Genomic DNA, 72,089 nt, shown 5'->3' with positions numbered 1-72,089 from the left:
TGGACCCGCCCACTTCCGCTTTGGGGGCCAGCAACATTTGCCAGGGCAACATTGGGCATGGCAGGGGGCTTAAGGGCGCCAGGACCCGCCCACTTCCGCTTTGGGGGCCAGCAACAGTTGCCAGGACAAACCTGGGCATGGCAGGGGGCGTAAGGGCGCCTGGACCCACCCACTTCCGCTTTGGGGGCCAGCAACAGTTGCCAGGGCAACCCTGGGCATGGCAGGGGGCTTAAGGGGGCCTGGACCAGCCAACTTCCGCTTTGGGGGCCAGCAACAGTTGCCAGGGCAAACCTGGGCATGGCAGGGGGCTTAAGGGGGCCAGGACCCGTCAAATTCCGCTTTGGGGGCCAGCAAGAGTTGCCAGGGCAACATTGGGCATGGCAGGGGGCTTAAGGGCGCCTGGACCCGCCCACTTCCGCTTTGGGGGCCAGCAACTGTTGCCAGGGCAACCCTGGGCATGGCAGTAGGCTTAAGGGGGCCTGGACCCGCCCACTTCCGCTTTGGGGGCCAGCAACAGTTGCCAGGGCAACCCTGGGCATGGCAGGGGGCTTAAGGGCGCCAGGACCCGCCCACTTCCGCTTTGGGGGCCAGCAACAGTTGCCAGGGCAACCCTGGGCATGGCAGGGGGCTTGAGGGCGCCAGGCCCCGCCAACTTCCGCTTTGGGGGTCAGCAACAGATGCCAGGGCAACCTTGGGCATGGAAGGGGGCTGAAGGGCGCCAGGCCCCGCCCACTTCCACTTTGGGGGCCAGCAACAGTTGCCAGGGCAACCCTGGGCAAGGCAGGGGGCTTAAGGGCGCCTGGACCCGCCCACTTTCGCTTTGGGGGCCAGCAACAGTTGCCAGGGCAACCCTGGGCATGGCAGGTCAGGTATAGAGGAGTAAGTAGTGTAGTGGCAGGTATAGAGGGGTAAGTAGTGAAGTGGCAGGAATAGAGGGGTAAGTAGTGTAGTGGCAGGTATAGAGGGGTTAGTAGTGTAGTGTCAGGTATAGAGGGGTAAGTAGTGTAGTGTCAGGTATAGAGGGGTAAGTAGTGTAGTGTCAGGTATAGAGGGGTAAGTAGTGTAGTGTCAGGTATAGAGGGGTAAGTAGTGTAGTGTCAGGTATAGAGGGGTAAGTAGTGTAGTGTCAGGTATAGAGGAGTAAGTAGTGTAGTGTCAGGTATAGAGGGGTAAGTAGTGTAGTGTCAGGTATAGAGGGGTAAGTAGTGTAGTGTCAGGTATAGAGGGGTAAGTAGTGTAGTGTCAGGTATAGAGGGGTAAGTAGTGTAGTGGCAGGTATAGAGGGGTAAGTAGTGTAGTGGCAGGTATAGAGGGTAAGTAGTGTAGTGGCAGGTATAGAGGGGTAAGTAGTGTAGTGGCAGGTATACAGGGGTAAGTAGTGTAGTGGCAGGTATACAGGGGTAAGTAGTGTAGTGGCAGGTATACAGGGGTAAGTAGTGTAGTGGCAGGTATAGAGGGGTAAGTAGTGTAGTGGCAGGTATAGAGGGGTAAGTAGTGTAGTGGCAGGTATAGAGGGGTAAGTAGTGTAGTGGCAGGTATAGAGGGGTAAGTAGTGTAGTGGCAGGTATAGAGGGGTAAGTAGTGTAGTGGCAGGTATAGAGGGGTAAGTAGTGTAGTGGCAGGTATAGAGGGGTAAGTAGTGTAGTGGCAGGTATAGAGGGGTAAGTAGTGTAGTGGCAGGTATACAGGGGTAAGTAGTGTAGTGGCAGGTATAGAGGGGTAAGTAGTGTAGTGGCAGGTATAGAGGGGTAAGTAGTGTAGTGGCAGGTATACAGGGGTAAGTAGTGTAGTGGCAGGTATACAGGGGTAAGTAGTGTAGTGGCAGGTATACAGGGGTAAGTAGTGTAGTGGGAGGTATACAGGGGTAAGTAGTGTAGTGGCAGGTATACAGGGGTTAGTAGTGTAGTGGCAGGTATAGAGGGGTAAGTAGTGTAGTGGCAGGTATAGAGGGGTAAGTAGTGTAGTGGCAGGTATACAGGGGTAAGTAGTGTAGTGGCAGGTATACAGGGGTAAGTAGTGTAGTGGCAGGTATACAGGGGTAAGTAGTGTAGTGGCAGGTATAGAGGGGTAAGTAGTGTAGTGGGAGGTAAAGAGGGGTAAGTAGTGTAGTGGCAGGTATAGAGGGGTAAGTAGTGTAGTGGCAGGTATAGAGGGGTAAGTAGTGTAGTGGCAGGAATACAGGGGTAAGTAGTGTAGTGGCAGGTATACAGGGGTAAGTAGTGTAGTGGCAGGTATAGAGGGGTAAGTAGTGTAGTGGCAGGTATAGAGGGGCAAGTAGTGTAGTGGCAGGTATACAGGGGTAGGTAGTGTAGTGTCAGGTATAGAGGGGTTGGTAGTGTAGTGGCAGGTATAGAGGGGTAGGTAGTTTAGTTGCAGGTATAGAGGGGTAAGTAGTGTAGTGGCAGGTATAGAGGGGTAAGTAGTGTAGTGGCAGGTATACAGGGGTAAGTAGTGTAGTGGCAAGTATAGAGGGGTAAGTAGTGTAGTGGCAGGTATAGAGGGGTAAGTAGTGTAGTGGCAGGTATACAGGGGTAAGTAGTGTAGTGGCAGGTATACAGGGGTAAGTAGTGTAGTGGCAGGTATACAGGGGTAAGTAGTGTAGTGGCAGGTATAGAGGGGTAAGTAGTGTAGTGTCAGGTATAGAGGGGTAAGTAGTGTAGTTTCAGGTATAGAGGGGTAAGTAGTGTAGTGGCAGGTATAGAGGGGTAAGTAGTGTAGTGGCAGGTATACAGGGGTAAGTAGTGTAGTGGCAGGTATAGAGGGGTAAGTAGTGTAGTGGCAGGTATAGAGGGGTAAGTAGTGTAGTGGCAGGTATACAGGGGTAAGTAGTGTAGTGGCAGGTATACAGGGGTAAGTAGTGTAGTGGCAGGTATACAGGGGTAAGTAGTGTAGTGGCAGGTATACAGGGGTAAGGTGTGTAGTGGCAGGTATAGAGGGGTAAGTAGTGTAGTGGCAGGTATAGAGGGGTAAGTAGTGTAGTGGCAGGTATAGAGGGGTAAGTAGTGTAGTGGCAGGTATAGAGGGGTAAGTAGTGTAGTGGCAGGTATAGAGGGGTAAGTAGTGTAGTGGCAGGTATAGAGGGGTAAGTAGTGTAGTGGCAGGTATAGAGGGGTAAGTAGTGTAGTGGCAGGTATAGAGGGGTAAGTAGTGTAGTGGCAGGTATAGAGGGGTAAGTAGTGTAGTGGCAGGTATAGAGGGGTAAGTAGTGTAGTGACAGGTATACAGGGGTAAGTAGTGTAGTGGCAGGTATAGAGGGGTAAGTAGTGTAGTGGCAGGTATGCAGGAGTAAGTAGTGTAGTGGCAGGTATGCAGGGGTAAGTAGTGTAGTGGGAGGTATACAGGGGTAAGTAGTGTAGTGGGAGGTATACAGGGGTAAGTAGTGTAGTGGCAGCTATACAGGGGTAAGTAGTGTAGTGGGAGGTATACAGGGGTAAGTAGTGTAGTGGCAGGTATACAGGGGTAAGTAGTGTAGTGGCAGGTATAGAGGGGTAAGTAGTGTAGTGGCAGGTATACAGGGGTAAGTAGTGTAGTGGCAGGTATAGAGGGGTAAGTAGTGTAGTGGCAGGTATAGAGGGGTAAGTAGTGTAGTGGCAGGTATAGAGGGGTAAGTAGTGTAGTGGCAGGTATAGAGGGGTAAGTAGTGTAGTGGCAGGTATAGAGGGGTAAGTAGTGTAGTGGCAGGTATAGAGGGGTAAGTAGTGTAGTGGCAGGTATACAGGGGTAAGAAGTGTAGTGGCAGGTATAGAGGGGTAAGAAGTGTAGTGGCAGGTATAGAGGGGTAAGTAGTGTAGTGGCAGGTATACAGGGGTAAGTAGTGTAGTGGCAGGTATACAGGGGTAAGTAGTGTAGTGGCAGGTATAGAGGGGTAAGTAGTGTAGTGGCAGGTATAGAGGGGTAAGTAGTGTAGTGGCAGGTATAGAGGGGTAAGTAGTGTAGTGGCAGGTATACTGGGGTAAGTTGTGTAGTGGCAGGTATACAGGGGTAAGTAGTGTAGTGGCAGGTATACAGGGGTAAGTAGTGTAGTGGCAGGTATACAGGGGTAAGTAGTGTAGTGGCAGGTATACAGGGGTAAGAAGTGTAGTGGCAGGTATAGAGGGGTAAGTAGTGTAGTGGGAGGTAAAGAGGGGTAAGTAGTGTAGTGGCAGGTATAGAGGGGTAAGTAGTGTAGTGGCAGGTATAGAGGGGTAAGTAGTGTAGTGGCAGGAATACATGGGTAAGTAGTGTAGTGGCAGGTATACAGGGGAAAGTAGTGTAGTGGCAGGTATACAGGGGAAAGTAGTGTAGTGGCAGGTATAGAGGGGTAAGTAGTGTAGTGGCAGGTATAGAGGGGTAAGTAGTGTAGTGGCAGGTTTAGAGAGGCAAGAAGTGTAGTGGCAGGTATACAGGGGTAAGTAGTGTAGTGGCAGGTATAGAGGGGTAAGTAGTGTAGTGGCAGGTATAGAGGGGTAAGTAGTGTAGTGGCAGGTATAGAGGGGTAAGTAGTGTAGTGGCAGGTATACAGGGGTAAGTAGTGTAGTGGCAGGTATACAGGGGTAAGTAGTGTAGTGGCAGGTATAGAGGGGTAAGTAGTGTAGTGGCAGGTATAGAGGGGTAAGTAGTGTAGTGGCAGGTATAGAGGGGTAAGTAGTGTAGTGGCAGGTATAGAGGGGTAAGTAGTGTAGTGGCAGGTATAGAGGGGTAAGTAGTGTAGTGGCAGGTATAGAGGGGTAAGTAGTGTAGTGGCAGGTATAGAGGGGTAAGTAGTGTAGTGGCAGGTATAGAGGGGTAAGTAGTGTAGTGGCAGGTATACAGGGGTAAGTAGTGTAGTGGCAGGTATAGAGGGGTAAGTAGTGTAGTGGCAGGTATAGATGGGTAAGTAGTGTAGTGGCAGGTATAGAGGGGTAAGTAGTGTAGTGGCAGGTATAGAGGGGTAAGTAGTGTAGTGGCAGGTATAGAGGGGTAAGTAGTGTAGTGGCAGGTATAGAGGGGTAAGTAGTGTAGTGGCAGGTATAGAGGGGTAAGTAGTGTAGTGGCAGGTATACAGGGGTAAGTAGTGTAGTGGCAGGTATAGAGGGGTAAGTAGTGTAGTGGCAGGTATACAGGGGTAAGTAGTGTAGTGGCAGGTATACAGGGGTAAGTAGTGTAGTGGCAGGTATACAGGGGTAAGTAGTGTAGTGGCAGGTATACAGGGGTAAGTAGTGTAGTGGCAGGTATAGAGGGGTAAGTAGTGTAGTGGCAGGTATAGAGGGGTAAGTAGTGTAGTGGCAGGTATAGAGGGGTAAGTAGTGTAGTGGCAGGTATAGAGGGGTAAGTAGTGTAGTGGCAGGTATAGAGGGGTAAGTAGTGTAGTGGCAGGTATAGAGGGGTAAGTAGTGTAGTGGCAGGTATAGAGGGGTAAGTAGTGTAGTGGCAGGTATACAGGGGTAAGTAGTGTAGTGGCAGGTATACAGGGGTAAGTAGTGTAGTGGCAGGTATAGAGGGGTAAGTAGTGTAGTGGCAGGTATACAGGGGTAAGTAGTGTAGTGGGATGTATACAGGGGTAAGTAGTGTAGTGGCAGGTATACAGGGGTAAGTAGTGTAGTGGCAGGTATAGAGGGGTAAGTAGTGTAGTGGCAGGTATACAGGGGTAAGTAGTGTAGTGGCAGGTATACAGGGGTAAGTAGTGTAGTGGCAGGTATACAGGGGTAAGTAGTGTAGTGGCAGGTATACAGGGGTAAGTAGTGTAGTGGCAGGTATACAGGGGTAAGTAGTGTAGTGGCAGGTATAGAGGGGTAAGTAGTGTAGTGGCAGGTATACAGGGGTAAGTAGTGTAGTGGCAGGTATAGAGGGGTAAGTAGTGTAGTGGCAGGTATAGAGGGGTAAGTAGTGTAGTGGCAGGTATAGAGGGGTAAGTAGTGTAGTGGCAGGTATAGAGGGGTAAGTAGTGTAGTGGCAGGTATACAGGGGTAAGTAGTGTAGTGGCAGGTATACAGGGGTAAGTAGTGTAGTGGCAGGTATACAGGGGTAAGTAGTGTAGTGGCAGGTATACAGGGGTAAGTAGTGTAGTGGCAGGTATAGAGGGGTAAGTAGTGTAGTGGCAGGTATAGAGGGGTAAGTAGTGTAGTGGCAGGTATAGAGGGGTAAGTAGTGTAGTGGCAGGTATAGTAGTAGTAGTAGTACGTTTATTTATAAGGCGCCACAAAGTGTCCGCAGCGCCGTACATAGCAAACAAAAAAAAAAATTACAAGGTAACGTACAGGGTGTGTAGAAAGATACAGTATAAATAGGGGTATAGCTGGTAGAACTAAAATCGGCATCAGTTCAGAAGTAGGTGTCAAAATAGTCAAGGAGACTATAGAGGGGTATAGAGGGGTAAGTAGGGTAGTGGCAGGTATACAGGGGTAAGTAGTGTAGTGGCAGGTATACAGGGGTAAGTAGTGTAGTGGCAGGTATACAGGGGTAAGTAGTGTAGTGGCAGGTACAGATATTCTAGGGTGCCATGATTTCAAAAAAGTTTGGGAACCACTGTACTAGCCTCTTCTACATAGCTTCAGATAGCCCTATTTATGCCTTCCCCCTAGCACCTTGTAGCACAGCCCATCAGATAAATTGTATGGAACAAGTGTATGCAGTAAGATAAATTGCTTGCAAAATATCTTTTGTGAAATAAGTACAAAATCTCACGTGCAGGTCTCCTGCAATTCAGTGCTGCCGGGGAGTTCAAGGGAAATCTGATGCAATTTCAAACCTCAGATAAATGACCCTAGTGTATGGCCACCTTTAGGGTTAGGCACAAAGGGAAGGGGGTTAGGGGAGAGGGTTTGCATGCTTATCACCGGGATGTTTGTATTCTGTGCATTAGGATGCCAATGTCTGTCATATGAGCACCAGCATCCCAAGGGCCAACATACCGATACCATTCCAACTTTGCCCATTCTGCTAACAAGCCATTGGCATTCCTATAATGGTTGCAATGTGTGCACTGGCCTCTGGGACCGCACCACACCCATGTTTTATTACTTCCCTCCCCTGGGTCCTGCAGCTGTGGGCAAAAAGCCACAATGGCATCCATGTACACGCAGTAGTGAAATTAGTCTCCGGAACATGATGGACGCCATGTTTCTGGAGACCTGAGCATGCACAGTAGACTTTGGTACAATGCCAGAGCTGACTGCACCATGGAGAGGAGTGGGCTCACCCAGAGTCTGCACACAGGCCCCCTCCCCTGACCCTACCACTGGCAATCTCTTACTCTCTGACCCTCCAGTACTCTCCATAACTTCAAATGGGTTCCTCAAAATCCACTTTTTTATTATAAAGCTCTGTAAGCTGTCACGAGCAGGGCCCTCCTGCCTCATGTGCTGTTCCTTCCCTCACTTAGATTATCATCTATTGCCTACAAGGGCAACTGAAGAAAAAGAAACATAAAGAAAATGAACATGGAATATAAGTCATTCATTTCAGCTATGTATCACCAGTCAGGGGAATGTTGAGCCTGCGTGTAGAATATGTAAAGCAGAATGTGTATGTGAGGTGTTACCATGGTGATGTGATGTCTGTATTGACTCGGGATGGTACAAGACAGTAGGAGCATACAGTGACTTACTGACATCATATTATGTGGGCAGCTCTCCGGGGAGTGGGGTCAGATTAGAGGCCTCATAAGTATCATGCTTTATGCCCTCGTTCCACTATAGCTGGCATATTATTCTACCTGCAATCAGTTCCTTATATATTTGTGTCGGCCATAGTACTTTCTGGTGTCTGCCATCTTGAGAAGCACCTGACACAGGCACACCAGCGGCCATTTTGTGGTCCGAACCAACATTCACAGCAGGACTTCCAGCCGACTACACAGGAGCAAGTGCCTTGTGGGTATCCAGTCAGAATGTACACTGGGTTTTGAGAGGCAAACAGAGAGAAAGAAAACGCTTTTTGGGGGCGCACGCTTAATAATTGAAATATGAAATAATTTAAGACATAACTTTTATTCTAGACATTTAAAAAAAAAAGGCAAATTATAAAAATAAATGTTGTGTGATAAAAGCATTGGTCTTGTTATCAATCATCTATTATTCACACATTCAGTTTACATTTTAGCACTGTGTTGTCGTTGGTATAGTAACCAACGACCATAGGCAGTAAAAATGATTGAAATCCCCTGTGTGATATCCTCTGGAGGTTTGTATGACACACAAATAAATTATTAGGGGGATAAATGACTCCGCAACAAATTTAATTAGGCTCTGTAATAGATGGTGGCTCTGGCAGTCAGTGTCTCCACCTGCTACTAATTCTTAGGGCAATTTTTACCCTTATGGTTAAATTACCAAACCCGGTCTCCCAGCTGGATACTGCCCAGGCCCTTCACTGCTTGGCTTCCAAGTTCGGGGAGGGTTTGGGCAGTCCAGTGTGGTATGATGTAATAACCTGGGTTTTATCACCCAATCAGTAGCTAGGCTTACTGCAGGCAAAATTGGACAGAGAGGTATAACCTTAGTACTGTATGCCTGGACCCAAAATCACAAAGGGGAAAGAAAGATTATAAATCCCAATTATTGGTTACATTTTTCAGGCAGAGGGGTGTTCTCTTACCAACAATTCCCCAATTGCTTTCAACAGTTTTACAGGCTGGAAAGGATAGAATAAATAGATATATACCACAATTTCACACTTTATCCAATCTTGTAAAGACAGCACAATAAGGGTTAATATGCTCCCTACAGGTAGATATTTCAGCTGCCCGTTTTCAGGTAAAATTACCAGTGTTTCTTATCTAGAACTTTTTATTTCCTTTGTTGAGGTAGTTAAAGGGTTAACAGCCCCGAGGCTATATGTTGCTTTTATGTATCCAAGTTACTTAAATATCAAATGGAAACAGTTGCACAAGTTATCACTTCAGCTTTGATGCTTTAACAGTTAATGGGCCAGATGCACTAAGCTTCAAAAGGGATAAAATGGAGAGTGAGAAACAGCCAGCCAATCAGCTCCTTCCTGCCATGTCACCGGCTGTGTTTGAAAAATGTCAGGCAGGAGTGAAAACAAAAAGGTCAGTGAAAGAAAAGGTGGAACAAGTCCCAGCTGTACTCAACAGTCTGGGGCTGCTCTGCTACCTGATACAGCTGCCTGCATTAGCGGTGTGGAGAGGGAGACCGGCGTGGCGGTGGAGTGTGCAGCTGAGCAGCAGGAAGGATAGCTAGATGATGCGAGGGACCCGGTTCCTGCTGTGGTTGCCGGCGTGGGTGCCGGTGACGCAGATGGATGGAACACACCGGACTGTCTGACAGTCTTGTGGTGCCGATGGAGTGAGGCTAGCTGGACACGTGTTTCGCCTATGGAGGCTTCTTCATGCAGTGCCTATGGTCATTGGTTACTATACCAATGACAATACAGGGCTAAAATGTAAAATTAATGTGTGAATAATAGATGATTGATAACAAGACCAGTGGCGTAACTATAGCACCGCAGCCCCCGCGACCGCGGGGGGGCGCTATGCATGTGCGGGCGCCGGGGGCTGCAGTGCTATAGTTACGTTACACCCCGCCGCACCAACCCCCGCAAACCCCCCCATCCCCAGTCTTTACCTGTGTTCAGTATGCGCTGGTCCCGGCTCCCTTCTTCTGCTGAGGACCACCACAAAATGGCCTCCCCCATATAGAACACAGTTCTCTGAAACTGTCTGCTGTATGGGGGCGGACATTTTGTGGTGGTCCTCATAGCAGAAGAAGGGAGCCGGGACCAGCACGTACTGAACCTAGGTAAGACTGCGGGGGTTGGTGCGGTGGGCGGATGGGCGGGTGAGTGACTGGGCGCCCTCCCTTTAACGGCGGGGGGCGCCCAAAATGTAGTTACGCCACTGAACAAGACCCATGCTTTTATAACACAACATTTATTTTTATAATTTGTGCAATTTATTTTTAAAAGTCTAGAATAAAAGTTATGTCTTAAATTATTTCATATTTCAATTATTAAGAGTGCGCCCAAAAAGTGTTTCTTTCTCTCTGTTTGCCTCAGCAAACAAAACCCAGTGTACAGTCATTGATATTGAACGCTGGGCGCACCACCAACCACTAAATTACCAGAATTATCAAGTTAGTAATTCTTTATGTTGGTCATATAACTAATCCTAAAGCAATTTAGTCTATGCGGATCCTCGCCCATATCTCTGGAAACTATTCAGTCAGAATGTCAACAAAGATGTTGGTTCAATATGGTCAAGATATCAACATGTTCAAAATATATATATATGTCAACATCAAGATGACATTTTTCTATAATTTTTGGGGGTTAAGATTAAGCTTCAATATACAAATCACTGTACATGGCAGGGGCGTAACTAGAGTTCTGTGGGCCCCATAGCAAAGTATTTAAAGGACCCCTCCCACTGCTATCACTACAATGCTCCTTGGGAGACTGAGAAGAAGTAAAGGGAATTGCAGAATAAAGAGGGTATCGGGTAAAGAGAGAAAAAGTGGAGTGAGAGGGAGAGTGCGGTGGTCAGTGAGAAAGAGAGAGCTTTATGAGAAAAAAGGGAATGGGAGAAAGAAAGGAGAGAGAAAGGGGTGTCAGAAAGAGCAGGAGCAAGAGAGAGGAGTGCTAGCAGTTGTGAGACAAGGAGACCGAGAGAGAGAGAGAGAGAGAGAGAGAGAGAGAGAGAGAGAAAGAAAGGGAAAGAGAGAAAGGGAAAGAGAGAAAGGGAAAGAGAGAAAGGGAAAGAGAGAAAGGGAAAGAGAGAAAGGGAAAGAGAGAGAGAGACACCCCCCCCCCTCTCTCTCTCTCTCTCTCTCTCTCTCCCCCCCTTTCTCTCTCTCTCTTTCCCTTTCTCTCTGGGGAAACAGCCAAATGAATGGGGAAACAGGCAAAAGTGTTGACATGACATACATGTCAACGGTTAAAGATGATAGACAATGTCTATGTCAACAGTCACTAGGTTGACCACTAATCACAGATGCCCTGCATCAGTTTTAGTATGGCCAAATAGCAAAACTGTAGCAGAGCATGCTGGGATGTGCAGTTCAGCAACATCTGGAGTGTCAAGGTTAGCCATCAAGGCCCTAGGTCAACATTGACAGAAGGTCGACACAAGCTGTAGGTTGACATGCACAAGGTTGACATAAGTTTTGTCGACAATTCTGAAAAACACATGTTGACATTTGACTGTCAATCTTGCCATTGTCGACCGAATGCTTGTGTCGACCTTCCAACCCTGTTAAACTATATCAGTTGTCGACCTAAGGCCTATCAACCTTCAGTGGTCCACCCAATGCATGTCAACCTAAATTGGGTCGACTCAATGATCCATACTGCATCGCACAGGTGCAAATCAGGGCAGTAAGAGGAATATTTATCAATGATCAGGGGTCAGCTGTATATCAGTAGAACGGATATTCCCCCTCAATACAAATCAGAGGCGTGTGCCCTATAGCAAAATTTATAATGGGGCCCCCCGGCAATGCCCATTACACATTATGGGGCACACTGCAATACCCCTTACACATTATGCGACACACTGTAATGCCCCTTACAGAATATGCTACACACCGCAATAACCCTTACACATTATGCGACACACTGTAATGCCCCTTACAGAATATGCTACACACCGCAATAACCTTTACACAAAATGCGACACACCGCAATACCCCTTACACATTATGCAACACACTGTAATACCCTTACACAAAATGTGACACACCGCAATACCCTTACACAATATGCGACACACCGTAATACCCTTACACATTATGCAACACACCGCAATGGCCATTACACAATATACAACACACTGCAACACAGTAATACCCGTACACATTATGCGACACACTGCAAGGCCCCATACACATTATGCAGCACAACGTAATGCCCATTACAAACTATGGCAATAGTCATAGCCTGATAAACACATTAAGGAAAAAAAACACATAAACGCAGATCAACACACACAAAAGTAAATAAAACATTTTAAAAACTTATCTCAATATATTCATATTGCATCTGATGACCATCGATGTTTTTGCATATCGATGGTCAACCATTTTCTCTGACTGAGTGGCCTATGGGCCAATCAAAATGCGGGGGCGGGGCTTTGCGGGTGTTGGGGGCGGAGCTATGCGCTGTGTCCCGGCACTTTAGGGAAAAAGCAAAAAACAAAACTATTCGTTTAAGCTTTACATCGATGGTGGGAAACCATCTGGTTCTCTCCCATCGATGGAAAAACAATTGAACATAGGCCATAAACTATCAATGATTTCTAATCATCGATGGTCGATGGCCATCCCTACCAGCCACACACTGAGCTGGCAGCACGGGCCAGTCTCCATGTTCGGGCTTCTCCCACACGGTGATGGCACCACCCCCTTCCGGGGTGCAGTCAGTGCACAGCGCCAACCCTGCCCGCCTCCTTCCACATGCTGCCACCTCTCGCCTGACTCCTGCTACACGGCGCTACCCCCCGCCCAGCTCCTTCCCCATGGTACAACTCCCCACCTGACTCCTTACTCGTTGCTGTGGTGGAGGTGCGCTGTGGTGGAGGTGCTCTGAAGCAGCTTTATAATAAAATAATGAACCTACCGCAGGTGCAGGGGACTGCTTGCTGTCCACGCCCCCCCCCCCCCCCCAGCCGGCCCCCATAGCAGCTGCATCCACAGTAGTTCCGCCACTGATACAAATGTAAGGAATATTGCTGTAAATCCCATAGGGCTCTGTGAAACTATTCAGTTATTTTGGATTATTTGAAATCATTTATGAACAAATCTATTTATAAAAGTCATTAAAAGGTGGAACTACCTGCAACCTAAATAATGACAATTGTGCAATGTGCATGAACACCTGGCAGGCAATGATCTGTAGCATCTACAGTAGGTCATAAAAAAAGGTTTTGCCTACGTAGAAAATGTAAAATCATCATTTTATTCATTGTGTGAGTTTCTGCAGCGCTGAGTGCGGCACATTCCTGCAGACGGAGGCCGCAGCAGCTCACCTCGTCTCTGGCAGGCATCGGGAAGGGGATCTGGCTGGCAGCGGCGGTGCAGCTAATAAAACAGAGAGCTGGGTCTCAGCGATCCCTCCTGTTGCCTCCCAGAAACACCCAGTCCACACTGACTTTCCTCAAAAAGCATTTGCTGGTCGGTGACCATCGAATGAGTTTTCAGCCGTGAGCTCGCATGCGAATGTATATGTTACATTTTCTTGGGGTAACTGGAGGTGGGCATTTGTTCGCGTGAACTGTGTGGGGTCCTGAGGAACAAGTTGAGAACCCCTGCCATACATTAAAGAAATGTTTGCTGCCTCTGGATCCTCCAACTTCAGGCTCAGTCCCAGAGGGAAGCATGAAAATTGTAATGCCAACATTACGGGTCCTTCAATCTTTGAGGCCTAGGCAGTTACCTGGTGCTTAAGCCTGAACTTTGGCCCGCTAATATTACCCACATAATGCTGCTGCTGCTGCTGCCGCCAAGTCCAGTAATTCTACACACTAACGCGAGTGCCTTCCTAAATATTACCACCGCTGTCCTCTTAATGTTCCCTGATGTGGGTGTGGCCTGACTACACCTGCCCACCCACCTTGCAGCCAGGTAAGTGCCCTTGCGGGAGAATTGCTGCTCTGTCCAGAGCCCAGGAGTCTCCCGGAATAAGGGTTGCAGTAGCGCACGCAGGGGGGGGGGGGGGTTCTGAGTACCCAGAAACCCCCCCAGGAGTCCTAAGGGCCCTAGGCTGAAAGCTGAGGGTCCCCTCTTTCCATGGGTACAAGAATTTTAAAAAATCGGCCCTTGGGAACCGGAGATATCTGACTTCAAAGCAGTGGTCCCCATCCAAGTCTGTTAATTGCTCTTCACAGTCAGATATTTCAGGTTCTGTCTGACTTAGAGTTTTTCTGGGGGTATATTCCAAAAGCCGGGACTCTCCCCCTTTCTGTGACACTAGAAGCTTGTCTCTACTCTTCCCAGAACCAGAGATATCAGCCTTCCAGCAGTTGGTTACTGCTCCAGCTCCACACACCTGGTATGTAGTTTTATATTCTCGTTGGCGGATTGCTCTGCCTCCTGAACTCTGATCCCCTAGTTCCCAATACCATTTGGTAGGTGGGATCCTCTAGTTTTTAATTCTATTAAAATCTAAGAAATCTATATCTGGAAACTGGAGATATCTGCAGTCAAGCAAGCTGTCCTTCCACTAGAAAATTATGAATGATAAGCCCACTCCACTATACACCCCTCCTCTGCATATTAAACATCCTCTACCACCCTGGATGTTATGTATCAGGACCCCTTCATTCAGCCCAATGCCCCCTTCTCCCACCATCTGTGCAGTAAAGGGGCAATTAGTGGAAATGACTGATCCAGGTGTATATATATATATATATATATATATATATATATATATATATATATATATATATATATATTTTTTTTTTTTTTTATTATTATTATTATTATTATTATTATCATTATTATTAATATACATTTGGTCTATCTACAATACTTTAACTGACCCGGCATATACTGGGTCACCTAAGTGTCCATCTCCGTGCCATGCTCTGCCCCTCTGGAAACCCCCTTCTGAAAATCCTGCGTTGGCCACTGGGTTGCCATCGGAATGGGGGGTCATAGGAATAGTGGAGGTGTTTCTTGCGGTGGCATGTCCACCACCTGTTAACCATTGCGTGGTTTAACCATCGCTGGTTTGTTAGTGTGCAGCTGAGGTTTACGTATGAGGATCTCAGACGCGGATATAACTTTATCGAATACACAACAAGAGAGACGTCAGCCGCCATTGTAGGGAATGAATGGGTGCCAACCTGACACGGTTAGGATAACCGTTACCAAATATTTATTACTTACCTGATTGGATTTCACACATAGAGATAACGTCACCCCGTCTGTCCTGATACGAGAGCCAGGACCCATCCACCCATCACCCCAGTCCTCCTCCCCTCTTCCAGACTCTGCAGTTTGTTCTTATAGCTAATGAATCAGCAAGGAAGGCATTGATCCAACAGAAAGGCTAATTACTATCTTCTCCATCCCTGAACGTATAATAACCCACCCACTGCTCCTATCATTTGTGTGAGCCCCTCACACCCACAACCTCTTCACTTTCCCTTTCCTAGGAAACAAATTCAGGGAGGGGGCTGATATTAGTGGGCAGTCTTGGTAGGATGGTCCATGTGCCAACCACGTATAGTCCTTACAGATACCCTGGATCTGTCTGTGAGACTGTATCCAGCAGCAGCGGGGAGAGTAGAGGAGCGCTGCTGTAACACTAGACCCTGACTCAGCTGGGATCCTGAGCACAGACTGCAGAACAACTCTGCACCAGCAGCAACTGCCAGAGCTACAGGGACATCAGCTGGAATTGTCTCCCACCTCATCCCCAGCAAAGACCCCGTCACTCCCAGCCGGGACACCCAAAAGTGAGTGACTCCATCATGCACCTTTATCTACCAGCTATTCTTTTATATACTGTCACTAAAACAAACTACAGCCTGAATCCTGAGATAGATAGATAGATAGATAGATAGATAGATAGATAGATAGATAGATAGATAGATAAAGCATACATGATAATCCTACATGTCCATCTGAGACCGTTTGTTATGAGATTTTGGGGAGACCGCTGTGTGGCAGGCGGACAGTAACCTCAATCACTTCACATAACTGCAGTTTCCGCAGCGGACGAGACAGGGGGGGGGCAATGTCAGAGGAGACCAGGGGGATAAGGAGACTGCATGAATGCCATGGAGTTCTTTGAGGGTGGATTTGATTGGTTGTGTTTTACCAATGCGTCTGATCACTGGATTTATTCATTCAGAAACTTTGCTGCATTACAGACACCAGGAGCACTGACATGTCCCTCGATAGCTGCTTACTATCCCAGATTGTCATTGATACTCATGAGTGACAGGGATTGCTCTGGAAGAGGAGGCCATTCCACGATAAGGGACGTCCTGGAAGGGGACAACTGTATCCAATTGGATCATCATAATTCTAGCAGCAGTACAGAGCATATCAGGAGGTATAGTGACAGGGTAATGATGTGAGGAGGAGGGCAGAAAAAGAGGCAGCAGGAAGGCACAGACAGAGCTTTATAGAGAAAAAGAGCAGGGGCTCCCAGCAGCACAGAGTATATCAGGAGATGAGTGATGTGTCAGTGAGGACAGGGCTGCATGTGACAGGGGCAGTGACATGATGTGAGGGGGGGGGGGGGGTGGAGGCAGCAGGAAGCCACAGACTGAGAGTTATATAGTGGGAGGAACAGGGTCCCCAGCAGCACAGAGTATATCAGGAGAGGAGTGATGTGTCAGTAAGGACAGGACTGCATGTGACAGGGGCAGTGGCATAATGTGAGGAGGGGAATGGGGACAGCAGGAAGCCACAGACTGAGAGTTATATAGTGGGAGGAGCAGGGTCCCCAGCAGCACAGAGTATATCAGGAGAGGAGTGATGTGTCAGTGAGGACAGGGCTGCATGTGACAGGGGCAGTGACATGATGTGAGGAGGGGAATGGAGGCAGCAGGAAGCCACAGACTGAGAGTTATATAGTGGGATGAGCAGGGCCCCCATCAGCACAGAGTTTATCAGGAGATGAGTGATGTGTCAGTGAGGACAGTGCTGCATGTGACAGGGGCAGTGACATGATGTGAGGAGGGGAATGGAGGCAGCAGGAAGCCACAGGCTGAGAGTTATATAGAGGGAGGAGCAGGGTCCCCAGCAGCAGAGAGCATACCCTCCAACATGACCCATTCCATCAGGTACAAAATGCTCTGTTCCTGGACTTCCCTGCCAGTGGCAGTTACAGAGGTTGGACTCCAGCACAGTACAAAATTCAAAGAGGGGGATCACATCAACTGCCAGTGAGTCCAGGACAGTGATGTTTGAGGTGGCAGTTGATGTGACCCCTTTTTGAATCTTGGACTGTGCTGCAGGCTCACATCTGCAACTGCCACTGGTAAGGAACTCCAGGAACAGAGCATTTTGTACCTAATGGAATGGGTCATGTTGGAGGGTATGCAGAGAGTATATCAGGAGAGGAGTGATGTGTCAGTGAGGACAGGGATGCATGTGACAGGGGCAGTGACATGATGTGAGGAGGGGAATGGGGGCAGCAGGAAGCCACAGACTGAGAGTTATATAGTGGGAGGAGCAGGGTCCCCAGCAGCACAGAGTATATCAGGAGATGAGTGATGGGTCAGTGAGGACAGGGCTGCATGTGACAGGGGCAGTGACATGATGAGAGGAGGGGAATGGGGGCAGCAGGAAGCCACAGACTGAGAGTTATAGAGGCCTATACTTGTCTATAGTTGCCTCTCCGGGAGAAGCCTCGAGAGACAACACGTCAAGGGGGCGTGGATGAGGCCGAAGTCACCAAGCTCCGCCCCCTGCCACACAAACACCGTAATTAGCGGGTCTGCAAGTAGGGGACGGGGCATAAACAATGCAAAATGAATCCGAACCCTTTAATTCGCATTTATTTAGTAACTAGATTGCATTTCGATTAGCTGCGGTAATTTTCCATAGGCTAGTTGATCCCACAGCACTTTTCAGTTAGCCCTGAAGGCAGTCCACACTCTGCACATTATACCTCACTGTACTGCCCACACATTATACCACACTATAGTACCCCCCACATACCACACTGTACTGCCCACACATTATACCACACTATAGTACCCCCCACATACCACACTGTACTGCCCACACATTATACCACACTATAGTACCCCCCCATATACCACACTGTACTGCCCACACATTATACCTCACTGTACTGCCCACACATTATACCTCACTGCCCACACATTATACCTCACAGTACGGCCCACACATTATACCTCACTATACTGCCCACACATTATACCTCACTGTAGTGCCCACATATTATACCTCACTGTAGTGCCCACACATTATACCTCACTGCCCACACATTATACCTCACTATACTGCCCACATATTATACCTCACTGTAGTGCCCACACATTATACCACACTGTACGGCTCACACATTATACCTCACTGCCCACACATTATACCACACTATAGTACACCCCACATACCACAGAATACTGCCCACATATTATGCCACACTATAGTACCCCCCACATACCACAGTGTACTGCCCCCACATTATACCACACTGTACTGCCACTCATATTATACCGCACTGTACTGCCCACCCACACATTATACCTCACTGTACTGCCCACACATTATACCACTGTACTGCCCACATATTATGCCACACTGTAGTGCCCACATATTATGCCACACTGTAGTGCCCCCACAAACCACAGTGTACTGCCCCCACATTATGCCACACTATAATACCCCCACATAAAAAAGTATACTGCACCTACATTATACCACACTATAGTGTCCCCCACATTAGACCACACTGTACTGCCCACACATTATATCTCTGTAATTTATTTATTAACAGTTTCTTATGTAGCGCACACATATTCCGCAGTGCTTTACAGAGATTATTTGAACATTCACATCAGTCCCTGCCCCAGTGGAGCTTACAATCTATATGCCCACACATTATACCATGCTGCTCTACCCACACATTATACCACACTATAGTGCCCCCCACAATATACCTCAGGGTACTGCCCACACATTATACCACACTATACTGACCCACATTATACCACACACATACTACACTGTACTGCCCACCACACTATACTGCCCCCACATTATACTACACTGTACTGCCCACCACAGTATACCACACTATACTGCACTGTACTGCCCACATATTATACCACACTGTACTGCCCCCACATTATACCACACACATTATACTACACTGTACTGCCCACCACAGTATACCACACTATACTGCCCACACATTGGCCCAAAGGCAAATTCCTTCTCAAATGGACAAAACCATGCTGCACTGCAGGGGGGCAGATGTAACATGTGTAGAGAGAATTAGATTTGGGGGAGTTATTTTGTTTCTGTGCAGGGAAAATACTGGCTGCAATAACTTATTTTTACACTGCAATATAGATCTTACTTTGAAGCAAAACCCCACCCAAATCTTACTCTCTCTGCACATGTTACATCTGCCCCACCTGCAGTGCACATGGTTTTGTCCATTTGAGAAGGAATTGGCCTTTGAGAGTGAACCAGAATAATAACCATTATACCACACACATTATACCACAGTATACTCTCCCCACATTATAACACAGTGTACTGCCCACACATTATACCACATTGTACTGCCCCACATTATAACACAGTGTACTGCCCACACATTATACTACACTCTACTGCCCCCACATTATACCATGCTGCTATGCCCACATAATATACCACACTATAGTTTCTCACACATTATACCACACTGTACTGCCCACCCACACATTATACCACACTGTACTGCCCCCACATTATACTATACTGTACTGCCCCCACATTATACCACACTGTACTGCCCACCCCTGCATTACACCACACTATACTGCCCCTGCATTATACCACACTGTACTGCCCACCCACACATTAAACCACACATTATACCACACTGTACTACCCACCTCATTATGCCACGCTGCTATACCCACATATTATACCACACTGCACTGCCCACACATACCACCACACTATAGTGCCCCAGACATTATATCAGTGTACTGCCCCACATTATATCACATTGCTATACCCACACATTATTATTACTATTGTTTATTTATTTGCCACCACAAGGTTTCCGTAGCGCCTAACAATATAGGTTGAGTATCCATTATCCAAAATGCTTGTGACCAAAAGAATTTTGGATAATGGAATATTCTATATTTTGGAATATTTATATATTTGAATGATGTATCTTGAGGTATCTCATTTATGTTGTATAATCACATAAAACACGTGGGTACTTGTGTATTTTCACGGCGCCCCCGATATTGATCGCGCAATGTTTTTATCGCATCGCATGCCATACACCCGATGGCATGCGATGCGATTTTAGACCCCTATTCGATTAAAAATTGTATAAGCAACCTAATGGGTGCTTTTAAGCACCCTAATGGGTGCTTACAATGTTAAATGCACCCCCACGGCACCCCCCACTATAAACGTGAACCCGAAGCGTGGCGAGCCCGCGAGGGGCGGCGGTACCGCCCAACCTTTTCATACCCCCACTATACACGTCGGCGTGGAGTTGATTTTATATAGTGTGGCGAGCGCAGTGAGCCACCGAGCCCGAAGCGTGGCGAGCGCAGCGAGCCCCGCGAGGGGACGCGTATACCTGTGAAGTTATGCGCGTGCGCTCGCCACGCTTTGGAGTTCGGTGGCTCGCTGCGCTCGCCACACTTTATAAAATCGTGGGGGGGTATGAAAAGGTCGTAGGACGCGTACCACCGCCCCTCGCAGGCTTGCTGCACTCGCCACGCTTTGGGTTCACGTTTATAGTGTGGGGTGGCGTGGGGGTGCATTTAACATTGTAAGCACCCATTTGGGTGCTTATACAATTTTTAATCGCATCCCATCACATTGTATGGCATTGTATGCCATATACAATGTCATACAATTTTAAAATTGTATGACATTGCGCGATATCGCATCATATGCCTTATGGTATGCGATGCGATGGGCGCCGTGATAATACACAAGTACCAACACGTAAAATACACACAAATATATTTTATTTGTGCATGAAACAAGGTTTTAAAGAATGAAACAAACTTTGTATATTATCTCAGGCACTGAACTTGAATGCCAAGCAATCATGCCCTTGCACATATTTAGTGCCTGTTATATGTTATTTCCCCCAGTAATGCCAGTTACAGATGTAGCCAGTAGGTTTTTAGAAAAAAATAAAAAATAAAATACATTTGGGAGACTATGGTTTTCAGAATCATTTGGATAATGGATACTCAACCTGTACAAAAATAAGCAAAAAAATAAAAATAAAAAATAACGAATTACAGTACAACGCAATTTCGGACAAGTACATGGTAAAATAAAAGACAATAGACAGGACACTTCAGCAGTTATTGGGCTAGCAAAGATAGAATATATATATTCTAAGATAAGCACATGAGGAGAGAGGGCCCTGCTTGTGAGAGCTTACATTCTTATATTACACCACACTATAGTGCGCACACATTATACTACATTGTACTGCGCTGCTATACCCACACATTATACCACACTGTACTGCCCACACATTATACTATTTTGCTATACCCACACATTATTATTGTTTTTATTATTAACATTTATTTATATGGTGCCACAAGGTTTCCTCAGCAAATGAGGAGAAAGGGGCCTGCTTGTTATAGCTTACGTTCTACCACACTATAGTCCCCTCACATTGTACTGTACAGCCCCCACATTCTACCACATATTATAGCACAGGTAGCATACCTCCCAACATGAGCCTCTCCAGGAGGGACACAATGCTCTGCTCCTGGACTTTCCCCTTAATGTATGATGGCCTTAAGGTGCCCATACACGTTACAATTATTGTATACAATATTGTATACAATATCGCATCTCATCCGATCTCGGTTTTGCGATAACATCAGATGAGATGAGATCTAGTACAAAAAGTATGTGCTGCACATACTTTTTGTACTAGATCTCATCTCATCTGATGTCATCGCAAACCCGAGATCGGATGAGATGCGATATTGTATACAATATTGTATACAATAATTGTAACGTGTATGGGCACCTTTAGCTCTGTGGGGAAACACCTTTTTTATCAATTACCCAGGTTCAGCACAGGTCAGGGCAATCATACACATACCTCCCAACAGTCCCGATTTTATCGGGACAGTCCCGATTGTCAGGGCCTGTCCCGATGTCCCACCCGCGGGCGGCAGTGTCCCGCGGTGTGGGGGGGCTGTTGGGAGTCCCCCCTGTCAGCTGCTAAGCAGCGGGGAATAAACGCTGTGCGCACGCGCACAGCGTCTATTCCCGCAGCCAGGGGACTGGGGGCATGGCTAGAGGCTCACAGAGCCTCTGGGTCATGCCCCCATAGCGGCAAAATGGTGGCGTGGCCTCGCGGAAGAGCTGCGAGTATAGGCCACGCCCCCAAATTAAGCCACGCCCCCCCGAAAATTTCGGCGCGCCTCCGGCGCGCAGGAGCATCGTCCCGATTGACGAGTTTCTAAAGTTGGGAGGTATGCATGCATCCAGGGGGGGGGAAGTCCAGGGGTAGAGCTACTGTATATCCCTACTGGAAAGGGTCATGTTGGGAAGTTTTCAGACAGGAAGCCTCTGTCAACCAACAGGTGGCACAGCAGAGCAGATTCACAATGAGCTGAGGCAACTGCTGCTGCTGATCTCAGGTCAGAGGACATGTGACAGGCTCTACCAATCAGAGCTCAGGTCATGCTCCTCTCACCCCTTTGCAGATTTATATTACCCAGTGCTAGTAATGCATTGCTGGAACCCTCTGTATATTATTGCTGGGACCCAATACTGCCCCCACCACTGGCCCAGTCACAGAGCCCAGCTGCACTGCACCCTGCTTTAGCAGTGCCTTTTCCATACCTCCCAACAAGACCCTCTCCAGGAGGGACAGTTTGCTCTGCTCCTGGACTTCCCTCTTAATATATGATTGCTATCACCTGTGGAGAAGCATCTTTCTTATTAGTACACCTGTTCAACACAGGTGATGGCAATCATACATTAAAAGGAAAGTCCACAAGCAGAGCATTGTGGGTATTCAATGCTGCTGCGCGCGGCCAGCGAGAGGGTTAAACAGCGAGGATTGCAGAAAACCAGCGATCCTCGCTGTTTAACCCCCGCGCCGGCCACTCGCTCTATTCAACGTTCTGGGGAAATCCTCGCCGTCGCAGGACGGCGAGAATTCCCCAAAACAGCGAGACCTGCGGCTACTGCAGAAAACTCGCTGTTTTTAGCCGCGAGTCTCGCTGCTTCTGGAGCCGGATCCGCCAAGTCTCCCTTGCTCAAACAACGGAGCGAGGGGGAATTGGCGTATGAGGGGGCTGCATTGAATACTGACAGGGAGAGTGGTGACAGCGAGCAGGAAGCTGGCATGGGTCATGTTGGGAGGTATGTATAGCAGTGGTTCTCAAACTAGGTCCTCAGGACCCCACACAGTTCATGTTTTTTCAGTCATCCGATAGGTGCGTTCATTACTGACTGACATTTTAAAAGATCCACAGGTGGAGCTAATTATATCACTTGTGATTCTGTGAGGAGTCTTGAGGACCGACTTTGAGAACCTGTGCCATATACGCTCCAGCAATATAGGGCATGGCTATATCAGTCTGCAATACAGAGCCAACTTGATATATATGGGAACACCCACTTGCACACACTGAGTCACATCAGATATCTGCTTTCCTGAATAGGAATATCTTGCCTGAATACCGATACCTGCATTACACTTACAGCCGGAACAAGTGGACTCTTTTATTTATTTAATTTTATGGAGTTAGTGAATTGTAAGGCGCAGTATGCTCTGGGGAATCTCAGACGGAAGTGTGGCATTTTCCCAGTGCTAGCACAAACAGGGCAGCATGTGAGAAACAGCGGTGGTGAATTATAATAGCGGCAGCAGGGGCTCACAGTAAATGCACCATATGAGTGAGCAGTGTAATGTAGCCGATTCATAGTTGTTCCAGCACTCCGGATAAGGTCCAACATTAGGTTTTATTAGGGCATGTAGAAATTACACACACGGCCCGACAGCTGTTTCAACTGAACATTGCCGTTTTCCTTAGGGGCCCCTCAGCGATATTGGTGCCAATATCTTGTAGTGTGTATGGGCCTTTAGTGTATCCTGATTGGTTCAGCTCAGCATTGCAAGTGTATCCAGCTTGCTGGGTTTAGCTATGCAGCGCTGCATTCCAAGTGTATCCTGTTCGCTGGGTTTAGTTAAGCAGCGCTACATTCCAAGTGTATCCTGCTTGCTGGGTTTGGCTAAGCACACTTGCAATCCAAGTGTATCCTGCTCACTGGGTTTAGCTAAGCAGAACTACTTTCCAAGTGTATCCTGCTCGCTGGGTTTAGCTAAGCAGGGCAGCATTCCAACTGTATCCTGCTTGCTGGGCTTAGTTCAGCACACCAAGTGTATTCTTCTCGCTGGGTGCAGTCTTACCTAATACCAGCATCATCAGTTCTAGTCTTTCCTTTTCCTGTACATCATGCCATCCTGAACCCTCCTAGTTCCTGCTTCTTCCCCTACTGTTGTAGTAAGGCTTTAGTTCTGAGTGCCCTAGGCAGAGGACTGCACCTGGCATGTAAAGGCCCCCATACATTAGGCCGACTTGTCCTAGGGACAAGTCGGACCCAATTTACCTGCGAGCCGCCCGGCAGCTCCCCGGGAGGCTCACATACAATTTGGCACTTGATGTGCCATTTTTTACATGGGATAAATCGCATGCGATTTATCCCATGTTAAAAAAAAACCCGGGGAGCTGCAGGGCGGTGAGGAGTAGTGGGGGCGGGCAGCGGCAGTAGTGGGGGCGGGCAGCGGCGGCGGGCAGCGGCGGCTGCGGTGGTGGGGGCGGCCAGCGGTGGTGGGGGTGGCCAGCGGTGGTGGGGGCGGGCGGCGGGTACGGTGAGCGCTGCTGACCTGGCCGGGCAGTGTACTTACTTACATAGCAGCAGCGGAGACGGGCAGCGCAGTGGCGGCTATTATATTTTGAAAATACTTGTCAAATGACCGGCCGCTCTCTGATTGGCCGGAGAGCTCTCAGCCAATCAGAGAGCGGCCGGTCATTTGACAAGTATTTTAAAAATATAATAGCCGCCACTGCGCTGCCCGTCCCCGCTGCTGCTATGTGTAAGTACACTGCCCGGCCAGGTCAGCAGCGCTCACCGCACCCGCCGCCCGCCCCCACCACCGCTGGCCGCTGCCCGCACGCACCACCGCCCGGCCAGGTCAGTCAGCCGGTGCTCAGGGACCCACTGCCCGCCCGGTGTCTGCATGCATATGCCTGTCAGGTGGCAGGCATATGCATACAGGGAGGTCGGACGTGATCGTATGTACAGAACGTCCGACCTCCCTGATCCGGTCCGATGCGCACGGGACCGCGCATCGGATCGGATCAGATATCACACACATACGATTTTGGGCCAATTTCATCCGATTATCGGCACCAAAGTTTTCTGCATTGTATCTCCACCACTGGACCACTAGTATCATAGCTGGGAACACAAAGAATCCATGTTGTGACACACACACCTTGACAATTTTAAGTAGGCTCTGAAAAATCTGTCCTATCTCTGTTGTCAATGAGGCATAACCACACATCCAAGATGGCGAGGACACATTCCCAGAGCATCTTCAGAGGGCACTGATATTCTAAATAGGGCATGTACATAGTCATACCCCCATGCATTGACATGCCCCCATTTGTACTGGTCCCGGTCTCTTTGCAGACCTGATGAGTCCGCAGCTTACGTTGCGGTGAGCAAAATTATCCCTCATTTTGCAGTGAAATATCATACATTTCACCAACAAAATTGCACCACACGGCACAGCAATCAGTCGGGCAGCCAGGCAAAAAATTTCTTTAAAACTTTGATTCAGAAAGTCAGGTCCCTTTGTTAGATAGAACCATAGGATCTGAAAGCCAAGGCAAAAAAACGCAAAAACACAGACACAAAAGTGGAACACAATATGCTCCGTACAATTGGCTCCAGTGTCGCACAGAAAGTTTAAAGCTTTATTTTATTCAAGACAATTGGCAAAAATGTTAAACTGCCCTTATTTCCTTGCTTTCAGCACATTCATGCTAAATATTGCAACTTCTGCCACCAATTATACCTTGTGGTCAAATGCTAATAACTCTGGTACCTTCATCTTCCAGCGTCTCCTTCTGATTTGTGTTTCTGCCAGTTACACCATCTGTTTTCTATTATTATATGGCAATGTTCCTGTATTTTACCCTGGCTTCATTATCAGCCAATGTTTCCATAGGTAAATGACAAGAGTGTGGACTCTCTGCCTTTATGGTCAGTGCACATAAATGAGAACTCGGGGGAATATATCAAACCTTCTAAAGACTGGAGTGGTGGAGAAATTGGGAATTTTCCCATAGCAACCAAACCACTTTTACATAGCATTTATCAAGTGCACTCACCAAATCCTTTTCTTGCCTCAAACTATCAAATGGTACCAAATGGGGCTCCTCTTCTCCAGCAGCCAATAAAAAGCTTTTTCCTGCACTGGCCACTTGTGATTGGCTGGTGGTTAAGGGGCATCTTGGACATTTGGTAATGGTCAGCTTTTAATGGCCAGGTGCTTTGTTGAAATAAATAGAATAGCTGGTGCACAGAGAAAAAGCTACTGTAATTCCCAACTGTCTGATGTCATAATAGAAAGTGAAAGCAATGTTTGCAGGGACACTGATCTGTTTTAAATTTGATGGATATGGAGAGGGGTAGCTGTGATTGGATGTAGGAGCAGACTGGGGGTAGGGTGGAGAGCCTGTGGGCTAAAAACTGTCACAGCTCAAAGTGAAAGTACATTGCAGAAGCCGTCTTTTTTTACATGCTTTAATGTATTATTAATGACCCTTCACCACATGTAATCTCCATTGAATCCTAGACATTTTATTCTCAATAATAATTGTCCAATATAGGTCAGATCAAGCAGAGATATTCTGTGCAGTGGGGCTTGGATGCTGCTGGAAAAAACGATTCGTGCAGTATACTGGCGCTCAGTGGCGTAACTACTGTAAGGCAGCCCCAGCAGCCGCTTGGGGGAGCAAGCAGCAGTGGGGTCTGTGTGGGCGCCGGCACCCGCTCGACACACCGACATAATGCTGCCTGCCCCTGCCCACTGACTGATCAATGGAGCCGAGTCAGCCGCAGCGCGGGTGCCGCCATGGCAGAGACGACAAATCCCCCCCCACTGTTTCAATTGACTGTACACAGAGCCAGCTATTGGCTACTGTGTACAGGGTGGGCGGATGGGCGTGCTAGGGTGGCCTGGGATGCGTCAGAGCCAAGGGAAGCAGCAGTGTCTGCAGGTCTCTCTTCCTCTCTCCTGCTTCAGCTTCTCCATTATGCGTGTGATATCCTCACGTCACACACTGGGCAAACACGCTGGAGAGGAGCCTGGGGGGGGGGCACAAACTTTTTGGCAGGGGGGAGCAAAATTTATAGTTACGCCACTGCTGGCGCTATAAATAGATTCAACTGGCGGCCAAATCTAACTTGAAATATGCCACCTGCACGGATATATAAAGCGAACACCCAAAAAGAAAAGGTTCCGTTAATAAACTCCGGAAGGTGTTCTATGTATTGGTTACTGTACACAATGCCATTCTGGTGTCTGGCTGATGTAATTTGTTAATACTTTAACTGGGGCAATTGTTTTATTCTAGACCATCATTGTGGTAAATCAGTTATTTTCTAAGTATCTCTTGGCAAGTAATATAATATTTTACCACTCAGCATCTCTCTTTCCGATGTGTTTTATTTTAAGCGTCCGTTTACATCCGATAATTTGTGACGTTGGGATAACTGAGTCCATGATTATTTCTCTGAACATAACCAGCCACCTCTACGACTGCCGCTTCCCACTTCTTGTCTTCGTCCATTGGTAGCGGACTTATTGTGTGTAAGTCTTGTGTGAGACCCCTTTGTGAACCGTTTGTGATCTGATTTGGCCATCATAGTTCAGTTTGCTATCCATATCGTTGAGTATTTTGTGGATTCACAATCTCCTGGATGACAGGTGGATCAGTTTAGTATAGACTGTTGTGGTCCTACTGGGAGACATATTGGAATTGGCTCTTGATAAAGACCTACTGTAACTCCATGCTGTGGGATTTTGGAATAAGACTTCTGTTAGTTCTCTCATACTCACTGTAATAAACACATACCCTGTAGTATGCACCAAAGAATAACTTTTCTTCAATACAAAAAGACATTGGGTCAGATTTATTAGCACTGGTGAAGTGATAAAGTGGAAGATGAAAACGTACCAGCCAATCAGCTCCCAACTGACAAGTTACAGGCTGGGTTTGAAAATTGAAAGGATCTGATTGGCTGCTGCCTTATCACCTTCTACTTTATCACTTCACCAGGCTTAATACATCCCCATTGTCCTACTTATATCACAATTCTGTATGCTTAGATGGGAAATGTTTGTCATGTGAATGACTGAACCCTGGGCGGGGAGTTGCATGTGAGGCTGCTTGATATAAAATATTACATACACATATATTTTTTTCTGCCACGAGGCACAATTAGATGTGAAGAATTTGTAGGTTATTTTAAGTATACCCGTAAACATGGAACTGTCTGTATTTAAATCTTGAATTTTCGTGTTACGCCGAGCGAGGGAATAAATCAAGGCTATCTCAGAGGAACAGACCATGCGTGGTTGTAAGTTCAGCCTGATGGGCAAATGCAGCCTCTTCATTAACAGCGTCCTTCATTTCTCGGAGGAAGATTATACACATGAAGTGTTAGTTAGAGGGAAGACTCTTCCTTGGCACACATACACTGTGCTCTCTTCTGTTGCTATAGATATCGCTCCTTGTTCTTCTCTAATAGAGATGGTCTACAGCTTGTGAGGGGGACAGTTAGGAAGACAAGGAACATTTTGGTCTACAAAACAATCTGCTCAAGATCCTGGAAGTTTGTTGAGGGAAACGATAAGTTTCCGGTGACATCTGGTGTGACAATATGATGTAATTTTTTTACATTTTTTTTAAACTTTTTTATACTTTACCATCCACGTGGAGCCGTGTGAGAGGATGTGGTACATTAAGGGCCTTATTCTGGTTGGTGCGGCCGGGCCGTACGCGTACGTTCCGGGGGTTTTCAGGATCTGCGCATGCGTACATTCGCTAATGCGCAGGCGCGAACACTCCACAACGCTTACGGATGGGTCTCTCCGTGCAAAAAAACCTGTACGCGAGAGTACGGGCATTGGGGGCGGCATAGGGGCGTGTTGAGGGGAGCGGCCGAAATAATGAGGGAAAATGGGCGTAAACATGGGCGTACACGGGGGTGTGCACCAAAAATGAACGGTGCTACTACCGCACGATCGACTAAAGCACCGTTCATTTCGGACACAAAACAGGCGGCCGCCAACCGCCACCTCAGACCACCCCTACAGATACCGCATGCCAGCGTGCGCCTGGGTTTGCTAATTTACGCTGATTACTACTCAAACACATACACCTGAATGTAATAAGCAATGCTGCAGTCTATTAAGTCCAAACCATGATTTCACTACCTGCAAGCCACACACAGCACTCAAACACATTGGAAGCTTATCTTTCTATACTTCTCTACATTTAAAGGTTTGTTTAATTTAAGGTAAGAATCTTTTTAAGACCTGCTTATATATGCTAAGGTAGGTATTTGTTAAACAGTTATACACATTCACTACGTGCTTTCATAGACTTTACACAGTAGCACACCCAATCTACACAAGTCGACATGTGTCAACGTGTTCACTCTAATACAAACATAGGTTTTGTATTTAGGATACAATAACATAAACCACATCTAACACCTACAAAGGATGTTTCAGCAATGTTTTAAGCCCATGCCCACTATTTTGCACATTAATTAATTCAATCAATTAATTAATTTTCATAATTATAGTTGAAAGGCAAGATTTGCAGGTCCATATATGTGAAGGGTATGCCAGAGTACACGGACGTACACTCACTCTCACGAGCGGTGACATAAGCTGAGTTTTCTATTGAAAACAATAGGGACCCGTCCGTGCAAGCTGGCGTACGCTCAGATTTCCGCAAGAAGTCGGTGGGAAGACGGACGAGAGACGTCCGTAAACGGTGGCGTACGCTCAATTGTATGCCAGTTGTCGGAGTGTAAGGGCTGGTCCGTCCGTGTACGTTGGCGTACGCTCAATTGTACGCCACTCCCCTTCGACGTTGTTTCTGCCCGTACGTATGCGGCTGATTTGTGGGTGGACTTAACCCCAACGGCCGCGTACGGATAGCGTACGTTAATAGCGAACGTACGCACGTTTGGCCGCTACGATCAGAATAACCTCCTAATTGAGGATCCGCATTCTCAAGTGTCCACATTGACACCCAAAAAAACGGTGAAAACTGAAAACCTAAATATTATTATGTAGAGTTTTATTTTAGGGGTCATATATCTCTCTTATCCCAATAATGGTTATTGAGATTGAAATATTATATAAAATATATTTATTATATCTTGGATTGATATAACACATATATTTAACATCTGCAATTATATTCCAATAGACTTTACAATACAATATGCAGAGTACTTGTCATAATTTGATTCCCCAAATATGAGAGTTCGAGACTTGTAATTTTAGCTCCAATTGGAGGATTTTATTTATAGGCAAAACAAACCATTACAGAATACATTAACACAGTAATTGATGTATATGCTATTATATATATATTTATATACGCCTCCTTGCTTATATTACATTAAACAATTGACAAACCTAGATTGCTACAAAACTAACATAAAATGACATACTTACAAGTTACATGGGTATAGCTACCTATGATTCACCTCACCTCCTGCCCATTGCTTATTTATTCCATTCTTTCTCTTGCTTCTCTCTCACATCTCTCCTCCTGACTCTCTGAATGGGTTTCTTGCCGACTGTCCGTGTGTGTCTGTGAGTGTGAGAGAGAGTGAATGTCTACTCTATCTCTCTCCTTATATCCCAAATACATGAATTGAAGTTCCCTGTTCTCATGACGTTATTGAATTTATGGATGCTAAGGGTGACAGGGTCTCCTGCTTGTCTGGACGCTAGTGGTAATCTCCTTTGCGAGATCTCCTGTTCTGGTCTCTCCCTGTGCATCAATCTATTTTACACTCCTGTTGTCAAAATACAATAGTGTCTTGTTTGTCCTGCAAAGTAACTTGGATGATGTACTAGCAGCTACATTCTCCAGATGGCTGGGATCTGGCCCATAGTGTATACATTGCTTACTCCTTACAGCACAGACTACCTAAATATAAATATTGCTACATTCTGTAAACATTTAAATGATATACATATTCAATTTATAGCTACATTACTTTATAGTATCAAAATAATATTCAATTTCTATGCAAACAAAATTATATATGGTAACAGTCCCCCGCTTGTGACCATGAGAAATTATTTTGATTGGTCACACAGTAAATTACCATAATTGCTTCATATATATTTTCAAACATTCTTTTCCCAACTCTCCTAACCATACATTAACCATTAGTGTGAAATATCCTAACTTAATTAACCTATTTTACCCTATAATAACTAAATTTGACCAGGGACAGAGGTTATTTATATTCAGTATTCATGAGGAAAATATTTTCATTGCTACAGACAGTTATATGCCACGCCGCAGCTTGCCTTGTAGATCTTGTTTGGTCGATGTGTGAGGACAATTTCCTTGTACTGTTGCTCACAGTGATTTCCTGGCTGAGGGCTGTCACCTGTGTGGGTTGTAGTTCTTGGAGACACTTTACATTTGCAGTATGGTGGACGTAGAAGTAGAATTCTTCATAGAGGCTGTTGACTTGCTTGACATGTTGCTTTACATGTATAGAGGCTGTTGACTTGCTTGAAATGTTGCTTTACTTGTGTGGCCCTTGGAGTGCTGTGGTCTTGATAAATTTCTTCACCACAGTTTTGCAAAACACGGTGCCTTTGATAAGCCTCATTAATGCAGTCCTTAGCGAGTTTGCTTTGTATGTCCTTTACGATCCTTTACGATTATCGCTGTGATCGTGACAAGTGTCCTTGTGCGTCCTTTAAGATTATCGCTGTGATCGTGACAAGTGTCCTTGTGCGTCCTTTAAGATTATCGCGCTGCAATCATGATAAGTGTCCATGTCTCTCTTTAACCCCAACCTCGTTGTGTTGAACAAAACAGTTTGTGATGTTGGATACAGCAGTTGAAACTTTAACCAAGTATTTTTGCTTTACTTGTTGATAAGAACATTTATCTTCAGGCATTGGCAGGTAAATGTCTGGGGTAGATTCTAAAGGATCCACTCCGTTTATACTAAATTTCCTCACTGAATAATAATTTACCATTCAGTCTCTGATCTCTTACCTACCTTCCTATATACTATCTTATCTTAAACTAAAATAACCATACACCAGCTAAATCCTATAACTAACAATAATATTTTGATTTGACATACCTATGACAACATCCTATCAATACATATTTTGATTTAACGTATCTATGAAAACATCCTATCAATACAACAAATGACTATGATTTTGCTTCAAACTAATATTAGATATCTGTTAAGAATGGGTTTGTCTATATCGAATTCCATCCAGTGTGTGTGTTATGCAGCCATGTGCATATACAATAACTACAATATTCCATCTATGCTATTATTCATTCTCTTAGACTTGGTTGAGTCTGTATTAAGAGATTGGTCCATCTCAACAACTAACAAAACGTTTCTCTTTTACAATTTGATGTAAGGCATACCATTCTTTGTCTGATATTTAAATTAGTTTGAAGCTTTTTAAGAAGGAAGCGTATATATAATCAGCATATACTCATATGAAGAATATGAAGAAAAAATAAAATATTTACAAGGTATATACAGTTACATAAGAATGAAGATCATATGTGTGAATTGATCGGCAATTAAAAATGTATGTACAAAAGGATTCTGCATGCTTGGTGGTTAGAATAAAGCACACTGTAAATGGAATGTCCATGTGTCACAGTGTCCTGACAAACAATGATTGCTGTAGTGAGGGGTTAATGAACTTCTCCTGAAGAAGAGAAAAGGGGATTTTGTCCATGTGTCCAGAAAACAAATAATAGTTGCTGTATTTAAACCTTTTCCTTCTCTGAAGGACTGAAGAATGAAAAAGAAACTAATAAAAAAAAAGTCCTTTGATTTTTGTCCATGTGACAGTTTTTTTTAGAGCTACTGTGGATTCTCCTTGGATGACAAACACAAGCTGTGCAAGGTACTGGCTCTTTGCATAATTGCAGCAATAAAAGGTTTAGTAGAGGTTGTTGTTGCGACTTGGGGCTTTCTTTAAAACTTTGCGTCCATCAGTAATAAGGCTGCTGTGCAGTACTAAAATTGAAACAAAAAGAAATACAATTACTATTATTGCTATTTCCATACTTTTGTGGCATTGCTGTTATATCTTTTGTGCTATCTACTGGTCCAACATTGCTGGCCATGTTTTCTGGTTTGTACCATTTCTCTCCTCTATGTAATAGTATATGTCACTGACAACATAAACTTTGCTGCAGGTATGATGCAGGTTACATTTAATCTGGATCTTGTATCCATTTAAACATGTGGCAGTTCCTTACACCACCCAATAACTAGATTTAATCTATAAAGTAAATGAACAATACTCCCTGTTGTCATTGCCAGGATGCATCTTTTCTCGATTTGCTTTTGGTGGTCCTGCGAGTTTCTTCAGTCTGGAAACTTGGAGCTTCTGAAAAATATACTTGTGGCGAAAAACTGGTTAAATATGCTTGGTATGACTTGGGGGCTTCATGTTTGACCAAACCTAAAATGAAATGGTTAGGACTCCAGGACATATAAACATTCTCATCCTGGTGATGCTTTTTAGCATTCCTGTACTTCTGTGTGGTGTTCACAGATTGACACTCTGCATGTGGTCTCTCTAAGAGACTGTGGACATTTGCTCCACCACTAGATGTCTCTAACTGCTGTGTGGGGGTTACAGAGATGGTGGAACCTTTTGTGTGATCATGCATGCTCAAATTCATGCCATTGCTCAGCTCAGACATATTTGTGGCTGAATACGTTTGCTCATTTAATTCAGTGACAACTTTACCTACAATTGGAGTGTGTGTATACAAGGTTATTGTCTGTTCCCCTTTCCCTGAGGACAACACAAGTTTCTTTGTCACTATGGGGGCTGTGAGAGTGGATTCTGCAGAATCACTTTCCTTCTCATTGTACTGATCTCCCCCCTTAATCAAAACAGTGCAGGGGACATCTCTCATTGCTCCTGCCTTATTTGCAGTAATGTGCGCTTTGAGGATAGGTACATCGTACACAGTATTACGTTCTCTCTCTATTACAGAGTCCTGATTAGCATCTGTGACCATTTCAGACTTTGTAGTCTGTTTGTGAATGAGCCCCTCTGTGGTCTCATCCCTGCTCCTAACACCTTTGCTGGGTGCTTCTGTGATCCCTTCATGAGAGATCTGGGCAGTTTGTTCACAATCTGCCAGAAAATTTACTTTTGTCTCAGAATTCTTCTGAGTACACTTCTTAACCTTTAGGGATTTTAAGAAGGAATTCACATTTGCATTCATTTTCAGGCATGCGCTCTTAAGACGTGAACCTGATTTCTCTTTACATTCCTGCTTAACTTCTAAAGTCGCTGCTCTGTTCATTTTCCTAAATGCCACAGCAACTCTTTTCATTTTCAACATTGCACTTATTTTACAATGCTGTATTTATACTTTTGTACACAAGATATCCTCCCAATGAGAGTGTCCGGATTCTCAAAGTTAACTCTAATATCTGGTACTAATTTTAATTTATTTGGAAATGCTAATTTCCATTATTTATTCATTCTAGGCCTTTACCATTATCAAGTGCCTATTTAGTAACATACCCCACTGTGATCTTGCAATGTGTCAGCAGGCTAACATGCCCTTGTGCTGAGCCTAGTAAATGTAGTATTAGTTAAAAATGTTTCTGAATAATGCCATATTATCAATATCTAAGCGTGCACTCCCAGATAATGGTAACAATGGAATATCAGTTCTGTTTCACCAATACGTTATTCTAGGTCTACAAACAATGCAAGATAAAAATACACAATAGTATTACGTTTTCCTAGATACATCCTCACTGTGATTCTGTAGGTTAGGTAGCCAGCTTCACGCATCTGCTACTCCTTATAAATATTATAATCATACAATCAGATACCAAAATTCACAAGTCCTGCTGCGGTCGCCATTGTAGAGTTTTATTTTAGGGGTCATATATCTCTCTTATCCCAATAATGGTTATTGAGATTGAAATATTATATAAAATATATTTATTATATCTTGGATTGATATAACACATATATTTAACATCTGCAATTATATTCCAATAGACTTTACAATACAATATGCAGAGTACTTGTCATAATTTGATTCCCCAAATATGAGAGTTCGAGACTTGTAATTTTAGCTCCAATTGGAGGATTTTATTTATAGGCAAAACAAACCATTACAGAATACATTAACACAGTAATTGATGTATATGCTATTATATATATATTTATATACGCCTCCTTGCTTATATTACATTAAACAATTGACAAACCTAGATTGCTACAAAACTAACATAAAATGACATACTTACAAGTTACATGGGTATAGCTACCTATGATTCACCTCACCTCCTGCCCATTGCTTATTTATTCCATTCTTTCTCTTGCTTCTCTCTCACATCTCTCCTCCTGACTCTCTGAATGGGTTTCTTGCCGACTGTCCGTGTGTGTCTGTGAGTGTGAGAGAGAGTGAATGTCTACTCTATCTCTCTCCTTATATCCCAAATACATGAATTGAAGTTCCCTGTTCTCATGACGTTATTGAATTTATGGATGCTAAGGGTGACAGGGTCTCCTGCTTGTCTGGACGCTAGTGGTAATCTCCTTTGCGAGATCTCCTGTTCTGGTCTCTCCCTGTGCATCAATCTATTTTACACTCCTGTTGTCAAAATACAATAGTGTCTTGTTTGTCCTGCAAAGTAACTTGGATGATGTACTAGCAGCTACATTCTCCAGATGGCTGGGATCTGGCCCATAGTGTATACATTGCTTACTCCTTACAGCACAGACTACCTAAATATAAATATTGCTACATTCTGTAAACATTTAAATGATATACATATTCAATTTATAGCTACATTACTTTATAGTATCAAAATAATATTCAATTTCTATGCAAACAAAATTATATATGGTAACAATTATTATTGTTTATTTATATGGCGCCACAAGGGTTCTGCAGCGCCTGACAATATATACTGTAGATGAGCAGGGTGGCAGAGATAGATTCTAAGAAAACCACATGAGGAGAGAGGGCCCTGCTCGTGAGAGCTTACATGTGTCAACCTATTCCACGTTGGCCCTTTTGCTTGTGTTGATCTTGTTCACGTAAAACTTTCGCTGTTGACCTAATGAATATCAACCTAGACATTGTGAGCTTTAGTCCCAGTAGCCGTCACCTTCAGTGTCCTTCGGAACCTATTCTTATCCGCCCGTCCTCGTCACGTTACCTCACAAACTCGGTGAGGTGACTTTGGGAGTGGCAGTAATAGGTCTTTATTAACCCAGGAGTGAGTACAGCCCTGCACGGACGTGTTGGATATTTTCATCATTACCTGGTGACAGCCAGACTATTGCTTTACTGAATGAAAACTATAAATTTCCATCTTTCCCCCATTAAGCGGTCGTCCCACCGTGGCCAAATGAATCACTTTGCTGACTGCACTCATCGTGTTTTCATTGGCGTTTAATCTGTTATTAAGGCGGCAGAGAAAATGAAGCCCTGAATCAGCAGAAGTCTGAGGTGGTAACGGGGGGGACGGGACGCTATGAAACCTCTGTGACCACCATTTCTAACCGATGTTCCGCTTCGTTTCATAGCAATTAATTTCGCTGTCTTGTAGGGGATGAGGGCTGTAGGTCATTTTCCAATTCAGGAAATAAAGTTTTTCCATCTTTACAGACTATAGACGTTCCGATAACACTAAATGTATCTGGGCTACTCAGAAGGCGCAGTGTGCTGCGCAGAGGTTACGCAGGTACAAGCTCTTAGGTAATAGTGTAATGGCGTGTGGCTGGAACATATGTCACAGGGAGCTTAGCTTGCTGTATACGGCCAATGCTGTTTTCTGTACACTTAATTTTACACCATTTCTCCCCATTTGTGCTATTACTTCATACTTGCGGGAGACTCACAATTGTTCGGGTGTGGATAGAAAGATTTAAAGGGGGAAATTTACTAAGATGAATTCGTAGAAAAAAATCGTATTTTCATAGGAAAAATACACTTCATTTTCCTGTCGTATTTGGCTTTAGCCTGCAAGGATCTGACTGATCCGTGCAGACTGGCTATACGAATTCGTATTACCGGCCGTATATATGGCCGCTAATATGAATACGCCATCGGAGGTTTACAAAGCAGTCGTATTTGACTGCTTTGTAAATTACCCTCTGGAACACGAATTTGCATACGGCTGAAACAGCCGTATGCAGTCGTGTTCATTCGTATTAAGAATACAAATACGAAATTTAGTATTCGTATTCTTCGTAAATTTCCCCCAAAGTGTCTAGATCCACATTGAATGGTCAGCAATGACAAAGTGTCGACATGCCAAAGGCCGGCATTGAAAAAAGTTTGACATGAAAAAGGTCAACACAATAAAAGGTTGACATGAGTTTATAAAAGTTTTTGTGCCAATGTTGACACCATGTCGATGTGTAAGTAAGTAAGTTTAATTTATATAGCGCACTTTCTCCAACAGGACTCAAGGCACTTTGTGGACCCATAATTAGTGTAGCGCTTAATCCTGGGATTGAAAAATGCTCAATCCAGGGATTTCTTATATCCCGAGATTGGCCTAATAACAACCCCCCCCCCAACCGATCCTGCACCAGCCACCCATGTGAGTGATGTGCTGGGCAGGCAGGAACGTGCGGCTGGGATCGGCAGAGCAGAGGTGCAGCAGTGTGGTTGGCAGGTTGCGCAGAGCAGCTGGCCATGCCCCCACAGCGGTGAAAATGGGGGCGTGGCCATGTGGAAGTGGGATGCAGTCACAATCCCGGCGGTCAAAATCCTGACGCTGAAATCCCGGCACTTTGTCCCTCTGTGGGAGTCCACGACACCCATAGAGGGAGAATAAAGTAGTGTGCTGAGTGTAGCGAGGCACCGGGCCCATTGTGTGGCGAGCACAGCGAGCCTGCAGGGAGGGGCGATCCACGTTCCCCCCCTTGTCGGGATTTCGGCGGTCGGGATACCGGCTTCGGGATTTTGACCGCCAGGATTCCGACCGCTGGGATTACATACCAATCCCGTGGAAGCATCATGAGTATAGGCCACACACCCTTCCCGCTAGACCACACCCTCCAAAAATACAGGTGCATTTCCCGGCCATATGATGTTGGGAGCTATGCTTAAACCATTCCTAGAACGAGTGACATTGATGTATGAATTCATCATTTAAAAATAATCATTGACTAATTATTGCAGTCACTTACTAGCCCTCTCTCTATGGCCCTTATTCTGGTTCGTGCGGTAACGGCCGCATGCGGCCGTTCCGCCGATGTTTTCGGTCTGCGCATGTGCAGCCGAATTCGCCGTACACGTATTTTGTCCGCCGCAAAGGGGGTGGATAGGGGCGTGAGGGGCTACGAAGCCTCATTTGCATATGCATACGCCCCGCGTTTCATGGGCGTTCCCATGCAAACGCGGGGCGTACGCATGCTAATGAGGCTATGACGCGTGGGTACAGGGCGGGCATCTGACATCGCCGGATGTCAGCTGCCCGCCCCCATACAAGATTTCACACGGACAAGTGTCCGTGTGGTCTTGTGTAGCGGGACCTGGTGGAGCGTGCGGCCCTGCATTCGATGTTCGGCGACCATCGAATGCAGGGGCTGCTCCCACCATGGAGGAGGCGTATCCCCGTACACATTCATGCGGATCGCCACATGTCCGCGTACGGACGGCCGTGGCGATCCGTATGGAAGGCGGGGATTCGCCTGGTGCGGTCAGAGCCGCATATGCGGCTCCGGCCGCACCGATCAGAATAAGGGCCTATATATGGCCTGTACACTGGCGATCTGATGCCGACCACCTCGTGTATCAGTACATGCGCCCAACTTCCTGCTTCTGCAGGGAAACCATTTGGCAGATCTGCAGCCATCTGTTCCCAGGTAACTCTCCTGTTTTCCTGCCACTCTGTAATATGGAGTTTTTATATTAGAAGAAAAGGTTTAACCAATGATCTCATAGAAAAAGGACGCCGCGGTCACACCGACCACTTACTGCGCCGTTCCTCCCGTAGAATTTTAATAATAGAACAAATTTGACCCTCGGGGCTTGCCGTATGTGCCACGGAATCTGTTTGTGGGACATAGTTTTGCTGTTTGTAATGTAAAGGGAATTGGATCAAAGAACTATTCAATCAAATTTGAGCTGTGCTTGTGTGTGACTATAATATTATACAGTAAGGCGCAGGGCAATGCCTCACACAGAAGCTTTGAACTGGAATCAGTAACATGTGTGAAACCAGATACGCCAGGAAATGGCGCACTCTCCACCTTGGTTTCCTTTGCGTATCTGGCATTCAGTTCTACCCACATAGCCAGCTCAGGACCCTCTGTATAATTACGGCTCATAGTGCCATCTTATACTTTCCATGCTGGGTCTCTCTCCGGGAAATCTGTCCATACCATATGCCAAGGTGACCAAACACTCTTTAACCCTGAATACTTATATTTCTGCTATTAGCTTTCAATACATTTTAAAATGTATGCGGTGCCTACAACAAGTATATGGGCACAGGAAAGGGGTGCATTGGAGGGCTGGTTGTCACATAGTAATGCCCATTCCACAAACAGAGCCCCACATGGGCCCAGTTTCACCAGTCTAAGGGACAGAAGCACCAGCTTACCTTTACGGGTGCATTGTGGGTAGTTCACGAAGACCCCTGGGTCCAGGAGTACCCACACCGCTCACCCTGTCAGAGCTGTAGCAGAAATCACTCTGAAAATAGAGTGGCGGCCATTTTCCAGGTGGTTTGCGCATGCAGAGTAATGATCAGTGACCGGAACATGGTAGGTGCCATGTTTCCGGAGACCTGCACATGCACATTAGGCTGTGGCACGGTGCCAGAATCTACTGCGCCGCAGAGTGGGGGACCGCACAGTGTGCACAGGGGCCCCCTCCTCCATTAAACTGCCCCTGGGCAGAAGGAACCATTATGCTTGCATATATATTTATGTTCCCTTGGTCACTACCATGACTCGGAGACAACTGGTCCTGTCTCTTTGAGATGAGCTCTTGGCTTTGATCCCTGAGCAGCTGCTGCCAGGAAGATGTCCACCAGGCGGAGTCATGGCAGTTCTCTGGCTCCCAGACAGCAATCTGCATTCATCTGTGATCTCTTCTTGGGGACAAGACTTTTCCCTAGTAATGACTGAGAAGGATCATTGTCTAGATAATTAAGAAATTGACACTATGGAGATATTAATTCTGATCACGTAACTAATGCTGTGTCAACGTTGGACCCCCAGCAGAACTGGCCCCTCTTCCTGGGTACTACTTTACTTTCTACTGATTCTACTGAAGAAGAAGCATCATCAAAGCATTGGTCACCTATGCAGGTTGCCCCACAATGCTGGGTTATTATCACAAAGTACATCAATGTACCCCCCCCCCCCCCCTCCATTTGTCACTTCTTTCGGGATCTATGGGGGCCATGTGTGATTCAAATAAAGCTACTATGCCATATCACGTACAAGTTTTCTGTAAGACATTAAAGAGACTACTTGCTGAGTATCAATAGGTTTACCTCAGATACTTCCAGGTGTGAAGTTTATCTGTTAACTACGCACAATGGAGGTGGCCATTTTGTGGGCTAAACCAACATACTTGTGTATTCAGCCTATTGCTCCAATAGGAGTTCAGTGGCATAACTGAGATGCTTAAGGATTGAACACATGGAGATGCAGCGATACATCAGTGATGTTATTGGTTTCTAGTGAATGCATTGTCATGCTTGTTGTTCATCAAACAAAATGGCCGCCTTAAAGTGACTCAATTATGCTAGTGAATTTATTGGTTGCAATTTTATTAGTTATCAAATACTATCATTATACATCATGGGGAAGGTTGACCAAAACTTGGAAAGAGATAAAGCCAATCAGACCCTAACTGCCATTTTACATTTGAAAAATAACAGTTTGAAGCAATTTGGTTTGTACTTTATTTTGCTCCACTTTATCGCAATCTAAGCTTGGATACATCTCTGCCATTATATCTTTTTTTGACAAGACTTGATACACCCAATATGTGCCAAGGGGATTATTATAAAGACCGCTTTAGAATTGGTAGTATTTGCAGCATTAAAGTGTGGTATATGATGGATAAAGTGATAACTGCTTTGGAAGGCTGAAGGCGATGGACGTCCTGAACAGATAATTTCCCGGTAATACTAGATAAGTAGATGTGTAATTCCAGAGATTCTGGAGGAAAGCAAAAACCACATAACACCTCAGGGAAGGAAATGTATTACGTCTCAACCGGATCTTAGAGTTACTTTATCCCCACTGCAGCATTGCTGAGGAAAAGGAATCTTTTCTTTGACAAAGGGGACAGAGGTTTTTTCACAAGCTTCTATGTTTATGGTGGTGACGGTCTGGACGGCTCTTGGTTTGAAGCTCAGCCACAAATTTAGAGAACAGGCATTGCGGTGACTGGGAAGCTACCGCGGAGGAATCCTAATGATTATCTGCAGACTCTGAAGTTCCCCGTCGGCCAGCAGGCCCCACAGACTGGGTTTAATGTGTACCTGTCACCCATACGCTTTGCAGATGTGGCCCAATAAAAATCCATACTGTAATTCTCCAGCTAATACTGTAGGTCCTGTAGGTCCATTAAGGACCAGAAGAAACACTGAGGCATGATGCAGTTGAGCGGAAGAAAAGTGGTTCGCTCCATAAAATGGCTGCCATCATGACGTGAGTGCCACTGGTTCCCTCATCACAAGTGGGCAGCCCTTTTTTAAGATATGAAACTAACAGCAACAAAAAGTGGAAGTGTCTGTATACCTAAACAAGTCCTGGTCCAGCACCCTGGAGGATTAGTGCTGGGGTGGGTACTGTTAGAGGGGATCCAGTGCCATCACTTTGCCTATAGTTCCATTTTTTTAAGTTTTATTTTTTTAGTCAGCTTTTTTTGCAGGGGGGGGTGGGGTGGTATTAATTTCTGAATATACTGTAGGGCCTAATTCAGTACCATTTGGATGGTGGGGGGGGGGTTTGCGCATGCGTTAGCATGTTTGCGCCTGTGCAGACTCCGCCAACGAACTGCTTTGGCGAATTACACACTGCTAATTACAGTACTTAGCCCGGTTTGCGAAAAATTAGCTGGGTCGGCGATTAGCCACTCATTCACAAAGTAGCAGGATTTCAGGCCACCCCGGAATATCCTCACTGTGTAATAGAGTTGTACGCCCCCCCCCCCCCCACCTCCCTCAATACTTCTCTATTTTTCAGTGAATTCCGGAGACATTCTGTAGCGTTTGAAGAACACAGAGAGGAACAAACCTTGATTATGTTAGAGACAGATCCGTTTAGTTGTCACTATGAGGACGCTACAAGGAAACCCTGCGTCACCGAGCTCCTTCAAAGTTCTACTGCTCAGCGAAGAAATGGGGCAAGGGGGGATGGGGGGGGGGGTACAGGGACGCAGTCTGTTTTTTTCACCATTCATTCCTTCCAAAAAAGCCCCTTTGTGATTCTCAGCATTGAAGCTCAGTCTGAGACCTAATAGTCACGGAAGATTTTCACATTGTAACTTGCGTGAACAGAATTTTAAAGACGCCTCGCCCCCTCCATTGTCAATCTATGGATTGGTGGCCTATTGATGCCGTCCTGGCTATTGTGAGGCAGCCAATATTCCCTGCCCTGAGTCCATTCATTAAACACGGCGGGGCTATGGGAATACTGGGAGGAACATAAAGAAATATTACCGCAGGGGGAAACTGATGTTTCCTCAGGTGATCGCTGCAAGATGAATGAAGGTCTATGTATAGGAATATGGTGAACGATCAGCATTGCATGATTACCGTACATCTCTGCGGACATTGCTAGCTGGTCAATGCCAGATCTCATGACTAAGTTATGCTTCGGCTTCTAACAATCTGCTTCCAATAAGTATGATGAGATGGTCAGACAGAGATAAACGACACGTCAATTGCTTCAACGTTTTCACAAATGCGTTTACTTGTGCATTGCTCAAACACAGTTGCATTTACATGTTTGAGGTGCGGTTCTGTATGAGGCATGTCCCCCATCCACAGAACTGTAGACCAAGCTTAGAACGTGCAGTGCTGGAATGCCTGACACCGATTCCCAGGGCAGACATTTAGAACCAGGCCAATGGAGGTCTTCACCTTTAGAAGTGAAACATAGATATTCACGTTGGCCAGGAATTGGCCAAATAAGTTTGTGGGTCGCATTAATGTTGTTAAAACCAGAACGACTGTAGGCAGAGATCAGGGTAACGCAGGTCATAATCAGTGGCACATGAATTGAACGGTGTCCTCCGGTGATCCTACTGGGAGGTGCAGGGGGTGTGTTGGGGTGAATGTGCATCATTGCGTCATACCCAACCATCAATGCTGCACAAGCAAAAAATACACATATATATATATATTTTTTTTTTACAAAGTGCTCCATCCTCCAGTGAAGACCTGCTACCAGGCTCTCATTGGCCCACATGCTACTGAACTGTAAAGCACGGGTGACTATCGTTGGATGAAACCATCAATGTTCCCTTGCAGATGGTTTCACGACATTGAAGTTACCTATCAATGATACCATCAATGGTGTCTATCAAAGGGTAACCCACCAATTGCCATCCCTACAGTGGATGTAGATGCGAGACTGTTCTACTTCTCTTGTTGTGCAAGAGAGCTCCCCATAATTTGTTAGGATTCTGGATATTCAAAGAGTAGAGGTAAGAATAGGTTGGATTCATTATGCCTTGAATGTGCAGTAAGGAGTAGAGCCATCTTCGTTAAAAATGTTCAGATAGCCTATCAAAGCACTCCTTAGAAACATATGACGTCACACACCTGGACTTCTTATCTACCGGTAGAGTAACCACAGGTGAGGTTGTTACCACATTCCTGCCAGTAGGAGGAACAGAAAAAGGGTCCAGGGTCCAAAGATGACACCCTACCTTCTGTCTACAACTTCCGTACCTATCATTCTGCATAGAGTAAGGAGACCTTAAGGTCTATATTACGGGTGTCACTGCTTATTCTTTTAATTATATTGGTACCATATTCTCATTAAACATGCTCCTGATTAGTTGCATAGACCCAGCATTGATGACAATGACCCACGCCTGGACTCTGGCATATATGAGGACATGATAAATCTGCCAGTGTGGCATCAGTTCATCCACTACATATCAAGTGTGCACTCTCCATTAGGCCAACTTTCTCCAACTATCCAACTTCTCTGTTCAACAAAAACTTTGCCCAACAGCGGTACCAATCAACTTCTTAGTCAGACCAGCCAACTTCTCTCCAACTCATAAATGGTCTTTACAGCTTTATGTATGACCCTTACGGAGGTGCTGTAGGACCAGGTTACTGGGTCAAAGTGTTTATAAAGGAAACTTGGCTTCTGATATCCTTACAGCCTTTACTACAGGGGCATGGGATTATAGCTCATCCACATTCCTTCCTGACAATACCACTGAGTTTATATACATATAATGCACGGTTTTGGTACACCTTCTGCATATAATACAGTAAAATGCTAACTGATGAATGTTCTCTTCTTCCTGCAGGTGGACATGAGGCTACGCTTGCTGCCACTCTTAGTGCTGGCTCTCACCTCTCAAGTTGTAACCTCTGATGTCGATGAAAATTCAAGTTAAGTGTTGTCTCCTCTTACTACATAACTGAAATAGGCCACATATATTGTGTCTCATCCTTACACCCCACCCTCCAAACTCAGAACAGTCAGTAGAAAGAGGAATCTGCAATGTCCCCCGTATATCCCTCTGCTACCCACTCCGTACATGCTCATCAACCGCCTCCCATCTTCCTTCTCTCCCGATTCCACTAGTCACTTATCGGGTACTTTGCAAAGGGTGCTTCTCTACTGGGGAATGCTCCTATGGGTGCTTCTACTTTCAGGCCATTATCCCTCAGCATGGGAGGAATATGGTAACCAGTTCCATGCAAGGGCTCAATCAAAGATAGGGGGCGCTACTGATTGTCCAGGTTAATTCTCCTAGCTATTTACTATACAGGTTGGTTGACCTGTGTGAATGTTTCACTGCTGGCTATAGGTTGGTCAAATTGTTTGAATATTTGAGCAGTGGTGGCCAAAGCAGTCCTCGAGATCTACCAACAGATCATGTTTCCCAGACCACCCAGCTGGTGTACAGGTGCAGTAATTATTAACTGTAATATTTCCAACCACTTAACTGGTGCACAGGTGCAGTTACTACTAACTGCCACATTCAAAGACCGCTTAGCTGGTACCAAGCTGTAGTCATTACTAACTGTCACATTTCCCAGACCACCTAGCAGGTGCACCAATGCAGTCATTACTTACTGTCACATTTCCCAGACCACCTAGCTGGTGCACAGGTGCAGTCATTCCTAACTGTCACATTTCCCAGACCACCTAGCTGCCACACATTACTAACTGTCACATTTTCAAACATGTGCTGCATTCATTCCTAACCGACACATTCTACAGATCCTCAGTTGGCCTGGAAAACATGAACCGTTGGTAGATCTGGATGACTGGTGTGACCAACCCTGTTATAAGGATACAATTCAGTATTGACTGTTCTATAAACTCCCCATCGGGTATCCCCCAGGTCCACACTTTACAATTCACCATAACCTTAACTTAAACCTTAACAACTAAACTTATCTAATAAAAAAGACACAGACACAAGTGCTGGTGTTTGTCAAATTTATTTTGACAATTAACTAAACTATAAATGGTGGCGGCACCAAAGAACGGTCACTATAGGAAAGTGGGGTTAAAGATGTCTACCATACACACCATCGCTGGTGATCACTCTCCCCGATCATCCACTCGTGCTAGTGGTGACCATCCCCCGGGCAGAAGCATGGTCCATGACCATAGATGTCAGGGGAGAGCGACACCCCACTATCTACACACACACATGAAGATCTTACAAGGATGACCGTTCTTTACCGCCGCCGAAGAGAGAAGAATAGGGAAGGGTGGGTGGGGCTTTTCCAGACAGAGGAAGCTTCACATGTAGCATGTGACTTTTCTTACCCTGTCTAAACCCTCCCACTGCTCTGATAGGCCTTGTGCCCATCCTGATTTACATATCAGCTGACCTTCCAAGTGTAACCTGGGGAACCCATCAGTGGTTTATGCTCCCTCACTGCTTATTCAGCATTTGTGATTCTTTTGCTTTAGTTGGCTGAGGACTGGTTCTGTCCCTTTAGAGTTGCTTATACTGCCCAACTGTTCTACAAAGAGAGCAAATACCAAAAATCCATCTGACCAATCACTGCACACCAATTATTTGTTTGTTTTGACCTATTGCTTTGTTCTCTCTGTTTAGCAGACAGCCCAGGCATATGCCAGTTGTAGCAGACAGACTTTGGCAATGAAACTGAGAGACAACCAATGCCATGGTAGCATTGGGAAGACAAATATACAATTCATAGCTGCGGTACCATTATGGTTTTTAATCTCTGATGTTTTACAAAAGTTTGATTTAGATGACGGTCTACTTTAATGGTTGTTTTATAGCTAATAACAGCCCATGAGTGTAATAAGCAACATTTTCCATCTTCCTTAATGTCTGTGCTGAGAAGGGAGATGTCTTCATTTGTGTGGTGTTCTATCTGTACTGTGGAGGGTAACATGTGGTCTGGCATGGTGCTTTGCCAAGGACTAGCTTTTCATTAGTAAATACCATGTTCTTTTCTCCTCCAGAGGAAAAGAAGAGCTTAAGGGTGAAGATCGGAAATTCTACAACCAAAGCGGTATTATCTGGCACCCTCACCATCCCATGCCACATCACGTACCAGTCACCCCCAGAAGGGGTCAGTGCCGGGCGGCGTGCTGTGTTGGCTACCCCAAGGGTGAAGTGGACTTTCATCTCCAGTGGGAAAGAGGAGGAAATCCTGGTGGCCCGGGGACACAAAGTGAAGATCAGTGAGGGGTACAGATCACGCGCCTACCTGCCCCACTACTCATCCTCAGCATATAATGTCACCTTAGTCTTGAGAGATCTGATAAGCAACGACTCAGGGATTTACCGCTGCCACGTACAACATGGAATCGAAGACGACTATGCCACGGTAGAAGTAAAGGTGAAAGGTAAGGTCACTGATTCCAGCATCGATCGCAAGCATAGCATTATTTAGTAGTGCAGTTTGCTTGTACAATAGCAGCTTCAATCCCAAAGGACAGAACTAGTAATAAAAGGACATCTGGGTTTATGACCAGGGAGTTCTGCGCATCAGTGGCCGTCGGCCAGTACATGCACGAACAGAGAAGGAAACTGGGAGGGATCCTGGTCCTCATTCGGATTGATTCGCCCAGTTGTGAAATTGCTACGGGGACCGATGGTGACGGCCTGTGTATGCGCATATTTGCTTATGCACCTGTGCAGGTCTTGCATAGTCTCCGAGGCGCACGTGGCGGGGGTGGGGTGGGGGCATGCATAAATATCCATTTGCAACTCTAGGGGGTGGGACGAGGTCAGGATTCTCCATCATAGTTCCTCTTTCCTGGCCTCCGTTATGGATGGCTTGAGTTGCATCATGGGTGCTATAAGCTGCTCGATGGTGGTAATGCTACATCTCTGGACCTCACAGATTTTTCTAGAACCTGTGGCGTGTGTGAAAGGAAATGGTGCTTCGTGAGTTGCATGTTGCTCTTGAACATTTTTAACCCTTTAAGTACCAACATCTGTGTGAGAGATGCGCAAAATATCCACTAAAATACCATTTGTTATTTCAATTCAAATAAAAATTTTTTAAACTTTAACCCTTTTGCAGTCCAATTTTTTTTCCTGGAATTCAAACAGTCCGGTTTAAATGTTTAAATTAATTGTAATTTTTTATTTTTAAATTCTAAAATGGTCTACATTGAATGTTCACCGTTAATGGTCTTATTTTAAAGTGGCTCACCACTGGATCTGCTACTAGCGCTAGTGCTGTGGAGCCTGACTAGACGTTGGACCTGAAAGGGTTAAAAATAAGCAAGTACTGTAACTTTGCACCTTGGCAAAACCAGGCTGCACTGCAGGTGTGGCAGATGTAACGTGTGCAGAGAGATTATGGGAGAGGTGTGTCCCAACACATTGCAATGTAAAAAATAGACCTGTTTAGTATTTGTGGGCTAAATACAAAAGCAGCCACTATTTACCCTGCATAAAAAACAGTCGATGTGTTTACTGTTTTTGCATGGTTTGTTGCATTTAATTTGCACACTTCAGATTTTATCCTTAGCTCGGGGCTATGGACGATGGTACAGTTACTTTGGTTTGTATCTCCTGTGTTCTTTAGGTGTTGTGTTCCTGTATCGGGAGGGGACCACACGTTATGCTTACACTTTCCCCAAGGCCCAAGAGTCATGTGCGCGAATCAAAGCTCACATTGCCACAGCGGACCAACTGTTGGCCGCCTACCACAGTGGCTATGAACAATGCGATGCTGGGTGGATTGCTGACCAGACCGTCAGGTGAGAACCATCTCACATCCCCACCTCTAAAAGTCTCTTGAGCGGACAGTCAGTTCTCCTTCATACTTTGCCCTGCAGATACCCCATCCAGAGACCGCGAGAGGGTTGCTATGGAGACATGGATGGATTCCCCGGAGTGCGGAATTATGGCGTGCTGGAGCCCGATGACTTGTACGATGTTTACTGCTATGTGGAGGAACTGTATGGTAATTTGCCACTATGCAAAGATATTCACAGCTATGCTTAAAACCGATGCCGCCTTGCTTGCTTGAAAATAGGTGTGGGTTTCCACCTGAATTCAGAGTCCTGGATAGAGCGGTCATCAATATCAGCAATGATTTTCACCAGCCCTTTCCTAGGTGCAAAAGGTCCACCTGAAATTGCCAGATCTTGGCGTGGCTACATGGCCACGGTAAATGTACATGGCCACGGCAAGCTCATGCTAAGGGCTACTGCTCAGCTAATCCAATTTTGGATCTACTAGCAACTGAGCATGCTCCATGTTAGATATTCCAGGGAGGCTTCATTCTTATACCAAAATGGCCACCGAACCTTGCATGCGCTGCACCATTTTGTCACTGTGTTAGAGTGCAACTGTGGTAGACAGATGTTTTCCACTTAGCTCCTTGAGACCTGTGATTAACTCTCAGTAGATGATGAACCGCTACCTAATACCCTCATACTAGGGTTTACGTTCTAAGCCATGAAGAGATATACAGAAGAGAGAGGTAAAGTACCAGCCAATCAGCTCCTAACTGATTTTTACTATGCATTTGTTTAGGTGAGGTATATCTGGGTTCTTCCCCCAACAAATTCACCCTGGAGGAAGCCAGAGAGCACTGTAGAAGAATGGGCTCCGATTTGGCGACCACAGGACAGCTCTATGCTGCATGGAATGATGGCCTGGACCACTGCAGCCCAGGATGGCTGTCTGATGGAAGTGTCCGCTACCCGATCGTCACGCCAAGAGAGAAGTGCGGCGGAAACTCACCTGGGGTCAAGACTATCTTTCAGTACCGGAATCAGACCGGTTTCCCAGACTCTCAGGCAAAGTACGACGTGTACTGTTTCAGAGGTAAATAAATCAATAGATATTTTAATGGGCTCAAGATGTCGATAGATTGTTTTTTGAACAGCTTCATGACGAAACCAAAATTGAATAGTTGTGGAAGCTTCATACTCAGTACCAAGATGGCCACCACTGAGCATGTACAGAGCCGTTTTGGGGCTGTGTGCAAGTACCACAGTGGTTGATAGTGATCAGCGATTACCTGCTACCCGGTATCCAGATACACTCACCGCCTAGTGAGCTGTATGACACCTCCCTCTGCTCAAGTTCCACTTTATGTACCAGCGTGTATAACAGTGAGTACGGCTCTACCTGCATTATCTTTATCGGAGTGATTTTATAATCAATAAAACCACTCCACGGGTTAAGTAACTGGGCTGTTTGTATCTGTAAGGCTCCTGCTGATATGTACAGATGCCTAATTCAGACCCGCTTGCTTGGCTGTGAGTGTTTGGTGCCCAGCGAGCAGGTAAGCACCACCCGCTGAGCTGCCCCCACCCCTGTGCACGGCTGCAAATGCAGATGTCTCACACACGCAGACAGTGTACCGTGATAACCGCTGAAAATTTGCAGCACAGGGAACAGGGCTGAATCGGTCCCAGAAATTCTGCTACACCATCACGCCTGTACAGCACTTATGCCAGGTTTAGATACTGCACAGATGACCACTTTAAGACATCAGGGGGAGCCAAGACAAGGATCACATTAGAGGGTCCTCATATTCTTTGGCCTAAATCTTGAGACTGGCTAGAGTTGGGCTCAAGAGAAACATGCCTGGAGAGTGACGCAATGGAGAGAGAAAAAGTACTGCCCAACCATTCCCATGTTCTGCTACGGAATCGTTTCCAAATACCGCCTGTCGGCACAAGTCGGCTAAAAAAAAAGTGACAAAATCATGTCGAACTTTTGACTGTTGACTTTCCCATTGTCGACCTAATGCTTGTGTCGATCGTCCGACCCTGTCAACCTTAGCCATGTCAGCATATTTCAGGTGTCGACCTAATGACAGTATCCTGTGTTGTGAACCAGAGACGCGACTTTAACAATTTCCACCTATTCTATATATAGGCTGCGCTGATCCAGAAGGTCGAACAGAACTGAGCATTTGTCATTTGATAACTGAACATTCAGCTTTTATTAGAAGTTCAAGGTGATGAAAGTACTTTATGACCAATTATAGAAATCATGGGGGGAATGTATTACGGTGAGAGAATCAGAAAGTGAGAGATTTGGTAAGAAATCTCCAGGTTTTTTTTTTTTTTTTAAAAGCGGCAATCATTTAAGGCCCCCATACATTAGTCCGACTTGTCCTAGGGACAAGTCGGACCTGATTTCACCGTGCAGCTCCCTGGGAGGGGGACACGCGATTAGGCACTTGATGTGCCAAGGTTTGCATATGATAAATCGCATGGAATTATCATATGCAGTCCCCGGGGAGCTGCAGGAGGAGGGAGCCATGCGGTGGACATCAGCGGGCGGGGGATGCCAGCTAATAGAGAGCCGAGCAGGGGGAGGCTGCATAGGGAGCCGGGCAGGAGGAGGCTGTTGCGGTGGGGTGAAAGCGGGAGCAGGGCGCTGGGCAGGGAGGATGACGCTGGCTGCCGGGCACTGGCTGCCGGGCACTGCAGCGGCGGGAGCCGGCCCGGGAGGAACAGAGAGGTCTCAGCCAATCAATGGCTTGCTAATCATCCGTATGGTTTTTTTTTTTTTCAAGTTATCTGTTCCTCCCGGCTCCCAGCCGCTGCAGTGCCAGGCAGCCAGCGTCATCCTCCCTGCCCAGCGCCCTGCTCCCGCTTTCACCCCACCGCAACAACTTCAAGTGCCTCCTGCCCGGCTCGGCTCTCTATAGCCTCCATCCCCCGCCCGCTGTCATCCCCCGCACGTCTCCGGGGCTGGGCTGCACATAAGATTTAGCAAATCTTATGTGCAGCCCGTCCGATCTCCCGACCCCGATCCGATGCGCACGTGACCGCGCATCGGATCGGACGGGGTGTCTGCAAGTGCGATTTGGGCCGATTTCACGGCCCGATTCATCCGAATCGGGTGAAATCGTGCCCAAATCGCATAGTGTATGGGGGCCTTTACACTGCAAATCCAGTGTGATTTAAAAAATGAGATTCCTTACCAAATCTCTCACTTTCTGATTCTCTCACCCTATTACATTTCACCCCATATTACATACTATAACTAAGGATACAATTTCTTGTTTGTAAGGCATCCATCCAGTTTATGGACATCCCTTTAGGTGCCCATAGACGCTCCGATGTGGGCATCCGTTTTGTGCTCAAATTACATGCATCGCATTGCATGCCTTGTGCATGCAATGCGATGCGATGAAAAGCATGTACAAAAAGTATGTGCAACACATACTTTTTGTACTGTTCAACTTCTTCACCTTGTAAAAGATTTCTTGTGGTTTTCTGGGGTACATTACTTTCCAATCCTCACCTTCTTGACTTTGTAAAAGTTTCTTGTGTCTTCTGGGGTACATTCTTTTGCGATCCTCACCTTCTTAAACCTTGTGAAAGGTTTCTTGTGTCTTCTGGTGTACATTCATCTTCTCCGATCCTCACCTTCTTGACCTTGTGAAAGCTATCTTGACTGTTTTGTGTCTTTTGGTGTACATTCTCATTTCTCATATCTCATACCGATGCTATTGTTTCTTCCTGTATGTATTTGACCGATTATAAAAATAGATGATCATAGTTTTTAAATTCAGTCTTCATCACTTCCCATGGTTGGACTTACAGAGGAGGTCCACTTTGAATACTAAATATGTTTTAGATCAAATGAACCAGTGTTTCAGATTGGAACAAATTATTTTTTAGTCTATTGCATTACTGTAAGTTGCGTTACTATAAGTCACCACGTTTCATTCCAGGTAAAAGCCTCATCTCAACGCAAGATTCTGACGAAAGTCTTGCAGATACGAGAGACCGCATTAGAAAAGTTATTACAGTTACAGAGAGCTTTGAGGAACTGAAACTGCCAGAAGTGAAAGCTGAAAATGAAGCCCAGGGTTCAGTAGACTCCATACCACTGAACACAAGTCCAACGGGAGCAGATGTGGAGAACACAACAGTTCCCAAGGCCCAGCAAGAGTCACCACCACACCCCACAGCACCGACGGTGGAAAGTATCGCCAGTGAGGAGGATCTGTCCCCTGCCGTTGCAAGCTTTCCTCCATATGCAGATGATTCTGAGGAAAGTGAAGACTCCCCTATGACTGATGCCATAACAAGGCCAAATCTACAAAGGTCTCCAGGTAGGCTATCATCAGGTGCAACTATCAGTTTGCACGAATCAGTGTTATAGTATAACTCTTTGCAGGAGATTTATCAAAGCGTAAAGAGATAAAGTGGAGAGCCAATCTGCTCCTGTCATTTTACAGGCTGTGTTTGAAAAATGACTGGTAGGAGCTGATTAGTAATTTATCTCTCCACTTTATCAAAGCTAAGTACATCTACCGGTTAGTCACTGACTAATAATTCCTTGAGTTCCCCAACTACGAGATACATCCGAAATGTTTTGTTGCACTTGTCTTTCTTCACAGAGTAGAGGCGGCCATTTTGTGTCTTGAACCAAGATATTTTACCTCAAAGATGGCTCTGGTTCCTAATGATTACATTGTTATTTGGTCTAAAGTATGTTTTACTAATTTCACTTGATATGATTTCTAATTGAAAATACTTTAATCGGTACTTGTTTCCTAGCACGGCCACAACGATCTTGATCTGGGGCATCGCAGGTAAAAAAATTGCATCGGTCGCATCGCATGCGGGCTAAAAAATCGCATGCGATGCGACCGACGCGATGCCCGCGATTTCCCATAGGGAACAATGTAAAATGCCTCAATTTAACCAAATCAACATAGGGAACAATGTTAAATGGGCCTGACACCCCAAAAAACCCCCCGACCAGTGAAATGGCCCCCCAAAAATACTTAACGCCACCCCACGATCAACGTCAACCCGAAGCGTGGCGAGCGCAGCTAGCCCACGAGGGGCGGCGGTACTCGTCCTCCGACCTTTTCATACCCCCACTATCCACGTCGGCGTAGAGTTGAGAATAGATAGTGGTGAGCGCAGCGAGCCACCGAGCCCGAAGCGTGGTGAGCGCAGCGCGCCCCGCGAGGGGGCGTGGGTACCTTCACCGGTAAACGCGTCCCTTCGCGGGCTTCACAGGTATCCGCGTCCCCTCGCTGCGCTCGCCACACTATCTATTCTCAACTCCACGCCGACGTGGATAGTGGGGGTATGAAAAGGTCGGAGGATGCGTACCGCCGCCGCTCGCCACGCTTCGGGTTGACGTTGATCGTGGGGTGCCGTTAACTATTTTTGGGGAGCCATTTCACTGGTCAGGGGGGGTTTTTGGAATCTCTGGCCCATTTAACATTGTTCCCTATGTTGATTTGGGTAAATTGAGGCATTTTACATTGTTCCCTATGGGAAATCACGGGCATCGCGTCGGTACCATCGCATGCTTTTTTTGGCCGTATACGATGCGACCGACGCGATTTTGACTTTTTCAATGCATTTCAATGGGAAATCGCGGGCATCGCGTCGGTCGCATCGCAGACCATTAAAAATTACCCGCGATGCCCGCGATTGTGGCCATGCTAGGAAACAAGTACCCTTTAATCTTATGGATAATGACATGTTTGATGTAATACAGAGTGTGGCTATAGTTTATCATTTAGCTGCCAATTTGTTCACTTTGTTTTTTCAGATGGCACTGTCAATATTAATTTATCAGTCACAAATCTTAACGAGTATAAGACACTTTATCAGAACTACAGTAGTCATTAAACGAAACATATCTTTCCTCGCTATGATATTGTTCACTATATAGTCTATGTATAGATTGCACCTTTTTCCAAACATTCTGAGCAATACATTGTCGAGAATCTAGACAATGTATTGCTCAGAATTTTTCTTTTAAAAGACTCTAGATCAGGCATGTCCAAACTGTGGGCCTCCAGCTGTTGTGAAACTACACATCCCAGCATGCCTTGCCATAGTTTTAGCATTCCCTAATAACAAAACTGTTGCAAGGCATGATGGGACTTGTAGTTTCACAACAGCTGGAGGACCATAGTTTGGACATGCCTGCACTAGATGCTCCAAGGTCAGTGTCCAACTCAGAATCGTGTTGGCATAGCATCTTTTCTGGATAAAACATAGGGCCTGATTCAGTATGGGACAGTAATTAGCACATCATGTGATTCAGTATGAGGCGCCGATTAGCACATCGTGGTGCGCATGAGCAAGTCCTGAACCTGTGGTCATATTCTGGAAAATGCGACCGTAGTCTAAGAGGTGGTAGGGGTGTCATCGCAGCATTGGCAGGGTGTTGACATTCGGTGGGTGTGGTTCACACAAAGGAGGCATTCCCAGCCTGTTTTTTGGGACAGTTAGGGAAGGCTGCGTGATGACTGCCTTTGGAGCAAGGGTGCGCAAGCAGGGGGCTACCCTAAAGATGTGAGCACTTTGTGCTCGCATATTGGCGATGTGATTGCAAGATTTTGCTATCACATCGCATAGAAGGACCTGGCATGGAGGCGGCCTGGCCCCGTGCTGGGCAGCCCCCTTGGATGCTACTGAGAGCAGTTGTAGTTTTACGATTGCTTGCAAAACTACAACTGGAGCTGAATCAGGCCCATAATGCGTAAAAATCAGTGCTAGTCATCCATGGCTCCTGGAGCAATATCTTAATAACATGGGGTGTATTTTCATATTTTGACAGAAGACAATCTTGAAGTGGTCACAGGGTCCACGGGAAGTCCATCTGAAGGACATGCTCTGCCAACTGCAGGTGACACGATCTTAGATGTTTCATTTGTGAATGTAAATGCAGACAATGATTATGACGACGTTACTGGCTCGGCGCAGGAAATGGGAGTTACTGTGTCAGAATCAGCCGGACACTTCCTTAACAACAGCACATCTGAGCCTACACACTTCACAGAAAGAGACCATACAGTGGATGCAAACAACCAGACAAGTCAAGGGGCTGTGAATGAGACAGTGTCAGATATGAGTTCTGCCCATGTTGTTCCAACCTTGTTTCCCTCTATTTTAGAGGCTGGTGTAGACCCTAGAGATGCCAATTCCTCATTAGCAGAAGAGTATGGTAATCAGCTCATTAACAGCTCATTAGAAACCCCCATTACACACACATTTCCCACTGTAAGCCCAACCACTGAAAAAAATTACTTTGAAGGATCTGGACATGAAGATCACTCGTTGTTGACAGAAGAACCTCAACATCCAAATACGGTCATAAGTCCAGTGGAGGAATTGGTCTCTGGTGATCACATCAGTGGTTCTCCAGATGACATTGTAGATACTCACGTCGTAGGCTCAAAACTAGCCCTTACAACAGCTAGAACCACATCATCTCAGCCACAACCAGACAGTGGACCTAAACTGTCCTGGGAAGATGGAAGTGGCCAAGTCCAAGAGTTCACACTAGATAATGTTGACACAAATAATACTCAACGCCAAGAAGGGCCAAATAATACAACACCTACAGCTGCATTTGGTGTGCAAATTCAATATGGGCCAAACGAAACGTCAACGGAACAAGTGTCCCACCTCAAAAGTCCTCACATATCTCCAGCCATGCCAACCATAGGGGTAGAAAAGTTGTATGTTCATGAGAGTCAAAGCTTTCAATTAGTAGTAAGCACAGTGGGGAGTCCCTTAGATCTAGAATCCAGTACATCTGTGTCTACTCCCCATACATCTTCTTCTTCACCACCCAACAATCCCAGAAATTCTACAAGCCATTTGTTGGAGAAGACCTTTCAGTCAACGGTGTCTATGAGCCCAACCGATGCTCTACCTGCTGTTCCAACTGAGAAGGCCATTGTTGGATCCTCTGTGAATTTTTCAGGTAACAATCTGCATGTCTACACAGCCGTTATTCTGTCAGTGGCCTCCTTCATCACTGCCTTGCGATGAATACTATGCTCTACCTCTGTACTTTTCTCCTTTCACTATATCATTAGAATCTGGGAATGCATCAAAATCAGCAACCCAAACAAGGTCAAAGCAACTAGCCTGATCATTGAAGAGCACGCACTGTTTGTTTTACTTCTATGAAGTATTTTTCTGATTGTTTCCATGAAAAATAAACGAAATTAAATGCTTTTTAGAATTAAAGCACTCGTTTAAGGTCATAATCTTCTTTATTTCAAATCCTTTTTGTGTGTTCTTTATGCGTGTCTATCTGATTCTTTCACTAACTTTCCTATAACTGCATGCTTTGGACTGGTAAATCAATATTTAATCTGTGCAACCAATTTAATCCTGTTGAGGTAGACCCAGGCCTGAAAAGGGAATTGTCGGGGGAATACTGACAAATGGATCATCGGTAATCTCTAGAAATGTATTGTAGCCAGAGCCAGATATACTATAAAGACAGCTGTCTATGGCAAAGAAGACATCCTTGCTGTACATAATGCAGGTGGCGACTGTGGAACTTCTAAGAAGCCACCTCCAAACTTTCCCTTGAGGGCCTGGAAAGTGTGTATTGGTGGCAGTGGGGGGAGGAGTGCAGTAGGTTGATGTTTAGCTTAGGTTGCCGAGAATCCTTACAATGGCCCTGACTGGCATCACTTTATAGGGAACATAACAATTGTAGTTAGCCATTTTTGCAAGAAGTCCTCATAGTGATCCAAACACAAAGTGTAACTGGTCATAAAAGTTGTCCTACTATTCTCTCCTCCTCTCACAAACCAGTAGCACGAGTTAGGACCTTCTACTGATTTCCTGGATTCAGACTCTACGATGTATCTGCAAACTAAAGAGCAGCTATAAATCAAAGCAACAAATCAGCTTTAATTTCCCATTTCAGTAAACAATGACAGGTAGCATCTTATTGAATACTTGGTTTTATAGCAATGTTTTCAGATGCCCTAGTTTTCTATATGTCCCTATAGTAACACTTGATTTATCACAGCCAAAATTAGGTGGTGTGGCCTGGTGTGAGTTTCCATGATCATGAACCATGTCCCATTTTTATCACTATGGGGGCATGGCCTTCCCCCAGTAACTCATTCCTAGGGCGGGATATACCAACCTTGTGCGATACATCCTGCCACTTGTACTAACCTATGTGATTAGCATTGCAAAGGGGAGCTGCCCTTTGCGGTGACCACCGGTCCCTAGACTTCCGGGTTTATGACCTTGAAGTCCATCTGCACAAGAGTCAGATCTGACAGCACCAATGCAAAAAGAAACCCATAGGCTTCAATAAGGAAATGGTGGCATTTGCTAGCATTACCCTCTGCACCAAAGCGACCACCACAACCACCATCACTACCACCACAACCTCGGGGACTCAATGACCCACAGGTGGGACAGCAGGACAGTGCCTGAAAAATGAAACTGCCCTGTCAAATTCGGGAAAGTTGAGAGGTACACCTGTACCCCGGTGGGCCAGCCAACCCACTTTGGTCTGATATGTAATTTTGGCAGTGCACCCCGTAATGGCCTGCATGGCCACCTGACTGATATCACAAGACACATTTCCATCATTATAAAAATGTCTGTCCCCATCTGAATGCGTTTTGCCAAGCATGCAAAGAAGTTAGCTTTGGACACCAAAATTAATTGGTTTATGGACTCACGACACGACTCCCTTTTACATTTCCAATAGAAGTATCCATTGCATTAGAGATTTTAGCATTATGTGCACCACATGCTGGTGATATCATGTAAACAAACCTCAATACAACTTTGCAATTAGAAATACAATGTACTTTTAGGATAAGGTTTAGAGATGAGTGAAAATAGTGGTGATATTTTTCACAATGGAACAGCTTTTTATGCCAGAGGTACGAAAACCTGGCAACAATGACATGTCTATTCATTATAAAATGAATATCCGTGATGGCGATCAAGAATCCCTTTTGCAGTATTGTGTGATGTGGTTGGGCTAGAACCTTGGACAATTAAGGCAAAATTCTATCAACAAAACTTTGTCAATCTGGTTGCCAGATGCAGAACAAGAAAATTCAAATAAGGGAGTTGCACCAACTGCCACCCTTACCGCTGACAAACATCGCCGGCCAGGACTCACTGGCAGTTGGTGTGTCTCCCCATTTGAATTTTGGAGTGCACAGCAGCCCCACCTTGGATCCACCACTGCTCATAAGTCATGACTAGTAGAGAACAGATGTGGACAAGAGTACTAGAAATATTAATTCTAATCAATATAGAATAAAGGCACAGCGGCATAGTATTGTAATGTTATTGTTTCTGTAGAACTTAAAGCCCTACTTACAGAGGGCATGGGTAGGTGTTAGGTATGTGGGTGGACTGGCGGGGTACGGACAGGACAATGGGGGTTATTTTGGTTCACTCTTTCTGACAAATTCCTTCTTAGATGGACAAAACCATGTGCACTGCAAGTGGGGCAGATGTAACATGTGCAGAGAGAGTTAGATTTGGGTGGCAGTAGAGGGTGCTGTTACAGAATGGCATGTTGTAGATACATTGTACCGTTCTCCATGTTTCTGAGTACATTTGTAGCTTCCCATTGTCCCTTGTATTGTAGATGACTGCTACCCCAATCCATGCGAGAATGGAGGAACCTGCGTTGAGGAAGACGATGGTGATTTCCGCTGTTTGTGTTTGCCAGGCTATTTTGGAAAAGTCTGTGACATAAGTGAGTGAGGAGGGCGCTATGTGTATGTCTATGTCATGTGTGAATGAGCTGGCACGCATACTGCACACATACTTATACGTATATTCATACGTGGTTGGCAAAGTGGGTTTGTGTTATTAGTTGAGGTGCTGGTGGGTGTTATTAGTAGAGGCTGAGGAGGTGATGGGTGTTATTAGGTAAGTTGGTGCTGGGTGTTATTAGGATAGGTGAGGAGATGATGGGTGTTATTAGGTGAGGTGGTGGTGAATGTTATTAGGAGAGGTTGAGGTGGTGGTAGGTGTTACTAGGTGAGGTGGTGGGTGATATTAGCGAGCCTGAGGTACTTATGGGTGTTATTCGGTGAGGTAGTGGCTGAGATTATTAGGTAAGGTGGTTCTGGGTGTTATTAGGATAGGTGAGGAGATGATGGGTGATATTATACAAGGTGGTGGTGAATGTATTAGGAGAGAATGAGGTGGTGATGGGTGTTATGGCAAGGTGGTGGTGGAGATTATTAGGTGAGTTAAGTTGGAGGTAGGAGCTATTAGGAGAGGTTGTTTGGGTGGTGTGCGCTATAAGGAGTGATGAGTTGGTGTTGGGTGTTATAAGGAGAGGTGTAGGTGGATATTACTATGAAAGGCTGAAGTGGTGGTGAGTGTTTTATAAGAAGCTGAGGTTGCAAAGAAGTTAATGGTGGAATGTGGATGTGATCAAGCTCAAGTTTCCGCACCAGGACCCAAGGGGGCTTTGGCCATGCCACCTCGGCAATAGTCCACAATCTTTTTTCATTGCTCCCTATCACTGTTTCCGGTTAGATGTAGACAAATGTCTGGATGACTGGGACACATTCCAAGGATTTTGCTACAAGCATTTTTACACTCGTAAAAGTTGGGAAGAAGCTGAAACCCACTGCCGTCATTATGGGGGTCACCTGGTGAGCATCGTGACCCCTGAAGAGCAAGACTTTGTGAATAGTAAGTGGCCACTCCAAAAAAAGTGAGGAACGTGCAGATTTAAATCTGTGGTTCTGCTGAGTATGTAGTACAACTCCCATTTCCTATTACATTTCGCATGGCTGAACTAAATCTACACTAACTCTCGTCTAATGTAAATACTGAGAGACTAATATACTAATTGCAGGGACCTTCTCTGCTTATGTATAAGTGTTTGCTTTAGGATCTATTAATTTTATTTGGGTTTCTTCATCTACTAAATCCCCGATACCGATCTTACTTTATGTTTTTAGCTTTGGTAGGGGGTAGGTTTAAAAACAGGGAGTCGATATCATTAGAAACATCACCAGATCCAAAGGTTTAGAAAAAAAAACACACAACCCATTAAAGTTCTCAAATGTCCACAACATAAAGAAAGATAAAATTAAGTCTAGAACATGTCATCTCCCATACTAGGCCAACATTACAAGTGAAAATGACCAATAACTGGGACAGGATAATGGAGAGGAGGAGGATAACCAGAGTGGATAAATGAGCGGAGGGTGTGGAGAAGAAGAGTGTGGTCATAGTCTGTAGAAAGGTAAAGTAGTATGAGGACAGATGAATGTCCTTTATATTTAGTGGAGAGGACAACAATTGTCATTTGCATCTGGAAGAGGCAAAAGCCAAGTTGGAGGTTCAGGAGGTTCTTACAATAGATCTTCTTCCTCCACCACAGCTTGAGGACTCCGTCACCTCATCCTCTCCCTCTTCTGAAACATTTCTGACTTATCTAACTCTCGGTTCCTGCTATGCAAACATCATCTCATCTACTTTCTTCTGCTCCTTGTATTCATCCACCCCACTACCATTGATTAAATAAATCCATGCGCTTTTCTCTTTTATTTCACTCAAATCCCTTTTGCCCATCTCCTACGTTCCTTATCCTCTAGTATCTACCTCCGTGACACCCATATCTTAAATCTATCCTTCGCTACTCTCCACCTCTCTAACTACTTTACTTCTCTATCAATCTCCTTCACTTTGCCTCCATATTTTCTCAGAGGTTTGTCTTGCCATCATCCTCTCTAAAAACTAAGTCAAACGAGGACACGAGGGAGACAAGTTTGGAGGTAGTGGTTTGTGGAGTTGTCAGTCGGAAGGGAAGAAGAATAGATTAATACAGTTGACCTAGAAAGATGAAAGGATAGTTTGGGAAGAGCCAAACATATCGCTCAGCTAGAGGAGAAAAGGACGCCCCACCACAATCTGGTCTAGTTACAGTGGGTGTAAGAAGTCATAGCAGTTGAGAACTACTGGAGAAGTGATAACAAAAAGGTTAAGGGACTTTAGAGATGGGAAAGTCGTGGATGGAGACAGTTTGGATTTTTTACAGTTAAAAGCCTGGTTCACCTCAAGCACAGTGGCAGGGTAATGGTATAAATCTGCCTATAGTTTGAGGAGAGGAAATTCCACAATGTATAGTCCCTGCAGGCGATTTGCAGCTTCTGTGGGCTTGTGAGACATTTGAGATTATGATTATTAATTTAAAAGAGCGAAAAACCACTTTAGAAGAATCATGGAAGTAATAATACAAAAAGCACCATACATACTGTATGCCATACTGGAGTATAGTATATTATACAGAAGGAGAAGAATAAGCAGGGGCCAGTCCACAGGAAGAGGGAGTAGGTACAGATTAACTGGGCCAGGTCTTGTCTGGGAGGTCTGAACCAATAAGAGGCAGAGCAATGACCCCTCCCATATTCCCACCAGTTCATGACCAAGCCCCCAGCTCGGCCACTCCCCTTTATGGCAACATGGCCCACTAGGGGGACACAGCCAGTCCAATCCCATCATTATTATTATTTATATAGTGCCACATGGGATCCGCAGTGCCCAGTTACAGAATTCATAAACAAGTAAACAAAACAAGAAAACAGTGACTTACAGTTCAGGACAATATAGGACAAGAAGAGGGTATATAAACCTTTCTGCATCAGTAGACGATAAAAAAACGCAGATGACTAAAATAAGTATTAGGGTGGCGTAAAACAGGGTGATTAGATGCCATCAAAGGAAGCATGGAGATGGTTTAATTAAAACTGGAAGAGCATATGAGGGCAGAGGGCCCTGCTAGTGAGATCTTACATTCTAAAGGGGAGGGGCAGAAAGACAGTGGTGAAACGAGTGGAAGAGGTGATCATGTAACAGTGGGTTAGGATGAGAGTTGGCTTGGCTTGGGAAAAAAGTGGGTCTTGAGAGCCCGATTTGTAGAGAAGTGGGAAGTCTGATGGTGAGAGATAGAGAGTTCCAGAGGTAGGGAGCGGCACGTGAAAACTCTTGGGAGGCAGGAGTGGGAGGAAGGAACCAGTTGGCAGGAGAGGCAGTGTACATTAGCAGAGTGAAGAGAATGGGTAGGTGAGTAGGGAGATATCAGAGATGTAAGTGAGTGAGGATTGGACGAGGGCTTTGTAACGGAGTGTGAGAAGCTTCAATTGGATTCTGAAAGGGAGGGGAAGCCATAAAAAAGGGCTTGTAAAAGAGGTCAATATTATGGAGTCAATATTATGTCTGTTGACATTCTACATATCGAAGAGTCATTCCGAAAACCCATCACACAATGAAGTCAAAACATGGCATCGAACAGAAGAGAGAAGACTGGGCATAATGCACTGTAAAAGTTACACTATAGCCCCCAAGTCACTGATTACCAGAGAAATGTCTTTACCCAAAGATAGTTGGCTTTAGTACACCAATGAGGAGAGAGAAACTATATCTTCAGGATGTAGCAATGGACAGATTTATCCAGTCAATGCAGTACGACTGCTGGTCTTTACTTACCATTAAATCTAGAACAAGTCACATTATCACAATGCACATGTGCAGCACACATAAATAACTGTAGCTATTTAATGTTCCTGCAGACAAGTACAAGGAATACCAGTGGACAGGCCTAAATGACAGGACCATAGAAGGAGACTTCCAGTGGTCAGATGGAAATCCCCTGGTAAGCTGTATATAGATGTATATAGTGGCAGCATTATCATTGACATGCACTGAAGATTCCTTTGAGGGTATGGTGGAGTGTGTTCTTTTAGAAGTCTAGAAAATAACATCCTACAGGTAACCCGTGGCTCTGCAACTGGCCAGAAATCCCAGCATTCCATACCAGATGGAGAGCACCAGGTGGCGCTAGTCTGCAGTAGACTGACCAGAGGAAGGCCACTATTTGTTGTTGCTGAGTTACCACACATCTTTTCTATTTGCACTGATAGTCCATTAGGTGTCTTCATGTCTGTTGGTAGAGCGTTGCTTTTTTTTCTTGCGTGTTGCAAGCAAGGACCAATTTGTTTTAATCTGCCCATATTTAATCTACATTTACTATGAAGTTTATTGGTTCTTATTTATTTATTTATTTACAGTTTCTTATATAGCGCAGCAGATTCCGTTGCGCTTTACAATAGTAGACAGTGATAAGACAAACTGGGTAACAACAGACAGACTTGGAGGTAGGAGGGCCCTGCTGCAAGCTTACAATCTATAGGGATATAGGGGGGAAACATAAGGACAGGCACCAGTAATAGCATAGCAGTTACAAGTCCAGAAGGAAAGCTATATAATACATAAGTGCCTCAGAGGGTTATGCATGTAGAACTTAAATATGATAGGCTTGCCTGAAGAGGTGAGTTTTCAGGGAACACTTGAAAGTTTGGAGACTGGTGGAGAGTCTTAATGTGCGTGGAAGGGCATTCCATAGGATGGGAGCAGCCCGATAAAAGTCCTGTAATAATGAATGGGAGCTAGTGATCCGTGCAGAAGAGAGACGCAGATCTTGTGTAGAGCGTAGTGGTCGAGATGGGAGATATTTTGTGATAAGTGCAGAGATATATGCTGGTGCAGTATGGTTAATAGCTTTATAAGCAAGTAGAAGTGTTTTATATTGAATACGGTAATATACAGGCAACCAATGGAGGGACTGGCAGAGCGGATCGGCAGACGATGAGCGTCTTGCAAGGAAGATCAGCCTAGCAGCAGCATTTAAAATTGATTGCAGTGGTGAGAGTCTGTTCTTGGGAAGACCAGTTAGGAGACTATTGCAATAATCAATGCGGGATATAATGAGTGCATGGATAAGAGATTTGGTAGTGTCTTGTGTGAGATAGGGTCGTATTTTGGATATGTTTTTTAGATGCATGTAACATGATTTGGAGACAGATTGAATGTGGGGAAGAAAGGACAGTTCAGAGTCGAGGATGACCCCTAAGCAACGAGCTTGTGGGGTAGGGTAGATTATCGAGTTGTCAACAGCGATGGAGATGTCAGGATGGTAACTGTTCTTAGTTGGCGGGAATATAAGTAATTCCGTTTTGGAAATATTGAGTTTGAGTTGTCGACAAGACATCCAAGATGAGATGGCAGAGAGACAATCAGAAACTCGACCCAAAACCACTGGTGACAACTCCGGGGTTGATAGATAGATTTGAGTATCATCCGCATACAAGTGATACTGAAATCCGAAAGAGCTTATTAGTTTGCCAAGAGAGGAGGTATAGATTGAGAAGAGCAGAGGACCTAAGACTGAACCTTGCGGAACTCCGACTGACAGAGGTAATGAAGAGGAAGTAGAGTTAGAGAAGCGAACACTGAAAGAGCGATCAGATAGGTAAGATGTGAACCAGGAAAGGGCTGTATCAATAAGACCTAGGGAGTGTAGTGTTTGTAAGAGAAGAGAGTGATCAACGGTGTCAAATGCAGCAGAAAGATCAAGAAGAATAAGTAGTGAGTAATGGCCTTTAGACTTAGCCGTTACCAGATCATTCACCACTTTAGTCAGTGCTGTCTCAGTGGAGTGTTGAGAGCGAAAACCTGACTGAAGTGGGTCTAATAGGGTGTTAGAGTTAAGAAAGTTAGTGAGGCGAGAGTAGACAAGTCTCTCCAGTAGCTTGGAGAGGCATGGGAGCTGAGATATAGGACGATAGTTAGAGAGAGAGTTAGGGTCAGAATTCTGTTTTTTTTAGAATAGGAGTTATCACTGCATGTTTGAGCAGAGAAGGAAAAGTACCAGTAGTAAGAGAGAGATTGCAGATTTTAGTTAAGGTTGGAATAATCACAGGAGATAGATTTTTAATGACTTGCGCAGGTATAGGATCGAGAGGAGAGGTAGTAGAGTAAGAGGATAAGAAGAGTGCGGAAACTTCCTTTTCATTTGTGGGCTCAAATGAAGAGAAAGTGCCAGAGGGTTCAGGTGGGAAAGAAAGAGGGTTAGAGGTTGTGGAAGAGCATACCATTTCATCTCGGATGTTATCAATCTTGTCCTTAAAGTAGGAGGCAAGTTCTTGTGCACTGATGGTAGCCGGTGGGGGAGGAGGGGGAGGGTACAGAAGAGACTTAAAGGTGTTAAAAAGTCGCTTAGGGTTGGTGGCATGAGAAGAGATGAGAGATTGGTAGTATGTTTGTTTGGCAGTGTCCAAAGCATTGCTGTAGGAGTAGTAGCTAGTTTTATATGCGAGGAAATCAGTCGTACTACGAGATTTGCGCCATTGGCGTTCTACTTTACGTGAATGATTTCGTAGTTGTCTTGTAGTTTTGGTGTGCCACGGTTGGCATCTAAGCCTACGCGGGGTGTAATGGGTAGCTGGAGCCACGTCATCAAGGGCTGTTTCAAGAGTCTGGTAGAGGTGGGAAACAGCAGAGTCAGGAGAGGTAAATGTAGAAATTAGTGAGAGCTGTTGTTGCAGGGAGGTGGTAAGTTGTGGAAAATTAATTGCATTAGTATTTCTGCGGGTTAGAGTAGGCTTGCATGATTTCAGTGTCAGTGAGCTTGGGGTAATGGAAGAGAGTGAGAGGGTAATGAGATTGTGATCAGAGAGAGGGAAGGGAGTGTTAGTAAAATCAGAGACTGAGCACAGCCTGGTGAAAACAAGGTCAAGGCAGTGGCCTTCCTCGTGAGTAGAGGAGTCAGACCACTGGGAGAGGCCGAGAGAGGAGGTTAGAGAGAGGAGTTTGGAAGCATGCAAAGATGGTGGACTGTCAATAGCAATATTGAAGTCACCCAGGATGACAGTGGAGATGTCAGAGGATAAGAAATGGGGGAGCCAGGCAGAGAAATCTTCTAGAAATTGAGTTTTGGGAAGCCCAGGTGGGCGATAGATAGCAGCAACACGCAGAGAGAAAGGGGAAAAAACCCTAATGGAGTGAACTTCAAATGATGTAAATGTGAGTGAAGGAGCAGATGGTAGAACTGAGTATGTGAAGTCTTGTGACAGTAATATACCAACCCCACCTCCTTTACAGTTACCAGGCCTGGTGGTGTGAGTGAAGTGGAAACCACCATGTGACAGTGCTGCAGGCGAGGCCGTGTCTGATTGTGTGAGCCAGGTTTCTGTAACTGCCAGCAGGTTGAATTTGTGAGAGATAAAGAGGTCATGGATGGATGTTAATTTATTGCAAACAGAGCGTGCATTCAATAGGGCACATTTAAGTTGTTTGGAGTGTGGTGGGAGGCAAGTGATATTAATGAGGTTAGCTGAATTTCTAGGCATACAACCAGTAAACTCTGAGTGGGACAGGTGGTTTGGGCCTGGGTTTGGTGATATGTCACCAGCTAATAAGATTCTTTCATAAAGCATTGGGAACAATGTTGTAATACCAGGAACCAGATACATTTTGGGTTCCAAACTACTCGACTCAGTCCTGAAGGACATGGTAACCAAACCCAAACATCAGATTTCCAGATCAGTAAGGTTCTAAGTCTTGTCACATGGGGGCTGATTAATCAAGCAGTGCAAACAGTGGAGAAGTTGCCCATAGCAACCAATTAGGTTTTGAGGAAACATCTACAAAATGATACGTATATATGCTGATGTGTTGCTGTAGGCAACTTGTCCACTGGTCCACTTCTTTATTCTTTTCACCGCTTGATACCTCTACCCCATAGACTTCTGTGAGGATGCATGGATGGGTAACTCTGAGGTGTGTAGGCTTCTGTTCTGGATCCTCCTTTCTCCTCAGTGTACCATACTTATGAGTCTCCATAGGACTCCAGTCAAAGAAGGCTTGATGCCAGATCTCAGAAGCTATTCTTCATTTACTAAAGGAATGACTCAGTTTCTTGATCAGGAAGTGAACAGGACGGAGCTAGTAATGACCAGAACTTCTGTAACAAACTCTCAAAGACTATGAGTAATGGAGCAGTGGACTCATTAGACTCCCTTATACCCCTTTCACACCGCACTTGTTAAATGGTATATTGCCGTTGTTTTTCCATTTTAAAATAGTTTAAGGCTGCAGTGGGAAAGCACCAGAGTTCATTTACCGGTGAAAGATAACCGGTATTTCAAAACGTTTAAAAAGCAGAGTCCTACACGTTTCAGAGCGGTTTTTTATGCAGTGAGAATGGCTCTGAAACGATATTTAGTAAAAACAACAGATTACAGACCTGTGATAGGCTGTCTGCCTTGAAACGTGTTCAGGGGATTAAACGGGTTGACTGATGTGAATGGTATTTAAATGGTATTTAAAACAGTTATCTACTGCAATGTGAAGGCTCAGACCCGTTTTAAATACCGTTTCAAAATACCGGTTTTTAAAACGTTTAGGCAGTGTGAAAGTGGTATTACCACTCTTGAAGACCCTTACCAGTTATACAACCCTGAAAACTCCTGTTCTTGAAATTATACGATCAGATCTACAGCTGTTGTACTGTATTTGATGAAGGGCACTATCTTACCAAAGGTCTACTGGTGTCACTATTACTTTTCTAGGCGCCCCTTATAGATAGCATTTACTAACTGCCTTTTATTCTCTGAACTTTTATTCTGGGACTTCAGCTCTATGAAAACTGGAACCAAGGGCAACCCGACAGCTACTTCTTGTCTGGCGAAGACTGCGTGGTCATGGGATATCACGATAGTGGTTCCTGGAGTGATGTCCCATGTAACTATCACCTCCCATACACCTGCAAAATGGGCCTAGGTAAGAATAAAGAGGAAACAGATGTGGAGCATATATATACCGTTGTGCTAATTATGTCCAAGGTTTCCCAGAAGGTTAAAAGTCAACACAATCAAGCTTGGAGGGCATAATTGGGCTGTGATGACCCCCCCTCCCCCTACCATGGCCTAGATAGACAGCTAGTTAGACTTGAGAAGGTTTTCATAGCATGTATCGCCTTTTATTCCCCTTTAAATTATGTGATCATGCCCTTTTGTGTTTGTTTCCCCTAGTGTTTTGCGGCATCCCTCCTGAAGTGGTCAATGCCACTACATACGGCAGACCGAAAACTAGGTACCAGATCAGCTCCGTGGTGGGATACCGCTGTGACGATGGTTATGTCCAACGCAACTCCCCTATCATCAAGTGCCAATCAGATGGTGTATGGGAGGAGCCGCAGATAAACTGCTTGCCTAGTAAGTAGAACATAAAGACTACATAACACACCTGCAGAACCATGTGTGACCACCAGGTGAAATGTAGAGCACTTCTGTTCAAATAATACATAAGTGTGCAAATGATATTACATTCAAACAAGGAATTCACTGTATTTTAGTACTATTACATTGGGAATTACATTACATTTTTTCTTTCAACACTCACTCAACCGAGGCCTTCTTCCTAGGCCTGCGGACCTTCTCATAACCTTACATAGCACGAACCTGAAAATTGATCGCAATTTTGCATTACCGCCGGTGTCTAACCCGATACCGTTGTAAAAAAATGTGCTAGGTATTCCGCTTCGACCCCCCCCCCCCCCCCCCCCCAGTGTAAGAAAAAAACCTAAGGCTGGGTACACATAAGATGACCTGGCTATCTAGCCTATGGCAGATGGGACGGAACCATATAGCATGCCGTCTGTACACACTGCATGGTCTGGTGAACAACCACACGATATATCGTTCCCCGCCACATCCAAATGCATGGGGTCATCAGCCACATCTTCAGATTGCGCTGCATGTACAGCATATATTTAGAAGTGACGGAAGACCCACAGGAGCGTGCAGTAGTGCATTTACTGTACAGTACATTTGACAGTTTGAATGATTTCTCTTTCCGTCCCATTGTAAATCAGGGAATCATTCAAAACAATTGTCCAGTGGTCTCTGTGTTTCCCAGTCATCTGCCTCACTTCTTTCCACACAACATCTATTCTGTGGTCACCCACCCATGGGTCACTGTGGTCCGTGGGTGAGACAGTGGGAAAGTGTTCAATTACCGGAACTTTCCTGCTGTAATCGGGACTGTTGGGAGGAACAGCTGGAGCCCCTCTCTTTCATTGTCCGATGCTCGCCAGAACGTTCCCACGGATGAGCGCTGGTGGAGAGGGACACCATTAGACTGGGACGCCCGAGCGTCTCACACGCATACGCATCCCAGTCAGTCGGCGGCTGGGCGGCGGGACCCTGCCCGTCTCCGCTTCAGGGAAATGGGCAGGGTTACTGGGGGGGCGCACGGTCATCGGGGCCAGCGATGGGGAGCTCCGCCTGAACAGGGTGTGCGAGCGTCTTCTGCGCGTGCCCCCTTCCAACAGCTGGCATGAGCTACGCTCTATCTGTATGTAGAAATCTTAATGATTGCAGGGGGTGAGACCACCCATACTTCTAAAAACCAAGATGAAAGTACAAAGGGACATCACAGAAGGGGCACTAAAATATCTACTGTCCATGCAAAGAATCATTTCATTCTTCTGTTTCATGACGTTTTGTTTTTACGCAGCACTACAGTGATGTGACACTGCCCAATGTCCTGTCTCCTCACTCCGACGGGGACCTGTGCTGTGCCCTGCGGCCGCAGAAGAGGCCTGGTTCGGCCAACGTGACTAAAGTTTCACCACAGGGAGGTGCTATATTTACCATTAGACTCTGCCCAGTTCCGTCCACTGCTGCCAGACTGCAGCATACAGTACTTTAACCCCTTCACTGCCACATTGCAAAGGAGGACAAATCGGTGACTGTTTATACTGGGCGGGGGGAATGTAGTGTTGAGTTAGTATCTAAGGCTGTTTTTAGATGAAAGTAGTGCTGGCTGCAATATCCCCTAACACACACACTGCATATATTCCCATCTCTTCTGGTTGACTCTGAAGAAATCCATGCCAGCCAGTACAACACCACCCTATATGGATTGCCATTCAGGTTCAGTCATTGCTCACAGGTACTGTATTCCAAACGGAATGGGATCATTCGTCAGACTGCATTTAGGTCTACAGTCATTAGGTCGACCCCACTAGGTCGACTGGCAGGAAGGTCGACCTGACTTAAGGTCGACATGGGCCAAGGTCGACATGAGTTAAGGTCGAATTTGCATAAAGGTCGACATGAGGAAGGTCAACTGGTCATAAGGTCGACATGGGTTTTTCACTGTTTTTTATCCGAATGTCGACACAGTCGACATGGACACAGTTGGCAATGAGAATCGGACCCTCACATCGCTCGCAATGCTTCGGGCACGGTGCCTCGCTGCGCTCGGCACACTATTTTATTCTCCCACCATGCCCTAGTGGATGGTAGGGCATGAAATACCGCCTGTCGGCACATGTCGGCTCAAAAAACAGTGAAAAACCCATGTCGACCTTATGACCAGTCGACCTTCCTCATGTCGACCTTTATGCAAATTCGACCTTAACTCATGTCGACCTTGGCCCATGTCGACCTTAAGTCAGGTCGACCTTCCTGCCAGTCGACCTAGTGGGGTCGACCTAATTCCATTCCAAACAACAGCCCTGATTGTCACTATAACATACATGGCCTTATTTGGAATTGGTATATCAGGAGGACCTGACCTAATTAGTCCCTGTCTTCCATCTGGCTGCATTGTGAGTGCCATTTTGACCGGCACCCATGGCACTTAACCCTTTCTCCTCTGATGAAAAAAAACGGGGAGTTTTATCAATGCTTTGAGAGAAAAGAAGCGGAAAGAGATAAAGTAGCTGCCAATCAGCTCCTCACTGCTGTGTTACAGGTTGTACTTGAAAAATGACAGTTGGGAGCTGATATTTTGAATTCCTTTCCCCATATTTATAGTAATGTCCATAAGGGAAGCGTCCACTGGATATACAACCCCTATTCAGTACCATTGTTCTAGAGTCCAAAGGGTAGGACTCTTCTGTATTATCAAGAGGCAGCTGCTCAATCTAACTCCAAACCACTCTATTTTACTGGCAGCTGATTGGCTGATACTTTCTCTCTCGTAGGCTTAGGAAATAGACCCCAAGGTACCAACCAATCAGCTCCTCACGGCCATGTTACAGGCTGTGTTTGTAAAAAAACAACAAGAGCTGATAGATTGGAACTTTACCTCTCCCCACTTCCTCTCTTCAAGCTTTGATAAATCTCCTCCTAAGTTGGGAGGTATGGTACCGGTAGGCTGCATTCTCACTTCTCTTGGTTCCGCTAACACCTTCCGCTTCCATTGTTCTTAGAAGACAAGTGTACTTGAATACTCCAGGTTTATGCTGTGTAGCACCTTGAAGTAGTTTGTGTGGACTCTGCAATGAATTTTGATACAATTTCTAATGAATGTTACACCACTGAGATAATACTGCAGGTTTGCAGGTAAAGCCACTGTTTCACATTAATACAGTATATGGCAAATGATGTATTACTGAGGGGGGAATAAATAAACTGTTTATATGCCCATTGTGTCTTTGGCCTCCTTTGCAGCAGTTTGTTATTGTAGGGGGAATCGCATCTATCAAAGAACAGATTGACCTCCCAACTGTCCCGTTTTTTTTTGGGGGGGGGGGGGAGGGACAGTCCTGCGTTCCACCCAGCGTGCCACGGGGGGGCAATTGGTAGCACTGCTCTGCAGACAGAGGGGATGGGGAGCATGGCCTTCAGCTCACAGGCCATGCCCCCACAGTGGGGAAAACAGGGTCATGGCCTCGCAGGAGCATCACAGGCATAGGCCACACCTCTTGTCGCTAGAACACAGCACAAAATTTGGGGCACACATCTTTGGTGCGCGCAGGGTCCCTATTTACTTGGTTAAAATTTTGGGAGGTATAGCTGGGTAGACATTCTCAGCTTTTTCATCTG

The 72,089-nt window shown here is 45.5% G+C and overlaps 1 protein-coding gene across 2 annotated transcripts; it reads left to right on the top strand.

The window, feature by feature from the left end:
* The first annotated feature begins 15,027 nt into the window (after positions 1-15,027).
* BCAN (brevican) lies at positions 15,028-70,303 on the top strand. 2 transcript variants are annotated; one of them, XM_083167031.1, is made up of 14 exons: positions 15,028-15,370; positions 44,492-44,576; positions 46,645-47,031; positions 48,225-48,399; positions 48,478-48,605; positions 49,181-49,474; positions 52,350-52,733; positions 55,214-55,282; positions 59,033-59,143; positions 59,938-60,096; positions 62,982-63,064; positions 67,887-68,031; positions 68,283-68,465; positions 69,769-70,300. In XM_083167031.1, exons 2-14 carry the CDS (start codon positions 44,498-44,500, stop codon positions 69,777-69,779), a joined length of 2,208 nt encoding a protein of 735 aa, XP_083023157.1. In that variant the 5' UTR covers positions 15,028-15,370; positions 44,492-44,497; the 3' UTR covers positions 69,780-70,300. The 2 variants fall into 2 exon arrangements, with proteins under 2 accessions (XP_083023157.1, XP_083023156.1); XM_083167030.1 differs by having other exon boundaries at positions 15,251-15,370; positions 55,214-56,365; positions 69,769-70,303.
* Positions 70,304-72,089: the final 1,786 nt, after the last annotated feature.

Source organism: Crinia signifera, chromosome 12 (assembly GCF_055691185.1).
Source record: "Crinia signifera chromosome 12, ASM5569118v1, whole genome shotgun sequence".
NCBI classification, from domain to species: Eukaryota; Metazoa; Chordata; class Amphibia; order Anura; family Myobatrachidae; genus Crinia; species Crinia signifera.
Note: the sequence above shows the minus strand (reverse complement) of the source record. Positions and strands in the feature narration are given on the sequence as shown.

Excerpts from the sequence above, each read along its gene's own strand:
- BCAN (XM_083167030.1), top strand. The coding sequence starts at position 44,498 with ATGAGGCTACGCTTGCTGCCACTCTTAGTGCTGGCTCTCACCTCTCAA. Across the intron at positions 44,577-46,644 it reads TGATGTCGATGAAAATTCAA|AGGAAAAGAAGAGCTTAAGG; the intron begins GTTAAGTGTTGT and ends TTTCTCCTCCAG. Across the intron at positions 56,366-59,032 it reads ATCCTCTGTGAATTTTTCAG|ATGACTGCTACCCCAATCCA; the intron begins GTAACAATCTGC and ends CTTGTATTGTAG.